At 41.5% G+C, this 72,089-nt stretch overlaps 2 non-coding genes across 2 annotated transcripts; both read right to left on the reverse strand.

Moving 5' to 3' along the window:
- Positions 1-13,112: 13,112 nt before the first annotated feature.
- Positions 13,113-13,185, reverse strand: Trnav-aac. The gene has a single exon. It is a non-coding gene; the product is annotated as a tRNA-Val (tRNA).
- An 18,357-nt stretch (positions 13,186-31,542) lies between these two features.
- Positions 31,543-31,615, reverse strand: Trnav-aac. The gene has a single exon. It is a non-coding gene; the product is annotated as a tRNA-Val (tRNA).
- Between the last annotated feature and the right edge of the window lie 40,474 nt (positions 31,616-72,089).

Raw genomic sequence — 72,089 nt, forward strand, 5'->3', positions numbered from 1 at the left:
ACCACCATGAAGTTTATATTTCTATCCTGCTTATTGAATGTACTTGTGTGTAGTATGTTGTTTATATCATTTGTGTCTCCACCTACCAGGAGCAATGTATCATCAGCATAACGTTTGTAATAAATAATTTTACCCATAAAGCTTGATTTTATAGCAAGAGTTTCTTGCTCAAGGTGTTTAATATACTGTATATTTTGACAGTTGCACCAGCTGCACTTGAGCCCATAGTGGGAACTGTATGTTGCATGTACATTTTATTAACAAATGTACAGTAGTTGAAGTTTAGTAGTAGTTTAAGGAAGTCCATGAATTGAATAATTTCTGCCTTTGATAGTTTTTGGTGTTTTATGATGTTTGACCTGATGACGTGGAATGTTTCTGGGACGAGTGGGTTTGTGTATAGATTTGTGGTGTCAAATAATACTAGATGGGCAGAATGGGGGATGTTTATTTCTTCTATTAATTGCTATTCTTTTTACTGTGTAGTTGTTAGTGTATATATATATGTCATGGTGAGATTCTGGTTAAGTTTGTAATTTTATAACTTGGGTTGTTTCTTGAGTTCATAGTCAGGCAAATAGGACAACCTTCTGTGTGTACTTTGCTTGTGATCTTAGCTTTGGTGCCCGAGGATTCATAACTGTGGTATATTTCTTCTCGCAGTCGTCTAGCAGGAACTGTGTGTTTTTCATCAGCGATTTGAGTTTTGTATGAAATGCTTTTGCGAGGTATTTTTGTATTTCAGTAGTGTCGTTTTCAGTAAAGATCCCCAATTTTGTCTTTATGTATTATTCTTTTTTCGATATACTTAATTTGTTGCCTTTGTCCACTATGGTGATTATACCTTTATGGTGAGCTCAGTACGATCAAACAAATAGCTATAGGAAACACTATGATGTCTCACTAATTGACAGCTTCACACAAAAAAGAAAAAAAAACTGTATGAAACCATCTTCCGGACAGAAAATGAAAAAGAAACTCACTCCTTGCATTCCTTTCACAGGCAAACTCTCCTACAAAACAGCAAACATCTTCAGACTACACAACATTAACACTACCTTCGCAACACATAACAAACTGCAACACAAAATTAACACACATACAGATAAACACTCACAATCAGCCCCATATAAAATAGTATGTAGTACCTGCAAAGCCCTCTATGTAGGCCAAACTGCCCGATGAACACATAAATGTCTACTGCACTAATAACTATAATAAATTAGCAATAGCCATCCACATAAAAAACCGCAGGCAACCCATTCCATGATATTGCACATGATCTTCATATATTACAAAAACTGGACAAGGGACACTACACGAAGAATTAGAAATATTCATTCTTGGGATAGTACACGGAGGCATATTACTCAACGATAAACTTGGAAGCCATAAAATGAACATCTTTGAAAACTTGTACAATGTTGAATGCCTATCTTATTGAAAAAACTTGTCTGTTCACCCAATATTCGCCGTGAAATAAACGCATCTAGACACAAATTTTTCATCTTCACCGTATCCTGCCCTTTACCAATAGCCACTAGTTTATGTAAGGTTTTAAGACTCTCTGAAGTGATGTAAACAATTGATTGTTAATTTGTGTTGTACTTGTTACTGTGTTCTGTGTGCCAGGTGACGAAATTACCAACGAAAATGTAATTAAATGCACTAACGAAATGACTTACTATGAAATATTAGTAACAAGTGACTGTTGTAGCATATATTATTTAATAAAAAATCTTACAGTACAGTCTCAGCTGTCAAATAACATCCACATAACAAGGATAAATTTACGACAAACATCGCTGTCGTATTCCTGTCCGGCATCTGTGGCCAGTTCCTCGGACAGCCCCTCGCCTCCTTACCTTAGCGGATATACCTTTCATCCATGCACAGCCAAGAGCTGCAGCAGTTTTCTGACACGACACTCAGTTGTATATGAGATCGATTGTAGTAGAGTAGACTCAGAAGAACGCACCCGTGTTGTACGGTAGACTTTTCCTCTGTTTCACCTAAGCACCCAAACGCAGCAGTCGAAAATACAGCATTATTAGTGAATTAATCAAACCAGTGCGAAATTACTGCAGAGTTCGAAAAATTATAGTCTCCATAAGTTGACTCCTCTTCGAGCTGGACAGGATGGCGGTAGCACTCAATATGCAGTTTCAGAATAATGAATTCTGAAACTCAGTGGTAAAGCTGCACCCGTCTCAAACTGGGTGTATGTGGATATCTTGATTCAGTCTTGGTACTTAGGGTTCTATTGTCCAATTGCAGTGCAGTTCTATGAGATTTGCCGCGCTTACCTAGACAAGTGATCGGAAAACTCATTAGCCAAAAAAAGCCAAATTCAACAGTACAAAGATTGAAATGTCTTTTGAGAGGTAAATTTTTCAAAGCTGAGCTATGTAAGTAGGTACATTAGTATCAACTTAATTAAGGCACTCTTAAGCCGGCCTTTGCTAAGAACGTCCTCAATGTAAGTGAGGTACGTTCGCCAAGGTCGATCCCTTCCAACTCTTCCATCCACAATTGTCTTGTATGCTTCTTTCGTCTATCTCCTTTCGTTCATCCTCTTTATATGTCCAAACCGTCTCAGCACGTATTTCTCCATACTCGATTCTACACCTTCTGTCTCTGCGAAACGTTCCAAATTTTAGTTGAAAGTTCAAGTTATACTTAATGTTTATGTAGTACGTTGAATAAAATTTGATATCGTATTTAGTAACAAAATTATTTATTGATGAAAATTAATTGTAAGGTATCCATAAAAGTAAATCATGACAATGACTGAGGGACTAGTGTGAATTATGGCCTTCATCTCCGTGGCAAGTTTGGCGGAAGTTTGTATGCTGTTTTTAATTTTAGGCATGATCCCAGATCCTTATCAGAAAGACGAGTTCTCAATTAAGTCATGAAAGGTTCATTCTTGAAACTGCCATGCCCAAGGGAAGACTACCCCGCGTGGCCTGTGTGTGTGTGTGTGTGTGTGGTTTTTTTTATTTTTATTTTTTTTAATATGAGTCAGGAATACTGTTCCGCGCGCTCACGCGAAAGAACGAGAAACGCTAGTTTTTTCAGCTCATTATGAGTCAGGAATACTATTCCAGGCGTTAAAAATCATCATAATTTCGCTTCAGTGTATTCGAGACAAAAACACAAACTATGTAGAAATAGAAGTGAGGAAACCTGTTATTAAACAAGCTTATATTTCTTTGTCACTGTCATCGTCTGCTTCACTTGTTCCCGACTGAGAGTTATTATTAAATCGCTTTCCAAATGATTTCTTTCAAGTTCATTACTAACATAATTATCTTCTTTCGGGCGATGCAGGGTTTTTTTCCACATTTCATCACAAACAGTACTACACTCCTTTAAAAACATTATATCGCACGCCTTACTTCGAAACATTATTCACGTCCCACATTCGAAAACACTGTCACAGAGAGCAAACATTGTATGAGTGGCACCGGGTGCACGTGTTCTTAGTCACACACCCTGGCGTCTAAATAACGCCACATTTTGGAAATAGACTAGGCCAGGCCGAAAACAGAGATCGGCGCATGGGCACCAAGTTTCATTCGCACTGTACGTACGCCCCACTTAGCGATAAACTTTTTTTGTTTTAATTTGTTAACTTGTCAGCGGATGTAATCTTCTTTTCACCTATACAATTTTGTGTTCATGTTCAGCAACAAACGAAGCTCGTGGTAGCAAAATGATGTATCGTTCCATTATTATATTGCAGTTGCTGTATACATCGCGATGAATTGCTGCACGAAAAGAGCTCTTATAATGCATTGGCACGTCTGTACTCTGATTAATCTCAAATCGAGACAACGTCCCTTAGTGTGGCAACCAAGGTGTTCTCTGCTTGTGTTTGATCACTATGACTTACAGTATTGTAGGTGTAATGCAGGAGTAGGTTTAATAATGAGTAAAAGAGAAAAAAAAGAAAAACGCCGATTAGCTACTATGAACAACATAGTGAACGCATTATTGTGCCCACCACAGTAGTACAAGTTTATATGCCAACTAGCTCCACAGATGAGGAGGAGACTGAGAAAATGTATGATGAGATAAAAGAAGTTATTCAGACGGTTAAAAGAAAAGAAAATTTAGTAGTCATGGGGGACTGCAATTCGATAGTAGGAAAAGGAAGAGAAGGAAAAGTAGTAGGGGATAATGGATTGGGGGAAAGGAATGAAAGAGGAAGCCGCCTGGTAGAGTTTTGCACAGAGCATGATTTAATCAAAGCTGACACTTAGTTTAAGAATCATGAAAGAAGGTTTTATACGTGGAAGAGACCTGGAGTCACCGGAAGGTTTCAAATTGATTATATAATAGTTAGATAGAGATTTAGGAACCAGATTTTAAATTTCAAGACATTTCAAGGAATAGATGTGGACTCCGATCACAATTTATTTTTTCAAGACATTTCAAGGAGTAGATGTGGACTCCGATCACAATTTATTGTTTATGAACTGCACATTAAAAGTGAAGAAACTACAAAAAAGGCAGGGATCTAAGGAGATGGAACCTGGATAAACTTAAATAACCAGAGGTTGTAGAGGGTTTCAGAGGCAGCATTAGGGAACGATTGACTAGAACAGGGGAAACGAATACAATAGAAGAAGAATGGACAACTTTGAGAGATGAAATAGTGAAGGAAGCAGAGGATGAAGTAGGCAAAAAGACGAGGGCTACTAGAAATCCTTGGGTAACACAACAGACATTGAATTTAATCGAGGAAAGGAGAAAATATAAAAATGCAACAAATGAAGCAGGCGAAAGGGAATACAAACGTCTAAAAATAAGATCGACAGGAAGTGCAAAATGGCTAAGTAGGAATGGCTAGAGCACAAATATAAGGATGTAGAAGAATGCATCACTAGAGGGTAAGATGGATACTGCTCACAGGAAAATTAGAGACCTTTGGAGAAAAGAGAACCACCTGTATGAGTATTAAGACCTCAGATGGAAAACCAGTCCTAAGCAAAGAAGAGAAAGCTGAAAGGAGTATATAGAGCGTCTATACAAGGGAGCTGCAGTTGAGGGCGATATTATGGAAATGGAAGAGGACGTAGCGTAAGATGAGAAGGGAGATATGATACTGCATGAAGAATTTGACAAAGCACTGAAAGACGTAAGTCGAAACAAGGCCCCGGGAGTAGACAACATTCCGTTAGAGCTACTGACTTCCTTGGGAGACCCAGCTGTAACAAATCTCTTCCATCTGGTGAGCAAGACGTATGAGACAAGCGAAATACCCTCAGACTTCAAGAAGAATATAATCCAATTCTAAATAAAGCAGGTACTGAAGGTGTGAAAATTACCGAGCTATCAGTTTAATAAGCCCATAGCTGCAAAATACTAACACGAATCCTTTGCAGAAGAATGGGAAAACTGGTAGAAACCGACCTCGGGGAAGACCAGTTTGGATTCCGTAGAAATGTAGGAACACGCAACGCAATACTGACCTTGACCATAAAAGATAGGTTAAGGAAAGGCAAACATACGCGTATATCATTTGTAGACTTAGGGAAGGCTTTTGACAATGTTAACTGGAATACTCTTTCAAATTTTAAAGGTGGCAGGGGTAAAATTCACGGAGCGAAAGACTATTTACAATTTGTAAAGAAACCGGATGGCAGTTATAAGAGTCGAGGAACACGAGAAGGAAGCAGTGGTTGAGAAGGAAGTAAGACAGGTTTGTAGCCTATTTCCGATGTTATTTAATCTGTATATTGAGCAAGCAGTAAGGGAAACAAAAGAAAAATGTGGAGTAGGAATTAAAAGTCCAGGGAGAAGAAATAAAAACCCTGAGGTTTGCCGGTGACACTGTAGTTCTGCCAGAGACAGCAAGAGACTTGGAAGAATAGGTGAACAGAATGGGCAGTATCTTGAATGGAGGATATAGGATGAACATCTACAAGCGGAAAACTATGATAATTGAATGCTGTGAGGATCAGATTAGAAAATGAGAGACTTAAATTAGTAGGTGAGTTTTCCCATTTGAAAAGCAAACTAACTGATGGCGGTCGAAGTAGGGACGATATAAAATGTAGACTGGCAATGGCAAGAAAAACGTTTCTGAAGAAGAGAAATTTGTTAACAATGAGTATAGATTTAAGTGTGAGGAAGTCCTTTCTGAAAATATTTGGATGGAGTGTAGCCATGTACGAGTAAAACATGGACGATAAACAGTTTGGACAAGAAGAGAATAGAAGCTTTTGAAATGTGGTGCTATAGAATAAGTCTGAAGATAAGGTGGGTAGATCAAATAAGTAATAGGGAGTTACTGAATAGAGTTGGGGAGGAGAGAAATTTGTGGTATAACCTGACTAAAAAGACGGATTAGGTTGGTGGAATACATTGTGAGGCATCAAGAGATTATCAGTTTAGTACTGGAGGGAAGCGTGGGGGGGGTAGAAATCGTAGAGGGAGGCCAAGAGATGAATACAACAAGCAGACTCAGAGGAATGTACGCTGCAGTAGTTACTTGTTGATGAAGAGGCTTGCACAGGATAGAATAGCATGGAGAGTTGGATCAAACCAGTCTCTGAACTGAACACAACATGCGAACTGGAATGTATTGTGTCTCTAGCATGGAAACCATGCATTTCCGGACATAAGTCGATTAGGCCCATTTGTTTCGTATCCTCTCAGCGATCAATCCCTAGAGTTTGTACACGTTGGAAAAAATCACGCTGTATACGGGAGACCGAGGGCAAGTTTACGAGTGGGGTAAGATGCCTAACCACTTCATTCAAGTCCATACTTCTAGCCATCACTACACGAATACTATTAATAACGTTTCACGCAGCGAGACACTAGAAACTGACACAGTGGAGCCGATGCTGCCAATCCATTGTGCGTCAGATAATTGACGCCTACTTTTCCTGATGTGTAATAATTTTCAAGGCATTCGGCGTAGAATGTTGTGGACTAACTGGTAAGATATTTGGTTAATATTTGTTACACGATGACTAAATAGACAAAATGAGGTTCACAGTGACTATTTGTCATGTCTTATTCTTGTTGATCCTACTCCAAAACTTAAACACTTTTCACACAGCCGACAGGAGCGAGTGTGTCACGTGTTGAGCACTGCTTATTTCAAAACTGCTACAGTCGTTAATTCAGTTGATTGGTCAAAGAATGTAAGCTCGAAACTTATGATCCCCTTGTATTTAATGACCATGATTCTGTTGTTTAAAAATGCACAGATGGGAATCTTGTTCCAGATTATGCCAGAACTAAAACGCTCCTGTTCCGGCGCAGTACCCAAGGTCACCCCCACAGAAACGTCTGACGAATCTTCTGATGAACATCACGATGAACTAAATTAAGAATCAAACTGCTGCTTCCATTGAGCCAGAACAATGCCGAAGTATTTTCGAATTTAAACTACTGCGAAAAGAAAGGTCATTATAAAGAAAAAGAGAGAAGTCGCATTAAGCAGAATGCAATAGCTTTAGCAACTTCACTCATAAAACCGATGTTTGCTGACAAGGAAGCACAGGAAGTGGAAAAAGAACATTTAAAGGAACGAAGAAAACTTCCAAAGAAAGTGTAGTGGCGTGTCTTGCTTGTGATGAGATCCACGCTGAACCTCCACTGGAAGCTGGGCAGCAGGCACGCACACAAGATTTTTTGCGTGGAGTGGGGGAGGGGGATGACCAAATCAGAGAGCTTATTATACCTTGTGTGACTTTTTATGTTATAATATAAATGCAGATTTAATTAAACCTTTTAATATATCAGACAAGCGGACAAAATTTATATGCTGTTCTCATCCGCCTTAAATGGTCCACAAACGTGCTAATAGCTCAAATTTCCGCAAAAATACTCGATACATATTTATTTAATTTACATAGTACGCAGCAGAAAGGCAAATACCTCGAAAAATCAAAGAAACTAATAGAAGGTTACAAAGTAAAGTCAAAATCTTTATCAATTTTTTTTTCTACGTGAAAGGCATCCAAATTTTACGCAAATAGAGATTATGAAACTGTTCACATATACTCTGCTCTTCAAGAGCTGAAGCCTCATATTGTTTCGTGAATCTTCCTGTGCTGTTTTTCATCAACTCTATACATGAAACTCCTTTCATTTGAGTTTGTGATAATCAAAATGAATAATATTAAGAAAGCATTTTTATCATCATCATCATCATCATTTAAGACTGATTATGCCTTTCAGCGTTCAGTCTGGAGCAAACATGGTTTACGTTTACACAGTACTTGTAATAAGCATTTTCGTATAAGAAAATTTCTATTGTGTCAAGTGTAAGCCCAAACGTTTCTGAGGGGAGGGGCGGCCCCCTGCCGCCCCCTTTCCGTGTGGCGTGCCTGTTGCTTAATGTTGAAGTGAAAAACACGGTGGGATAAGGAGTGCGGAGACTTCGAAGGAGGAAACTTTGTGTGCGATTTTTGTTAGTAAATACACTGGTCTAGAGTTACTAATACTGTTTTTCAACACATCCTTTCATTAAACTCTAGTGATTAAGAAATAAATAGCAATGCTTAATCAGTGGACTATGTCATACTTTCTAAGAATAAAAAAGTGTTTAACTTTTATCAGTATTGTCACCTTGCGCTTTGGTACTGGCGCAAGGTTAATCATTTTCGTTAGTTTTTAAAATTGGCAAAATAATTGTAATTCTATTAAGATAGAAATTTACACCTGTAGGAATGACACAATAAGTCATTTCTGTCAATATATACAAAGGAAAACAAACTTTCTCCGAAAATGAACATCTTAAAACTTGTTAATCACCAACATCCCCAACTTACGTCGGCCTACCCTACAATATAACGACCTCTTTCATCACTGTTCCTCGTGTGAAGATTTCCCCTTGAATGTTTCATCTGCATGTATGTGATCGCTACTAATCTATCCCTTTTTGCAGTCGCTTTTCTGTACCAAAAACACATTTTTTCTGGAATTATGTTTTCTTTTGTTGTGTTGGTACTTTAGAGACGCGAAAATCGTATGGTTTAAGTGTCACAAAAAAATAAGAGAACATCTGAATTATTATTTTCTGTTCAGTGTAGAAAAACTGCAGAAAGCAAGGGGAAACTACAGCCGTAATTTTTCCCGAGGGCATGCAGCTTTACTGTATGGTTAAATGATGATGGCGTCCTCTTGGGTAAAATATTCCGGAGGTAAAATAGTCCCCTATTCGGTCTCCGGGCGGGAACTACTCAAGAGGACGTCATTATCAGGAGAAAGAAAACTGGCGTTCTGCGGGTCGGAGCGTGGAACGTCAGATCCCTTAATCGGGCAGGTAGGTTAGAAAACTTAAAAAGGGAAATGGATAGGTTAAAGTTATAGTGGGAATTAGTGAAGTTCGGTGGCAGGAGGAACAAGACTTTTGGTCAGGGTTATAAATACAAAATCAAATAGGGGTAATGCAGGAGTAGCTTTAATAATGAATAGGAAAATAGGAGTGCGGGTAAGCTACTACAAATAGCATAGTGAACGCATTATTGTGGCCAAGATAGACACGAAGCTCACACCTACTACAATAGTACAAGTTTATATGCCAACTAGCTCTGCAGATGATGAACAAATTGATGAAATGTATGATGAGATGAAAGAAAGTATTCAGGTAGTGAAGGGAGACGAAAATTTAATAGTCATGGGTGACTGGAATGCGAGAGTAGGAAAAGGGAGAGAAGGAAACATAGTAGGTGAATATGGATTGGGGGAAAGAAATGAAAGGGGAAGCCGTCTGGTAGAATTTTGCACAGAGCACAACTTAATCATAGCTAACACTTGGTTCAAGAATCATAAAAGAAGGTTGTACACATGGAAGAATCCTGGAAATATTAGAAGGTATCAGATACATTATATAATGGTAAGACAGAGATTTAGGAACCAGGTTTTAAATTGTAAGACATTTCCAGGGGCAGATGTGGACTCTGACCACAATCTATTGGTTATGAGCTGTAGATTAAAACTGAAGAAACTGCAAAAAGGTGGGAGTTTCAGGAGATGGGACCTGGATAAACTGAAAGAACCAGAGGTTGTACAGAATTTCAGGGAGAGCATAAGGGAACAATTGTCACAAATGGGGGAAAGAAATACAGTAGAAGAAGAATGGGTAGCTCTAAGGGATAAAGTAGTGAAGGCAGCAGAGGATCAAGTAGGTAAAAAGACGAGGGCTAGTAGAAATCCTTGGGTAACAGAAGAAATATTGAATTTAATTGATGAAAGGAGAAAATATAAAAATGCAATAAATGAAGCAGGCAAAAAGGAATACAAACGTCTCAAAAATGATATCGACAGGAAGTGCAAAATGGCTAAGCAGGGATGGCTAGAGGACAAATGTAAGGATGTAGAGGATTATCTCACTAGGGGTAAGATAGATACTGCCTACAGAAAATATCAAGAGCTCAGATGGAAACCCAGTTCTAACCAAAGAAGGGAAAGCAGAAAGGTGGAAGGAGTACATAGAGGGTCTATACAAGGGCGACGTACTTGAGGACAATATTCTGGAAATGCAGGAGAATGTAGATGAAGACGAAATGGGAGATACAATACTGTGTGAAGAGTTTGACAGAGCACTGAAAGACCTGAGTCGAAACAAGGCCCCGGGAGTAGACAACGTTCCGTTAGAACTACTGACGGCCTTGGGAGAGCCAGTCCTGACAAAACTGTACCGTCTGCTGAGCAAGATGTATGAGACAGGCGAAATACCCTCAGACTTCAAGAAGAATATAATAATTGCAATCCCAAAGGAAGCAGGTGTTGACAGATGTGAAAATTACCGAACAATAAGTTTAACAATACTAACGCGAATTCTTTACAGACGAATGGAAAAACTAGTAGAAGCCTACCTTGGGGAAGATCAGTTTGGATTCCGTAGAAATATTGGAACACGTGAGGCAATACTGACCTTAAGACTTATCTTAGAAGAAAGAATAAGGTAAGGCAAACCTACGTTTCTAGCATTTGTTGACTTAGAGAAAGCTTTCGACAATGTTGACTGGAATACTCTCTCTCAAATTCTAAAGGTGGCAGGGGTAAAATACAGGGAGCGAAAGGCTATTTACAATTTGTACAGAAAGCTGATAGCAGTTATAAGAGTCGAGGGACATGAAAGGGAAGCAGCGGTTGGGAAGGGAGTGAGACAGGGTTGTAGCCTCTCCCCGATGTTGTTCAATCTGTATATTGAGCAAGCAGTGAAGGAAACAAAAGAAAAATTCGGAGTAGGTATTAAAATCCATGGAGAAGAAATAAAACTTTGAGGTTCGCCGATGACATTGTAATTCTGTCAGAGACAGCAAAGGACTTGGAAGAGCAGTTGAACGGAATGGACAGTGTCTTGAAAGGAGGACATAAGATGAACATCAATAAAAGCAAAACGAGGATAATGGAATGTAGTCGAATTAATTCTGGTGATGCTGAGGGAATTAGATTAGGAAATGAGACACTGAAAGTAGTAAAGGAGTTTTGCTATTTGGGGAGCAAAATAACTGATGATGGTTGAAGTAGAGAGGATATAATAGGTAGACTGGCAATGTCAAAGAAAGCGTTTCTGAAGAAGAGAAATTTGTTAACATCGAGTATAGATTTAAGTGTCAGGAAGTCGTTTCTGAAAGTATTTGTATGGAGTGTAGCCATGTATGGAAGTGAAACATGGACGATAAATAGTTTAGACAAGAAGAGAATAGAAGCTTTCGAAATTTGGTGCTACAGAAGAATGCTGAAGATTAAGTGAGTAGATCACATAACTAATGAGGAGGTATTGAATAGAATTGGTGAGAAGAGGAGTTCGTGGCACAACTTGAGAAGAAGAAGGGACCGGTTTTTAGGACATGTTCTGAGGCATCAAGGGATCACAAATTTAGCATTGGAAGGCAGTGTGGAGGGTAAAAATCGTAGAGGGCGACCAAGAGATGAATACACTAAGCAAATTCAGAAGGACGTAGGTTGCAGCAAGTACTGGGAGATGAAGAAGCTTGCACAGGATAGAGTAGCATGGAGAGCTGCATCAAACCAGTCTCAGGACTGAAGACCACAACAACAACAATTAGAAAAAAGCCCCTATTACAGTCATCTAACATTTTGTTGTTTTGTTTGTGGATTTTTCCATGACTTCTTGGTAAAGCAGTTTCATGTTTAAGGTTGCATAACAAATACACTGTTTTTTTTCTACGGATTTTTTTGTTCATTTCAAGCTAGTTTTCGACTTATTAGGCCGTCTTCAGGAAACAGCTGACTAACGTCTGGAAGGGACACTGTTTCTTTGGTAACCAAACATTATAGGCAAAGATACAATCACTTGCATCGGGTGTTGTGCATCAGTTTTGTTTCTTAACATTGAAGTTACACTTCACGGAATGCACAATGATATGCACAATAAATAATTAAACTACACAATACTACAGTTTTTTTTATCTTAACATTGGCTCAGAAACTGTTATATTGAGTTCTCCTCGTTAATATGTGCAACAAACATGTTCTTAACAGCTAAGCTAAGCTAAACTTTGAGTAAGGGGCAATAGTATACACAATAATTAGAATACATAATCTTACAGTATTATAGGTAATATGATTAAGCTGCCATGGTCTGTGAGATTGGTTGAGAACTGTGTAACTGAGCACTAGTAACTTATGTTGAGCAGCAAACGTGGTTTACGTTTACACAGTACTTGTAATTCACCCTTAAATAAAAAAGTATAGAGTTGTTGGGGCTATGTCTCACATGAAGCCAACATGTTGAACGTTCTTTAATCAGCCGCAAACGCAAGGTTACAGCACTTATAATTTTTTTTTTCCTACTGTATGTAAATCCCCTTATCGAAAAACATTCATTCCCTTATAAGTCCAGTATGATTATTCTTCTACTGAACTGTTTAAAAGTAGAGGTCATGTTCACCTCAATCCGAAAGTTAGTTTGAACTCCACAATGCTTTAGTAGACGTTGTCTTATTGCAGGTGATATGCGCTTCCATTCCATCCTTGGAACTGACTTGCACAGCGATGTAAGGTGGACATCGAACCACAGTAGAGCTTAACATTTTTGATGTTTGCAAATAAATTGTTCAAGTATGGTATATCATTATACGTACACTCAAATGTTTACCGATGAAAAAATATGTTTCCGCCCGGGATCGAACCGGGGACCTTCCGCGTGTTAGGCGGATGTGATAACCACTACACCACGGAAACCAGTTACTCCTGTGTAATGGAACAGATTATGAGACAGACGTGTTGGCCAGTGGGGCCTCTCGCTACCTCGTAATCTCTGACGACAGATCTGGAGGACTGACCTTCTACGGGCGATTAGAAAGCTGACGCCGACGCACCGCTGAGAGTGAGTTCGTCCGGTTTGAATTTTCTGCAACTAGAGGGGAAGGGTAACATAGTTAAGCGCCCGTAGACAGTCCACTTTTTCGACAGTACCACATTACTGTCAAAAGCTGTAATCGGTTAACACCAAATTTCTGTGCTGTAAGTGGACGACGATCGGCAGGAGGTATTTTGAATGCACAGTTTGCGAATATTGTTTTCTGTGTTATAGAACTCCAGAAAAACATTCTATTTTCTCCCGTTTATCTCCTTCAGAGTTTTCTCAAGTTTTCTTCGAGATTTGAAATGAAAGGAATTACCCTCCTCAACATACCACAAGATGGCTTGTGGAATATAGATATAGGTGTAGAAAGCGGATTTAAGCTCCCTCATTTTCCGGCTTTTATTCAAAGATAGATGAATTGTGTCAGTAAGAACTCGGACGAAATCATAGCAAGCAACCGGCATGTGATAAAGCCAAAATATTCATTAGACAGCTCATCCTTTGCTGGCATTCCTGCTTTCCTCTTTCATTTCCAGTAAATGGTGAACTGCTATGAGTCGTAAGGATTAACATAATAACGTGCTTTGACAGCAATGCTAGACTTACAAGTTCCCAGAATGCAAACAGAAATTTTATGCTGGTAGCCGTATATTTTTGGCACGTAATATGTCGCTTTTCTCACTCCTCTAACCGATAACTTATTCCGAAAAACAAACAAATCATTCTTAGGTTTACAGAAAACGAACTTACAGTTCCAGAAATAATACTAAGGATGGTAAGATTTCATGGACTAAAAGTTACTCATTGTATGTTCCCTGCTAAGACAACGCGAGGAACTGCATGAGAATATAACTATACGGTTTAAGGGGAATTATGACCACGTAATGAAACTAAACCAAAGAAGGCTGCGTGACGAAGTTCTACCTCACTGTTTCTGACTTCTCTGTCATAAAAAAATGCCTTGGGTGATACTGACACCTACTTTTGTGGAGATTCCGGGTTACTATGTATGAATGCTGGGCTGTTTCCTTAAAAGTGTTGCAGCGGATTTCCCTCCCCATTCTTTCGTATGACTTCGCTATAACGATATTCCGCTTATAAGATTCGAGTCTCCTTCCTTCCTTCGTATACCCTTCATAAGCGAACTCATCAAGTCTTATTTTCAACGGGGATTGTATACATATCACCACCAGGGTGTAAGTGAGGAGATATGTTAGAAACCAGGAATTTTGCAAATGCGTTGTCATCGATGAAGAATTTATCCGACAGAATATTTTGGCCCCTAAATCAGAGTGCTCTTCCGACGAAATAACAATCGATCACCTCACACGAGAATATTTTTCACCATAGTTCATCAGTTAATATTTGCTGTGTTGTTGAATGAGAACCAGCCGATGGTGTAGCTGGAGGGGACAATAACGCCTCCACCTACACCTACACCTACAACTTCCACTGCCGCGACCGTGTACTGTGAAAACATACTGGTTTGTGACTTGAGGAGCCACCGTTTGCAACACGCACTCAATGCTTATTCAGGACGAGATCGAGTCAAAAGGTCAGTTCCATGCCTGCCACTCGTCTTGAGGAATACACGCCTATTCTTATTTTTCATGAGAGGACAGCGCTTTTTTTTTAGGAGACAGTCCACTAAAGTCTTAGTACACACACACACACACACACACACACACACACACACACACACACATATGGTGAGATTTCATTGACTAAAAGTTACTCATTATAGGCCTATGTTCCCTTTTATGACAACGCGAGGAACTGCATGAGAATATAACTATATGGTTTAAGGGGAATTATGACCATGTGATGAAACTAAACCAAAGACTAATATACACTCCTGGAAATTGAAATAAGAACACCGTGAGTTCATTGTCACAGGAAGGGGAAACTTTATTGACACATTCCTGGGGTCAGATGCATCACATGATCACACTGACAGAACCACAGGCTCATAGACACAGGCAACAGAGCATGCACAATGTCGGCACTAGTAAAGTGTATATCCACCTTTCGCAGCAATGCAGGCTGCTATTCTCCCATGGAGACGATCGTAGAGATGCTGGATGTAGTCCTGTGGAACGGCTTGCCATGCCATTTCCACCTGGCGCCTCAGTTGGACCAGCGTTCGTGCTGGACGTGCAGACCGCGTGAGACGGCGCTTCATCCAGTCCCAAACATGCTCAATGGGGGACAGATCCGGAGATCTTGCTGGCCAGGGTAGTTGACTTACACCTTCTAGAGCACGTTGGGTGGCACGGGATACATGCGGACGTGCATTGTCCTGTTGGAACAGCAAGTTCCCTTGCCGGTCTAGGAATGGTAGAACGATGGGTTCGATGACGGTTTGGATGTACCGTGCACTATTCAGTGTCCCCTCGACGATCACCAGTGGTGTACGGCCAGTGTAGGAGATCGCTCCCCACACCATGATGCCGGGTGTTGGCCCTGTGTGCCTCGGTCGTATGCAGTCCTGATTGTGGCGCTCACCTGCACGGCGCCAAACACGCATACGACCATCATTGGCACCAAGGCAGAAGCGACTCTCACCGCTGAAGACGACACGTCTCCATTCGTCCCTCCATTCACGCCTGTCGCGACACCACTGGAGGCGGGCTGCACGATGTTGGGGCGTGAGCGGAAGACGGCCTAACGGTGTGCGGGACCGTAGCCCAGCTTCATGGAGACGGTTGCGAATGGTCCTCGCCGATACCCCAGGAGCAACAGTGTCCCTAATTTGCTGGGAAGTGGCGGTGCGGTCCCCTACGGCACTGCGTAGGATCCTACGGTCTTGGCGTGCATCCGTGAGTCGCTGCGGTCCGGTCCCAGGTCGACGGGCACGTGCACCTTCCGCCGACCACTGGCGACAACATCGATGTACTGTGGAGACCTCACGCCCCACGTGTTGAGCAATTCGGCGGTACGTCCACCCGGCCTCCCGCAGGCCCACTATACGCCCTCGCTCAAAGTCCGTCAACTGCACATACGGTTCACGTCCACGCTGTCGCGGCATGCTACCAGTGTTAAAGACTGCGATGGAGCTCCGTATGCCACGGCAAACTGGCTGACACTGACGGCGGCGGTGCACAAATGCTGCGCAGCTAGCGCCATTCGACGGCCAGCACCGCGGTTCCTGGTGTGTCCGCTGTGCCGTGCGTGTGATCATTGCTTGTACAGCCCTCTCGCAGTGTCCGGAGCAAGTATGGTGGGTCTGACACACCGGTGTCAATGTGTTCTTTTTTCCATTTCCAGGAGTGTATATATATATATGGATTGTGTCTCCCCACCATGAACCATGGACCTTGCCGCTGATGGGGAGGTTTGCGTGCCTCAGCGGTGTGCGGACATTTGCCACGATTTTACGTGCTCCGAAGGGTTGGGTCCCTTGTCTCCTCCTCCTCCTCACCCGCATTTAGTAAATCCACTTTAGTGGCACTGTCATCAGTAACATTACCGTCGCTGTCGCACAGTAAAGGCACTTCCTGAGCCTTTCCGCTGCTTTACTTAACATAGGACCAGAATCTCTCTGGATTTTCCGTCACATTTCTAGAGAGAGTTTCGTTGTGGAAACTATTAAACGCATCTCGCATTGAAATCCGCACCAAATTTCGAGTCTCAGTAAAACTTCGCTAATCTTGGAGATTTTGCGTTCGTCTAAATTATACGTGCCTTTTTCGGTGCTCCTGCAGCAGCTTTCTGTCGTGTTTTGTGTACCACGGGGGATCAGTTCAGTCTCTTATTAATTTATTTGGTATGAATCTCTCGAGTGCTGTTGATACTATTTCTATGAACGTAAGCCACATATAGTGTTCACTTACATAGTTTGGAAGGATTGGAGACTGTCTCTTAGAAAGATGTCAACCGAATTTTTAGCTGCTTTTATAAATAGATATACACTCCTGGAAATTGAAATAAGAACACCGTGAATTCATTGTCCCAGGAAGGGGAAACTTCATTGACACATTCCTGGGGTCAGATACATCACATGATCACACTGACAGAACCACAGGCACATAGACACAGGCAACAGAGCATGCACAATGTCGGCACTAGTACAGTGTATATCCACCTTTCGCAGCAATGCAGGCTGCTATTCTCCCATGGAGACGATCGTAGAGATGCTGGATGTAGTCCTGTGGAACGGCTTGCCATGCCATTTCCACCTGGCGCCTCAGTTGGACCAGCGTTCGTGCTGCACGTGCAGACCGCGTGAGACGACGCTTCATCCAGTCCCAAACATGCTCAATGGGGGACAGATCCGGAGATCTTGCTGGCCAGGGTAGTTGACTTACACCTTCTAGAGCACGTTGGGTGGCACGGGATACATGCGGACGTGCATTGTCCTGTTGGAACAGCAAGTTCCCTTGCCGGTCTAGGAATGGTAGAACGATGGGTTCGATGACGGTTTGGATGTACCGTGCACTATTCAGTGTCCCCTCGACGATCACCAGTGGTGTACGGCCAGTGTAGGAGATCGCTCCCCACACCATGATGCCGGATGTTGGTCCTGTGTGCCTCGGTCGTATGCAGTCCTGATTGTGGCGCTCACCTGCACGGCGCCAAGCACGCATACGACCATCATTGGCACCAAGGCAGAAGCGATTCTCATCGCTGAAGACGACACGTCTCCATTCGTCCCTCCATTCACGCCTGTCGCGACACCACTGGAGGCGGGCTGCACGATGTTGGGGCGTGAGCGGAAGACGGCCTAACGGTGTGCGGGACCGTAGCCCAGCTTCATGGAGACGGTTGCGAATGGTCCTCGCCGATACCCCAGGAGCAACAGTGTCCCTAATTTGCTGGGAAGTGGCGGTGCGGTCCCCTACGGCACTGCGTAGGATCCTACGGTCTTGGCGTGCATCCGTGCGTCGCTGCGGTCCGGTCCCAGGTCGACGGGCGCGTGCACCTTCCGCCGACCACTGGGGACAACATCAATGTACTGTGGAGACCTCACGCCCCACGTGTTGAGCAATTCGGCGGTACGTCCACCCGGCCTCCCGCATGCCCACTATACGCCCTCGCTCAAAGTCCGTCAACTGCACATACGGTTCACGTCCACGCTGTCGCGGCATGCTACCAGTGTTAAAGACTGCGATGGAGCTCCGTATGCCACGGCAAACTGGCTGACACTGACGGCGGCGGTGCACAAATGCTGCGCAGCTAGCGCCATTCGACGGCCAACACCGCGGTTCCTTGTGTGTCCGCTGTGCCGTGCGTGTGATCATTGCTTGTACAGCCCTCTCGCAGTGTCCGGAGCAAGTATGGTGGGTCTGACACACCGGTGTCAATGTGTTCTTTTTTCCATTTCCAGGAGTGTATTTCGCGTCTAGTTTTGGTGAATTTCTTTGTTACGGAATTGAGCCTCGCTACGACTGTAATCCCTGTATCCGTCATGATGCTCAGGATTATTTGTGGCTAAGAGATCAAGTGTGTTTTCGTAACCATTTACAATGTGAATGGCCTCGTGAACTAATTGTTCAAAAAATAAAAAAAAGGCATTTGGAACAATTACGGAAGTTCTTTTCTATCTACAATAGGGTCTGAAAATATATTTTTGTCAACATACGGAAGGTAGATTGAAGTCACTGCCAACTATAATTGTATGAGTAGCGTACCTATTCGCGACGAGACTCAAGTTTTCTTTGAACTGTTCAGCAACTGTTTTATGTGAGACTGTGGGTCGGTAAAAGGAGCCAGTTATTAATTTATTCCGGTTGTCGAATATAACCTCCACCCATACCAAGTCACGGGAACTATCTGCTTCAATGTCGCTTGTGAGCTGGAACACACATTACATTATTTTTCCTTAAGTTGTGCTTCTTGTTTCTGTTGTAGTGGAGACCATTAGAATTACGGCTTTTCCCTCCGAAATCTAGGATGCTTTCTCTGTGACCCTGTAAAAATCGGGGCTAAACAATGTAGAACAACAACGTGCGTTATAAACATACCATTCTGTATTACTTCATTTCCTTATTTCTAAAATTTTAAAATTGTATATCGACTTTAGATGACATGTCAGTCATAGATGTTCTTATCTCTATTTAGTGAACGTATTTTCAGTCATGTTTTGAACATTGTCCCGCAACACTTTATCAACTAATGTTTCGCCGCAAGGGGTATCGGATTTTAGAGAGTAAATTAATATGGAGTATGTCGTTCTTCTTTTCAAATATTCCCATTCCCATTTCTTCTTTCCTTATTGTCTTTTGGGCATACAGTTGCAGTAATTAAAGGAGGCACAAATGCACTGATCAAAAAGAAATGGTTAGTGTACATTCGCATTCTCTTTACATCGTTCATTTCTTGTTTCTCTCATGGTGATGGACTGTTTCTATCGCAATCAGTAAGCGTGAAAGGAAGCTACCGTATAGACAGAGGGATCTATACCTGGCAGGACTAATTACATACTGACGTAACTGACGGTATTGCTTTCGTTTCCCAAAAGTTATAAATATTTCCATTTCGGAAAAGAAGCTCTGTATTTCGCCAAGACGTCGAAGAAGAAGGTCCCTTACGTACTGATTGTATCGAGTAATATGTGGAGACGGCGGTTAGAAAGCAGACGAAGAAGGGCGTCCCTTACCTGAGGGATCGCTACTTAAGCTACCTGGCGAAGGTGCAAGTGTCGCAAATATTTGGCATTTGCCTCAGCGATACAGATAGCCTTGCCGTAGGTAAAATAGTCCCCCATTCGGATCTCCGGGCAGGGACTACTCAGGAGGACGTCGTTATCAGATGAAACAAGACTGGCGTACTAACACTTGGTTTAAAAATCATGAACGAAGATTGTATACATCGAAGAGGTCTGGAGACAGTGGAAGGTTTTACAAAGATTATATAATGGTTAAGACAGAGATTTAGGAACCAAGTTTTAAACTGTAGCCGGCCGCGGTGGTCTCGCGGTTCTAGGCGCGCAGTCCGGAACCGTGCGACTGCTACGTCGCAGGTTCGAATCCTGCCTCGGGCATGGATGTGTGTGATGTCCTTAGGTTCGTTAGGTTTAAGTAGTTCTAAGTTCTAGGGGACTTATGACCACAGCAGTTGAGTCCCATAGTGCTCAGAGCCATTTAAACTGTAAGGCATTTCCAGCGGCAGATGTGGACCCTGACCACAATCTGTTGGTTATGAACTGTAGATTAAAACTGAAGAAACTGCGAAAAGGTAGGAATTCAAGGAGATGGGATCTGGATAAACTGAAAGAACCAGAAGTTGTAGAGAGTTTCAGAGTGAGCATTAGGGAATGATTGACAAGAACGGGGGAAAGAAATACAGTAGAAGAAGAATGGGTGGCTGTGAGAGATGAAATATTAAAGGCAACATTGGATCAAGTAGGTAAAAAGAGGAGGGCTACTAGAAATCCTTCGGTAACAGAGGAGATATTGAACTTAACTGATGAAAGGAGAAAATATAAAAATGCAGTAACTGAGGTAGGCAAAAAGGAATACAAACGTCTCAAAAACGAGATCGACAGGAAGTGCAAAATGGCTAAGAAGGGATGGCCAGCGGCCAAATGTAAGGATGCAGTTGCATATATCACTAGGGTTAAAGTAGAAACTGCGTACAGGAAAATTAGAGAGACCTTTGGAGAAAAGATAACCACTTGTATGAATATCAATATCTCAGATAGAAAATCAGTTCTAAGCAAAGAATGGAAGGCAGAAAGGTGGAAGGAGTATATAGAGGGTTTATACGTACAAGGGCGATGCACTTGAGGACAATATTATGGAAATGGAAGAACATGTAGATGAAGATGAAATAGGAGATATGATACTGCGTGAAAAATTTGACAGAGCACTGAAAGACCTGAGTTGAAACAAGGCCCTGGGAGTAGACAGCATTCCATTAGAACTACTGATAGCCTTGGGAGAGCCAGCCCTGACAAAACTCTACCATATGGTGACCAAGATGTATGAGAAAGGCGAAATACCCACAGACTTCAAGAAGAATATAACAACTCCAATCCCAAAGAAAGCAGGTGTTGACAGGTGTGAAAATTACCGAACTATCAGTTTAATAAGCCACGGCTGCAAAATACTAACACGATTTCTTAGAGAAGAATGGAAAAACTGGTAGAAGCTAACCCTGGGGAGGATCAGTTTGGGTTAGAAGTGTTGGAACACATGTGGCAATACTGACCCTACGACTTATCTTAGAACATACGTTAAGCAAAAGCAAACCAACGTTTCTAGCATTTGAAGACTTAGAGAAAGTATTTCACAATGTTGACGAGAAAAATCTCTTTCAAATTCTGCAGGTGGCAGGGGTAAAATACAGGGAGTGAAAGTCTACTTACAATTTGTACAGAAACCATATGGCAGATATAAGAGCCGAGGGGCACGAAAGGGAGCCAGTGATTGGGAAGGGAGTGAGGCAGGGTTGTAGCCTATCTCTGATGTTATTCAATCTGTATATTGAGCAAGCAGTAAAGGAAACAAAAGAAAACTTTGGAGTAGGAATTAAAATCCATGGAGAAGAAATAAAAACTTTGAGGTTTGCCGATGACATTGTAATTCTGTCAGAGACCGCAGAGGACCTGGAAGAGCAGTTGAAGGGAATAGACAGACGATATAAGATGAACATTAACAAAAGCAAAACGAGGATAATGGAATGTAGTCGATTTAAATCAGGTGATGCTGAGGGAATTAGATTAGGAAATGAGACACTTAAAGCAGGAGAGGAATTTTGCCATTTAGGGAGCAAAATGACTGATGATGGTCAAAGTAGAGGGGATGTAAAATGTAGACTGGCAGTGGCAAGGAAAGCGTTTTTGAAGAATTGAAATTTGTTAACATCGAGTATAGATTTAAGTGTCAGAAAGTCTTTTCTGAAAGTATTTGTATGAAGTGTGCCTTGTATGGAAGTGAAACATGGACAATAACTAGTTCGGGCAAGAAGAGGACAGAAGCTTTCGAAATGTGGTGCTATGGAAGGATGCTGAAGATGGGTAGATCACCTAACTAATGAGGAGGTATTTAATAGAATTGGGAAGAAGTGGATTTGTGGCACAACTTGACTAGAAGAAGGGATTGGTTGGTAGAACATGCTTTGAGGCATCAAGGGATCACCAATTTAGTATTGGAGGGCAGCGTGGAGGGTGAAAATCGTGGAGGGAGACCAAGAAATGAATACACTTAGCAGACTCGGAAGGATGTAGGCTCAGTAGTTACTTGTAGATGAAGAAGCTTGCACAAGATAAATTAGCATGGAGGGCTGCATCAAACCAGTCTCTGGACTGAAGACCACAACAAACAACATGGATTGTATACATGGATGTAATCACCATCTACGTCAGGAAACATCTTGACTAAGCACAGTATGTGCAATTCCTGAAGACCGTAGTTCTAACAGTGAATTCCTTTTGCAACCAGAAGTGGACTGTCCTGTCAACCAAAGGCAGGCTCTCCATGTTCTCACGACTAGTGGTACAGTACATCAGGGGATATTATCTTGTTCGTTGGTCGGGCCACGAAATTTTTTTGCATGACCCAAAGTCTCCCATCCTTTCTCCAATAGATTTGTTATTTTTCCGGCGACTGGGAAGCTCATTGTCGGATACTTTAATGCTATATAGAATTGCCACCAAGAACATTCCACCACAAACGAAGTACGGATACAAATTATGGAGGTGAACACTATATGTTATGTTTTATGCTTAGAGAAGAAACGTCATGAAATACAAAGCCCCTCCGTATGACTAACATTTCTTGTGAAGAAACTGGAGTCTATTCACCATGTGAAAAACTCTTGCTTTTTAGGGCTCTCTAATTAAATACGCATGTCTCGTACGACCTTAGTTGTTTTTCCGCTCTTAAACAAAACAAACAAATACACATGAGTTTGCGTCATCTCCATAACGACAGGATAGCTTCATTGATTGCAAATGTCACCAACGGGGTGCCTCTCTAATTGAAGACTTACGAATGCGTGTATCTAAACCACTTAATATTAGCTGGAAGAAGAGTTCGGACAGAAAAATAATTACCTGTCACATGAACGGCAAAATATCAACCACAACAGATTAACACTAAGTCCAAAACAACACTAATAACTACCCCAGAGTTGAAGTGCGATCATGAAAACATCATACCACAGAGTCAAAGGGGCAACTAGTAGTGAATTAATTAAAAATGGAAAATACCTATAAACTACTAAAATATGATAGATGAGTCAACTGCAGGGACATGGAAATGCAAGTATTGCAGAATTTTTATGGATTAATTGATTTCTGTCAATTTGGGCTGTGATTAATACACAATATTAACAATTACACAACATTTGAAGACATTCCAAGGAAAAGTAAGTTGCATTTAAAACATCTATACGTTTAACTAAATTGGCCATTTAACTTGACCTTCAAAGGGTTGCTTTACCTAGATACATTTGTTCTTTCCACCTTACAGACATAGATGTGGAATATGGTAGGCTGCCCTGCTCGTATGCCAGCGCGATTTTTCATACGCCCAATAGTGGCTACAGTGGCTGTTTCCTAACAGTCTCCCCCATACAACCACTCGAAATGGAGCACCCATGCGATATCCAGTCCTTAACTTGAGTGACACCCAAACAAATATTGCGTTATCGGAGGGGATTTTCTGTCTTTATCTTATGTCTTGTAACACAACAATCCTGGACGCACTGCGGAGTCTTAAATTGGCTGTGAAGCCTCATGAACCTTGGAATGCACTAGCAAATTTTCTGGAATATATGCTTTATCACTACTGTCAGAGCTCATAAATCAGTATTTAGTCGAAACAGCATATTTGCCCCAGAGAGACTAAGACTCCTACATCCAGGAGGCCATCTAACTGATTTATCGATTTTTCGAGCTCCAAGTCTCTTCTAAAATTATTACCGATTTAGGCCTTTCAGCCAGCCGACCTCAGGAGCAGAATTCAGAAATCCTTACTGGCCGTTTCCTGTTCCTCTACGAGAAACCTTCTAGAAATCCTGCTTCCCGCCAGTACATTCTACAACTTAATTCCAGACTTGGAATGCGCTGGAAACCATCTGCTGCCGTCAGAAAATCACTGTTCCTTAAACCAGCCTAGTAGACTACCACCACAATACTCAGCTTGCACTGTGAATCTCCGATAGAGTTCACTTTGAGTGGAGTAGGAAAAAACCAATCTATCAGCTTCGCGTAATACAAACAATGATTCCGTACTCACACTGTAGGAATTTAGGCTCTCCTGTTGGTAACATTGTAGATGTTACTTTTTTAAAGGGATGCTCTGCAGAATACGTATTCTGCTTGGGACTGTCAAATTATATGTAGTCAGATACGATTTTCCGAGCTCAAATACAATAAAAATCTCTGCTAAGTTTCTTACTGGTAGAGGAAACTTCAGCTAATAAAACGTTACAGTGGGCTTACACATACGATTGCTAGCGACTGTAGATTTTGTGAATTTAAATACAATTGTATAAGATCAAACATGATTAAGGTCAGTATCAAAACATTTAATTATACAGAAAATATCAACAAGCAAATTATCTGAGAATAATTTCTTTCGTTTTTGATGCATTTGGAGTCACAAGAAAAATGGGAAATGAGAAAATTTAATGGCCCAGTTCTTGACAGTATTGATCTGTGCATTTTTGTCTAGACATGAAAACATAAAAAGGTATCAAATTATCAGTTTATAATAACGTGCGTATTCTTTGTGTCGCATTTATTGCACGATTGCGACATTTATTCATTACTTGAATAAGTTCTCTGCGTAGGATGTAAACACATAAAAATATTATATCGGTGGTAATCTTTTGCACTTTCGGCGACCATTAAACTGTTTCGTCTCGCCTCCCCCCCCCCCCCCCCACTCCCTCCTCCTCCGCAACTCGGCTCCTATAATTAGCAACTCAACGGGTAGTGGCAATCTAACGAAAAGTCGAATGTGGAAAAATAATACGCCTCGTGTAAGGCATTACACCACGATTTATCTCTCTTTTAATGGGGATAGGGGAAGGAAGGATTCTGTTTTAATTATTTTCGAACACTTAAAAGTTGAGGGTTAATATTTTTATTCCTCTGCCACTATTTCGCACATATTTTAGGCTTTTAACTTACGAAATTCATAACCTCACCTCAAACCTTTTCATGACAGGAATGTGAGTTTCACCTCATTCAGGAGCAAAAATAAATCTTGTATTAAGACAAGCTACGCCTGACGATAGACCCACAGGTCCGAAATGCATCGTGTATTTAATAAAACACTAAAATTTTAATTCCTACTTCCAGTGTACTGAATACAGCCACGTTTGAAGCTGCAAAAATATGGGTAAAATTAAATAGTCCTTGATTATGCGAGCTGTGTCAACGGGGGCCCTGTACTTCTGGAACCCATTGTACCGTGAGATGCACCTGATCAGCTAAAATGTCACATGATACTTGGCTGTAATGCGATCTTGCTGAGTAACCGTGGGGCCCATGGAATACTACGGAACGGCTGCCCAAATCATCACCGAAACCCCGCCTTGTTTCACTCTTGGAACGTAAACGCGGCCAGAATATGGAAACAATGTACAACAAGATTCACCTGATCACATGACATTCTTCCATTGCTACATAATACAGGTTTTATGGCTTCGACACCGTTTCCTTGTGAAATGTTCCCTTAGAAAAATTTATAAATGACTATGCTGGAAAACCTCTTACGTTATTTGATTTTCAAACAGCTGAGCAAAACTAAACGTACTCAGACATTTCTCTCTTTACTCATTCTGACACACAATTTTATTATTATTATTATTATTATTATTATTATTATTAGCGCAACGCAGTCTGACTTTCAATAATCCCTGCAAAAGAATGGCCTTGACTAACAATAACCTATACCTTTCATGAATCACTTACCTCACAAAAATCTTCGTTACTGCAATACAGCGAGCGTCAATACTGCCAGCTAAATAAAAGATTCTAACTACTGTAGGCACTAACTACTGATAGGCATAGTTAGCAAATGAAAGATTTTGATGGAGAACAAACAATTTCCTTTTTCTGACGGACACACGTCCAAATCGTCCGCTCTCAAAACTCTGCCATCTCTCTCCCCACGTCGACCACTGCTGACGGCTCACCTCCAACTGCGCAACGCTACGCGCTGTTCACATCCAACTGCTCAACATTACAATAGCAAATATTCCAACAATGCAAACCAGCCACAGACTGCACACAGCTCAGTCAGTGATTTTCATACAGAGCGCTACGTGGCGTTACCAACATAAAAACCTAAACAGCCTACTTACACCTGTTACGCGCATTTACGTCACTGATGAGCGGTTTTTGAATTCCGGCTCGCTCTGCAATTCTTCGCTTCTGGAGCTCTCTTCGTATTGTTTTGTTTCTGAAAGGGTTCTCGAGTGAAACGTTTAGTTCTGCAGTGACTTCTGCAGCTGTCGTTCTCCTGTTTTTCGTCTCAATCTTCAGTGACGGCTTATCACGATCACTCAACTATCAACTTCGTCCGTTGACTCAGGGGATGTTGCATTTTCTACTTTCTCTGTATACAGTATAAATCGACGATACGGCGCTTTTTCAGACAGCAGACACTTCGGCTACCTCGGTTACGGAAGCACCCACCATAAGAGCACCTACGTTCGATGCCACTTAGCTCCGACATAATGCACTCACAACTACACAGAACACTGTTCTGACGCTACTGATAATTGCAACGTGCTCAGGACATCGCACAGATGTCCTTCGTCGTCATATACAACAGCGCAATCTGTAGGCTTATTTACTATTTGCATTTATGTTCAAGCATGCATTTCTGACGGTGCTGCCACGTTTTCATCCACCCCCTTTACACTGCAATAATATCTCGCTCAGGTATCCGGTTTTCTGTTAAGTATTTCAAGCAGATTTAGTAATAAACTAAGGATTTGTCATTTTAAAATGATAAAAAGCATTTGTGAATATCAAAAAGGAACTAGGACGTCTGGTAACTTACATTCTGTAATCTGAACTCAATCCTGCTTGCCTATGCCGATAATTGAGGTAATAACTAGATGTTACGGTCTCCGAGATTTCGTCTTGCGGAGCCGTACTCATTGTGTGATACACGCAATGCCTTGTGCCAGCTTCAGGAGCAGAAGCAGGTACAACTAGCCGCTGTCTCTTCGATCATCCGTGTTTGTGGATACAATGCAATAGAGAAGACCGTGGATTTATTGGTCTGGACTTAAATAACCGAAATATCTACTGACCACCACGCTGCCATACATATATTCAAGAGTTATTATGAAGGAAGAACAAGAAGAGGCAAGAAATACATTAAAATTTCATTGAAAAACACAACGGGAAGACTGTTTTATTATACATGTCAGATTAGCTTTCTGAAATATTGGCTATACTATGGTCTCGGAAAATGTCTGAAGGTTGCAGAAGAAATTTAATTAAGGAGGTGCGGTGGAAGCTGCTTTATACCTGTTTTTATTGTTGTTATGTATTGCACATGGTCATATTTATGTTCTGTATGTTTTCGTTTTTATGCTACTGTATTACATTTTGATCTAGCTCTTTGTTAATATTATTATGTATGTTACTTCAGAATGTGCTCAATTAAAACTTTCTCTGTTAAAATATTGTGTACATTGTTACTTGTTAAAGTCAAATAAGGCCACTGGACATAGCAAGTTCTGCGAGTTATCATTCTTGGTAACGTCAGGATTTTCAACATACCATTTTGTGAATATGCGTTTTCGTTATATACAAGTTTCATTTTTTAATTAACACTGTTTTCTCATTTAGTATTTTTATTTACATAAACAGCGCAATACATTCTGATCAGTTCACACAGAATACGGATATTACTTACTACAGTTTTTGTCTTCTATTATTACCATTAATTTGTTGTCGTTGTATTTCGATAACTGTACTTTAGTTTTTCGGCGTCATATTGTTTATACGGACAATTTTTCGTTTCAAGTATTGACGCACACGATTTAATTGTTACTTTGTTATTGCAAGGTACAGTTTCTGCAAGTATGCCTTTGTCGAAAGTAGCACTTCTGCAACACTATTTACATATTATAATTTTTTTCTATTTACCGCATGGAAAACACTGATGTGTGATGAAATAAAAATTAAAAATAATAAACGGGTAAACAAGCATTTTAATAAAAGCTTAAACGGCTAAAATAAGCATAACCAGCTGATGCTAAGCCAAGTGAAGGGAGTTTATTTGCGTAAGAGAAAACATACGTGAAAATCAACGTGGTTGCTGAATTTTCTAATTGTTAAGGATTTTTAATTATCTCTTCCGGTGAAGAAACCATTTGTTAGTGAGTATAAATAAATTATATACATAATGGAGAAGCTTTATCAGAATCGTCGTATGTAATGGAATTCACACACACACACACACACACACACACACACACACACACACACAACCACGCGCGCGCGTTTCGAAACTACATTGTGGGAGAAAAGCACTTTAACGTATTAAAAATAGAAACTTTAGTATACTAGCCAGACTGTATACAAACCTTCTGTAGACTTTGAGAGACGTTTTGAACACTGGATTTCACGTCTCAATGTTTATGGGGGCAGGGAGAGGCAGTGGCAGCTATGAAAAGCGTTCTTAAAGGTGGAATCTGGTGGTGTCTGTAAGGAGTTTTGCAAGTGGTCCTGGGTTCTTCTTCCCTGTTTTACAGTCTTATGTTCTTCTCACAATTGTACAATATACTCTGATTTGTCTGTATGTCTTTTGGAACGACGGCTTGAGTCGTCGTCGGAAATAACCATGTAATTCTGTCTTCCCAGCGTGGCTTTTTGATTTAGATCAGGGATTGTGAGCATCGCGAGTGCCATGCACAGACAATTGCGTTGAATATTGCTCAGCTAGTTCCATTTCTGGCGGGTTGACAGAGTTCCCTGTCCAGGAGTTTCTCATTAGTTGGTACCGTCTGATCCATTATTTTGTACCATGTCTCCCTCACTGTATGGCACAATGAGTTCATTTATATTTTTCCGGATGTGCTCTCCCTTTTTTAGTTTGGAAATTTCTCGGTTTCAATTTATTTATTTGTTGATTAGTTTCTTATCGCAGAGTACGACACAGAGCTGTTTTTTCACGGACATCAACTGCAATGGTCAACGAGTACCTATTTTTGCGCGTAAAATTGTCTGATGTGATGCACTTAACGCCACGTATCCGACATTTATTGTGGCTTGCTCGCGGTCTGGACGGAACTGCTCGATAGATACCGCCGTGAAACTGTTCAGGCCGTTTGCTGGCTTTATGAAGAACTAGCACTGCGTAAATTGTTTTCAGGTCAACTAGACCCAGACCACTTTCCTTAACTGATAGCACGCAGGTCACCTTGCTTCACCCTCAACACTTTGCGCGCGGCTCACGTAATATTACGGCTCTTCTGGGAAATGCGAATGTGCAGTGGATGTAATATTACGTCACGCCAAATATGATGATTTACCACGGTGCCAACTGTACATCTACATCTACATGGATACTCTGCAAATCACATTTAAGTGCCTAGCATAGGGCTCATTGAACCACCTTCATTCTTCCCGCGCGATACGAGATGGGAATAATAGAGAATTGTGAACACCTATATCTTTCCGTACGAGCTGTGATTTCCCTTATTTTATCTTGGTGATCGTTCCTACCTATGTAAGTCGGTGTCAACAAAATATTTTCGCATTCGAAGGAGAAAGTTGGTGACTGAAATTTTGTGAGAAGATCCCGTCGCAATTAAAAACATCTTTGTTTTAATGATGTCCACCTCGAATCCTGTATCGTTCCAGTGACACACCCCACTTGTTTCGTGATAATACAAAACGTGCTGCCCATCTTTGAACTTTCTTGATTACTCCGTCAGTCCTATTGGTAAGGATCCCAAACTGCGCAACAGTATTCTAAAAGTGGACGGACAAGCGTAGTGTAGTCAGTCTCCTTAGTAGGTCTGTTACATTTTCTAAGTGTCTTGCCAATAAAACGCAGTCTTTGGTTAGCCTTCCCCACAAAATTTTCTATGTGTTCCTTCCAATTTAAGTTGTTCGTAGTTGTAATACCTAGTATTTAGTTGAATTATACGGATTTTGGATTAGACTGATCTATCGTGTAACCGAAGTTTAACGCGTTCCTTTTAGCACTCATGTGGATGACCTCACATTTTTCGTTATTTAAGGTCATCTGCCACTTTTCGCACCATTTCGATATTTCTTCTAAATCGTTTTGCAGTTTGTTTTGACCTTCTGATGACTTTATTAGTCGATAAACGACAGCTTCATCTACAAACAACCGAAGACGGGTGCTCAGATTGTCTCCCAAATCGTTTATATAGATAAGGAACAGCAAAGGGCCTACAACACTACCTTGGGGAACACCCGAATTTGGGTTTTCACCAGGTGGTAGTAGCTGTATCAATGGAAACATTCGTCGTTTTTGGATCTTTGTTATCGTCTCTTGTTTCACGGGCATTAGCTGACGTTCAAGTTCCCTCTGTTTCAAGCGTTTTGTGTGCTTTAGTGTTGATTTTGCGTTCAAAATTTGCAGGTGATTAAAGTCCTTGACGAATCTGCAGATGACGAGAACGAAATTTTGACGATGACTGAGATTACACTTTGGTCCTGTTATTTTTTGCAGATTGTGTTATTATAAAGGATTTTCATGAAGGTAAATCAGGAAATCACTCTGAGCATATGTTTCCGGTGAGGGTAATGTTGAACTATGTACGTTTCCAAATTTCAGTTTGTTTCACAGTGTATTCCACCGTGAACACTAAATCTTGCTTTGTTCTTGTGTTCTGTGTGTTTCTTCAGGTTTAAATGAAAAAGATTTAATTGAAACATCAAGATCACTTGTTTGTACCGGTGTAGGTATTTGAATGCCAGAATTCCGTTTCAATTTTTTCTGCGATAATTACTATGAAAGTGAAGTTTCAGATTTAACACAATCAATACCGAAGCATGCACATTTATTGTAGAAAGTCCAATAAAACTAAAAAGTATTGAAATTCCAAAGAACCGCATATTTTAGCCAGTCCACAGGTAATGGAAGCTATGTACGAGACCTGGTCCGTAAGTATTTAAGGGTTTCGCCGCCGCAGCAATCAATACAGTGGTCCTCTGACTGCATGTGCGATCTCCGACGGTTCACTGAATACTTGTGCCACATTCAAAGCTTCTTACATAACTGTCTCATTAACTGCGACCTCTGCTCGGAAAATAGTTAGAAAACTAGGGAAGAAAATAATGTTTCCGCCCGGGATCGAACCGGGGACCTTCCGCGTGTTAGGCGGATGTGATAACCACTACACCACGGAAACCTGCTGTCGAAATGAATGCTGAAAGTATGCTGATGAAACGCCGCTGGACGTTGACCCAGTCTGCAGCGAGTGAGACCCAGCCAGCTGCGACTGGACGCAAGCGGCGAAACCTGTCTTACGGATTGCAAAGCATACAACATTTCAACAGTCCGATGGGCTATGTTTTGTTCAGATTTGGTTATGATAAGTAAGATTCAGTGTTACTATTTGTGCCCCATATTTTTAAAGGATATTGTTAATTTTTATCAGTGTGCCTGCGAGCTACAGAAATTCTGTTAATACAGTATCTACAGTGACGGCTGTTGTGTGAGAGCAGTAAGCACCATAACTTTTGACACCTTGCGGATTTATTGGTTATTTTTCTTTGAATGCTGTTAAACGTAATGTAGATGCGGTAATCTGAAATACACGGCAGTAAATCTACCGTGCTGTACCATATCGCTCCTCTAGATTCGGTGAAACTTGGCATCTGGGTCGCGAGCACCGCAGTTGTGTACGTTTTAAATAGCTTTTGCGCATGCGTACCTGGCATGACGTAATTGCCTTAGGGGCCAAATACATGCTGCTTTGATAAACAGTGTGCACGGTTCGCGGCGTGCACAGGTTATCATTCTCCCACTAGACGGTAGCACATTCCTCAGATATGCCAATTCACTCACTACATAGCAAAATTAGATCGGACATCAGTATATCTTACAGCTATGCGATAGAAAAATCTATTTTGTGGTATTCTAAGTAAGGTATAGTACACTAGGTTTTGGATTTTATCGTGCAGTAACCCATTTGAGGCGCTAAGAACATGAAGCACATCATCGTCGATTGTGAGACTATAGCATTTATTCATGCTTCTGACATCTGTTGATCCTATGGTGGGTCAGGGTTATCTGTACTGTAGGCCCACATTGTATGTGTTTATGAACATTCAAGAGAAGTTGTCTCATTGGTTTCTCTGACATTCACTTAAATGTGGGCTCGAAGACGGTGTGCTTTTGGTTCTGAGCGCCTCATTTGTATTCTAGTTAAGTGACCCTGTCGGTAGATAGTACTACTTGAATTTAATCATTTCCGCAAACGGCGGTTCATATTTGGAGTTGGTTGTCTACTGTACATGATTCGGTTTTCCTGTGCATTGTCAACCTAAACTATGTTGAATCTGATTTAAGTGTTTGCAGAAAAGAAAATTACCAGGAAAAGTTTGCTGCATAGGAATTAGGGCCACCAAGGGCAGATCCATTGTCTGAGTAAGTGACAAAATCAAATAAGCGTGACTACAAGCTAACAGTTAACAGAAAAGTGTATAATAAGCGTAAGTTGTGTGAGTGCAATATAAGAATGTCTGCTTTTTGCCTGGAAATTAATTCTTTAAGTAATACATTTGTTAGGGATCTTGTACATTTGCCTGACAAAATAAAAACCACGAAAACTCCATCTTACACAAAAATGCGAAACGGAAACTTTATTTGGTTCTTGCCATAAACTGTACATAATTATGTACAAATCAACAAAATTCCACATGATATGCACATAATGATTATTATTATTATTATTATTATTATTATTGACAGTGGCTGAAGTTCTATAAATATGTTGTTGAGTATAACTGTTATACAATAGATGCTGTTAATTTTACACTCTCCTACTGATCTGAATTTAAAAATTTGTGAACACCCAGAATTTATATTTACGAACCACCACTGAGCGTCTATACTGTATATAACACTGCCACTGTTACCACATACGTATTCTAATCGCCATCAAGTTGTGCGATTCTTGCTAGTATTCTGGAAAGTCAGTCAAAAAGTTAAAGCTACGATCTTCATGCAAAATTAGCTTCATGTTTCTCTGAAGATCTGTGTTTAGTACGTCTCAAGTTTGGAAAGGAAAATTCTGCAATCTGAACTGGGAAGAGTCTTTTACCCATAGATATTGGCATAAACTGATACAAGGGCCGTCACTAGAGACTTTTCCGTACACGATGTTTCATTTGTTGCAAGCGCTGATGAAGTATAGCTTGCTATTATCTGAATTTTCTGAGGAGTCTGTACGGCCTCCGTTAACACCCGAAAGCCGTTTATCACAGGATATCCGCAGTAATAAAACTGCTGAAGAGACGGTATGTTGTCTCTTTCTGCTGCTACATCCGCGCGATAAGCACCATAAACCAGTTTTATGGGTACACTTTTTTGCAAATGAAAAAAGCTAATCACCCTAACTCTCAGCGCCTGAACCGTCCTTTCGGCTCGGTAGTGTCATTTCCAATGCTCAGTGGGGGATCTGTGATACTGATAGCAAGCCAGCTCGATACACATGAAAATAAAGAGTTATTATGAATGAAACTTGTTCACAACAATTCATCAGTTTTCACTGACTGCAAATAAAAAATATTTAAATGAACTTGTTGCAATAATTAATATTGTTGTACATGACTTATATAAGGAGGAATCTGTTATGTTCGATCGTGGATTTTGCTGCATGCGCATTTTTTACTGTGTGTAATGGCATAATACCACTCTCGCATATCCACAAGGATATGGATGAACACACTTCCGGACAGACGGCTGAATCCAATGCGTCGGAAATCACAGCTGACAGTGCCATATATCATCACTTAACACTTCCGAGCTGAGATGCCGTGGTCCAAACGTAGAATTCTCCCCTGACGTTTCGCCTTCGACTCCGGAAGGCATCCTTCGAAGACAATCGGCGAACTGCAGCGAGAGCGCGAGTGAGCGCCGTATATATAAGACATCCAGAGGGCGCCGTTGTCAATCACGTGACGTCGGTTGTGCTATGACCTCTGATATTGCCAACTTTCTCAATTGAAATTAATCGATTGTCACGCTGTTGCTCTATTGTTGACATCCATATCATATCCAGCTTAATGCCTTAATCTTTTCTATTAAATTTATTGCAGTGTTTGGCAATCTCAATGACCTCTCTATACATTCGAGCATAATAATGCGACGTCTTTGCTATGACGGTCGTCTCACTAAACTTTATTTCACGATCACCTTCCTGAAACACATGTTCCGCTACAGCCGATTTATCAATATGACCAAGGCGGCAGTTCCTTTTATGTTCACCCAGACGAGTGTTGACGCTTCTTTTTGTTGTGCCTATGTAGACCTTTCCACAACTGCATGGCATTTTATAGACGACTGGTGTAGCTAGAGGATGTCGTTTATCTTTTGCGGGTCTTAAACGTTCTTTTATTTTCGGCCGGCCGCGGTGGTCTCGCGGTTAAGGCGCTCAGTCCGGAACCGCGCGACTGCTACGGTCGCAGGTTCGAATCCTGCCTCGGGCATGGATGTGTGTGATGTCCTTACGTTAGTTAGGTTTAAGTAGTTCTAAGTTCTAGGGGACTGATGACCAAAGAAGTTAAGTCCCATAGTGCTCAGAGCCATTTGAACCATTTTTTTTTATTTTCGTGGTGGGTCTGAAGACAGTTTCCACATCGTACTTGCTTAAAATTTTTCCAATGCGGTCAATGACCTTACTGATGAATGGTAAGAACGCTTTCCCCTTGGGTTGGTGTCGGTCCTCGTACGTCCTGGTTGTCAGTCTAGGGCGTAGTGCACGATCTCTCTCTCTCTCTGTTGGAATACCCATTCTTCTTGAAGGTCGCTCTAAGGTGTTCATTCTCATCATCTAAGTGAGCGGGTTCACATATTTTGTGCGCCCTGTCTATTAGTGTTTTAATCACCCCTCTTTTATGTCTTGGATGCTGGTTAGAATCTTTCTGCAGATAACGATCAGTGTGTGTGTGTCTTTCCTGAAAACCTTATGACCCAATGATCCGTCCTCTCGTTTACGGTCACATGTAAGAAGTTCAGGCGACCATCGATTTCCTTTTCCGTAGTGAATTGAATTCTTGGAGTAATACTATTCAGATGTAACAGGAAGGCATCTAGTTCCTCTTCCCCATGGGTCCATATAACAAATGTATCGTCTACATAACGATACCATCTGGCTGGTCTTTTTCTTGCTGTTTGCAGCACCCATTGTTCAAAGTTCTCCATGAACAACTTAACCACAGCTGGACTAAGAGGACTTCCCATAGCCGTCAATCTGTTCATAAAAAACATTATTATATTGAAAATAAGTTGTTGTAAGGCAATGTATGAATAATGCCAAAATATCACTAGGAACAATGTCTAATATACATGTGATCGCTTCATTCACCGGGATCATGGTAAACAACGACACCACATCAAAACTGACCAGGATATCATTAGGGCCCACACTAATTTCCTTATTAATATCGATGAAGTGATATGAATTTTTAACATGACTGTCAGTTCCACCAACATGGGGTTTCGGCAGCGAGGCAAGGTGTCCAGCTAATTCATGGGTGGGAGACCCTATTGCGCTAACTAGAGGTCTCAAATGTACTAGCGGTTTATGGACCTTGGTTAACCCATAGAGTCTGGGCGAGTTGTGTTGTTGTTGTGGTCTTCAGTCCTGAGACTGGTTTGATGCAGCTCTCCATGCTACTCTATCCTGTGCAAGCTTTTTCATCTCCCAGTACCTACTGCAACCTACATCCTTCTGAATCTGCTTAGTGTATTCATCTCTTGGTCTCCCTCTACGATTTTTACCCTCCACGCTGCCCTCCAATACTAAATTGGTGATCCCTTGATGCCTCAGAACATGTCCTACCAACCGATCCCTTCTTTTGGTCAAGTTGTGCCACAAACTTCTCTCCTCCCCAATCCTATTCAATACCTCCTCATTAGTTATGTGATCTACCCATCTAATCTTCAGCATTCTTCTGTAGCACCACATTTCGAAAGCTTCTATTCTCTTCTTGTCCAAACTATTTATCGTCCATGTTTCACTTCCATACATGGCTACACTCCATACGAATACTTTCAGAAATGACTTCCTGACACTTAAATCAATACTGGATGTTAACAAATTTCTCTTCTTCAGAAACGCTTTCCTTGCCATTGCCAGCCTACATTTTATATCCTCTCTACTTCGACCATCATCAGTTATTTTGCTCCCCAAATGGCAAAACTCCTTTACTTCTTTAAGTGCCTCATTTCCTAATCTAATTCCCTCAGCATCACCCGACTTAATTCTACTACATTCCATTATCCTTGTTTTGCTTTTGTTGATGTTCATCTTATATCCTCCTTTCAAGACACTGTCCATTCCATTCAACTGCTCTTCCAAGTCCTTTGCTGTCTCTGACAGAATTACAATGTCATCGGCGAACCTCAAAGTTTTTATTTCTTCTCCATGAATATTAATACCTACCCCGAATTTTTCTTTTGTTTCCTTTACTGCTTGCTCAATATACAGATTGAACAACATCGGGGAGAGGCTACAACCCTGTCTTACTCCCTTCCCAACCACTGCTTCCCTTTCATGTCCCTCGACTCTTATAACTGCCATCTGGTTTCTGTACAAATTGTAAATAGCCTTTCGCTCCCTGTATTTTACCCCTGCCACCTTTAGAATTTGAAAGAGAGTATTCCAGTCAACATTGTCAAAAGCTTTCTCTAAGTCTACAAATGCTAGAAACGTAGGTTTGCCTTTCCTTAATCTTTCTTCTAAGATAAGTCTTAAGGTCAGTATTGCCTCACGTGTTCCAGTGTTTCTACGGAATCCAAACTGATCTTCCCCGAGGTTGGCTTCTACTAGTTTTTCCATTCGTCTGTAAAGAATTCGTGGGCGAGTAAGCTTCTGATTTAAAGAGTTGCTTCTTGTGGAGTGAAGAGAGGGAAGACGCTTGATTGGTACTTTTTTATAATAGGATCATGTCTTCCCGAAACAAGTTGTTTTTAAATTAAACATATCACACATTTGATAACTGGTGCGTCATAATCTCCGTCCTTAATTTCATTGAACAAAACTGCAAATATAGAGGTTGGAGAAATGAAATAGTAGCTGCAGTAAACACGTTAGTTTTAAAGGAGGATTTACCTTGTAACAGAGAATTCCGCTTTTACTTTGGAAACCTTGCCACAGGCTTCCCTAAGCAACAAGATTTACGTCGTCATCTCCTGTGATGACGAAACACCAGACTGAAAAGAAGACAGCAAGTTGTCTGACAGTTCTGTAAGCATTACGGCTTATCGGATTCGAAGTTAAGCGAGCAAAATTTGTACAAGTAGTAACTTACTAGTTTGTTAATGTCAAAATAAAAGCATATGTTTGTGTAATATTGCATCTGTTATTCTTTTATGCAGATATTGTGTAATATTGCATCTGTTATTCTGCTACGTAGATGGCCTGCTTGCTTTGCGATAACCCCAGTTATTTTGCAGTATTTCCTATGCAGCAGATCACACAGAATACGAATCGCTTAGGCAAAGCATCATCTCTTGGTGGAAGTACAGAGAAGTTTGCGCAACACAGAAACGCTACCACCTCTGCTGTACGAGTAAATTTTATGTATCATTAGGACAGATCTTAAGGGGTCCTAGCTCACCGACGTAAAACTGGCGAAATATTTTACCTCTCTGCTGTAGCAACACGTGGGAGAGACTCAGAAAATTTCAGTGAGAAGCTGAAGAAAGTAAAACTCGCTCGGAATGACATCCTGGTCGTCTTTGATTTTTACCGAAGTTCCACTCAGTGACACACTGCAGCATTACAGTTCAGATCTTTCATGCACGTGTTAACACGAGTTACTTTACGTGGAATGGCGATTCTAAGAACAATTGTAAGGCATCAGTGTGGGTGATCCACTTAGTGCAGTAGTTGTCAGTTTCTTCATGGAGCATTTCGAAAGACAGGCGCTGGACCTGACACATTGTAAACCTAGTTTTACAGTTGTACAGTTACATCGACGGCACCTTCATCGAGTGGATTCATGGTGAGGAACAGCTCGGTGACTTCTAAAGGCTTGTGAGCAATCTTCATGCCAACATAAAAATTTCTATAGACATAGGAAAGGACTGACAGCTGTTCTTTCTAGATGTGTTGATTCCAAAGAATGGTGAGAACCTCAGCCACAGCGTGTATCGAAAATCAGCACACATTGGTGGGTACTCCACCATTTGTATAAGAAGTGTCACGAAACTTCTCGACGAAGTGACACATCAGAAGAAGAAAATGCGGGTACTGCCTTGTTCCACACATCCCTGGGATGACGGACACAATCGACCATATATTGCGAAAACATAGCATAAAGAGTATTTACAAACCAACAAAGAAGATCAAAGAGAGTCTCTTATCGGCAAAGGACAAGTGGGGCCTGCTCGCAATATCGGGAATATACTGCGTATCGCGTACATGTGGGAAAGTCTATGCTGGAATGACCACTATCGACGACTATAAGCGGCATTGCAAGTTGTGACAGGTGGAGAAATCGGTCGTGGCGAAGCATGCGCTGTGCGAGACCGACCACACAGTAAAATTCGCCGACACAAAGGTTCTCGCGATAAAGAGATACCACGCTCGCTTATTCAGAGAATCCATAGAAATTCGTAAACATGACAATAATTGTAATAAGAAAGAAGAGAACCTCAAGGTAAACGGGCTATGGATTCCAGTGCTGCAGTAAACGATCGTTGCAGATAACAACGGGCGAACCACGTCGCTAATGACCAGGCTAAAGTCCTCAGACGATGGCGAGCTAGACACTTGCAGGGTGTAAGAAAACAATGTATGCAGAATTTTAGAGGGTTTGGAGGAAATGGAAAAAACACCTTTCCACATGACGAGAATGTCACAGGTGCTCGGTTTCCTTGATAGGGATCCTTGAAAAGTTTGACGCTAAACTTTTTTTAGGCCAATGTTCACGTTGCTGTTCGCAGTGTTCATGTCCTTAGATAAACAACTGAATTATTATTGTTTATGTTATGTTGTGTTTACATGAAAGTCTGTAATTGATATTGTGACATATTCTTGATGGCTGATTACACTCTATCGAGATAGCTAACATGCATAGATATGAAGCATTTGGTGAACGAGAGCCGAAACCAGAAGAACTGGTTTGCCGTTTCGCTGAAGCTGTAGCAGTTACTCGTGAAATACGTGGTTGTTTTGAACGTCTTAGACAATTCTGAACACGACTAGCGTCAAAACTTTCACGTGCGTCTATCGGGGTAACGGTGCACTTCTGACATTTTCGGCCTATAAAAAAGATTTGTTTTAATCTCCCGTAAACACTGTAGCACAATGTTGTACCCTATAAAGGGTATTGAGAAACAGTCTGAAAAACTTTAAGGGTGTTGCACGATAGGTTGTTCTCAGAAGTAATTGTTAAGAAAAAAAATTCGGTACGTTGCGCCGTTGCGGAGTTAATTAGCATCGAAGTTAGCCAGTCAGGCCGTCGCTTAGACGAATTCAAGCGACCGGCCAGATACAGTAAGTGTCAGTTGTTCTCATAGCGTGGATGATGGCGCACGAGACTGCTCAGCCTGTGGCTCGGTTTCGATCCTTACTATCGTCCCATGTCCAATACTTGTATCACTCTCTTGTTCGGTTTTAGGAAACCAAACGCAGTACACGTTTTCCGACACCAAAAAAATGGTTCAAATGGCTCTGAGCACTATGGGACTCAACATCTGAGGTCATCAGTCCCCTAGAACTTAGAACTACTTAAGCCTGACTAATCTAAGGACATCGCACACATCCATGCCCGAGGCAGGATTCGAACCTGCGACCGTAGCTGTCGCGTGGTTCCGGACAGCAGCTCCTAGAACCGCGAGGCCACCGCGGTCGGCATTCCGACACCATCTCACTAAATATCTTTACCATTATTGGACAAGCATTTCTTAAGACTGTTTACTATTTATGAACATGCATTCAGTGCAGCATAAGTTTTTAAAGAAACGTGCATTTTACTTTCTAACCTGTCACAGAGCAACTTATTTCCATATATTGTGCCACTGATGAAAATTTCAAGTTCTCACACTTGGCTGTCTCTCTTGAGGTGTTCATTCTTTGTAACGAGTAGACTACCTGATATTACGAGTGTGTTATCAGTGATTGGAGTGGACTCCACAACACTTGACACCTGTCATTACGAGTCAGTTTCATAATTACGTTTTCATACATTTTCGTTCTTAAAGTCTGGTCTTGTCTAGTTATAATAAAAGCGTCAGCCTCCACTTTCGTTTTTCCACTTTCAAGTAACAGGTTCCCTGTTGACGCTGAAGTTTTTCAGACTACTCAGGAACGGATCATACAGGATTTTCTAATGTTCCATTGTACAACTAAGTCAGCACCTTCCCCTGTTGTTTACTGTACAGTCTCCTTGAGAACGTCTTACAAGGGGAGCTCGTCATAGCTCAAACTCAGATACAGTCGAAACTTGGCAGGGCGATAAAAGTATGAAAATAAAGGGACACTTGCACATCATTATACCAAAAATTAACTATAGAAGAAAACTATAACATCCAACAATAAGTAGCCCAAGGAAAGAAAGTACTAAATGGATACACATCACTGTGCAATAAAACCCTCTTTATCACAATTGAAGAACTATACAAATAAGTCACACCAAAACTGCTCATGAGAGAAAAAAATATTCTCTCTCTCCTTCCCTCCCTTCCTCTGCCCCAGTCCTGAACACACACATACACACACGCGCATACTCACACAAACCAAACACCACAAACGTCAAATCGCCGAATACACTTCAAACTTGCGCTCCTCACCCAGCGAAACACACTACGAAACAAATGAATACTGCACAAGTACGACAACACGTAATAGCGGCAAAAACTCTGCTCATGTTTTGAAAAATCGGAGAAAGTGCACTGTCAAGCGACCATAGGTCACGATATCAGCCTATTCACCTCGCCAACAACTTAGGAGAAAACACTACAACGTCGAAGCCGTAAGTTACACATAAAAAACGTGATATGTACTCGTTTCCTTTTGTAAATGCATAATAAACAGAAAAATAAAAATTAGTATGTAAACTAATGCATACATCTACCCTTTTGCGAATTAAGCTATAACCAGAACTTTAAACATAATGTTATAAACAACACACATTCCATCAGGTCGTTAATACACATCTCAACTGTGAACTATGAACAAATGATGTGTAATATTTACAGCAATTATTCATTCAAAAATGTAAATATTATGCACCAAAAGTTTCGCTAAAAGTTAATATGTAACAACAATGTTACAGGAAGAAAATAAAAAATAACCCACTGAACATAGCACAAAAAATGCTGAAACATGTGTGGGTAAAACAAAACTGAAAAGGTGTCTTGCATAAGGCGGAATTCCTCGTCCTGTTTTCATAGCAAGCACGGAAATAAGAACAACAACTCCACACAAGATGATTAAAGGGACACCTAGTTTGGCTTAGGTGCCAACACGCAAGAGATTCCGAAAAAGTGACGGTTATCAGTCTCCTCGCGCGACATAAAACCAAGAGCCTTGGTAGCGAAGTAGGCAAAGGCACAGTTTCGAAGTTTTGCGATCCGTATTCAAATCGAATCTTACGTGTTTTACCATGTTTTCACTAGGTCGCTTTCCTTTGTTGCAATTGATTTTACACTAATTTCCTGATGATCTAGAGACGTGAAACTTTCAGCATAGCTCATGACTGGATGACAATGCAATATTTTCTTTTGCCTGGTGGTGTGCGGCGGAGGGTACTTCGTTTACCACTATCATTGCCCAATGAGCTAGAGACTTGAAACTCTCAACATACATGTGAACTCGATGACAACGAAATATTAACCCGTTTTCAGGTCTGGTATGTAGCGAACAGTACTTTGTATACCATTTCCCACTTTTCCTGTTCCACTTGTGAATGTTCCGTGGTAAGAGCGGTAGCTGGTAGATGCCGGTGTGAGTTCAATTCTGTCTAATTTTTACCTTCGAGACCTTTGCGTGAGATAATCGTAGGAGGAAGCACTGTATTGGTTGAGACATGTGAATTGAAACTAAAATAATCTTGAAATTTACATTATGTCTCTGTTGCAATCTCATCAAAGTGTTTGACAAATAGATTGAGCAGACACAAGACTAAAAATCAGAAAATAATTATTTAAGACAAAACTGTTAAATATATTACATTTTTAAAACGGACTAAAAAGTATGAAATAATTTCTCCTAGCCCCATAAAGATTCCTAACCTTATACGGATAATCCTGAAAATTTGTGCTTACGAATTTGCAATAGCTATGAAAATACTCGTAGAAATTAAAACGAAAAACGTGGAGCGCACTCAATACGTAACTGATGCATGAATAGTTCATCTCATTATTATCTGTTGCATGAGACCCATGTTTTTCGTTTCAATTTCTACAAGTATTTTCATAGCTTTTAAAAATTCACAAGCACAAATTTGCAAACTATCTGTACGGGTTTAGGACTGTGTATGGAGCTTATTAAAAATAGATTTTATCATCACAACTGATGCGGATTAACACCTTCCAGAAAACTACTACCAACAGTCTTTATTTGTCTCCAAGAGGTTATTGATAAACTTGGCCTTGGAAACCATCAAGGTGTGAATCAATTAATGGAATGACGTCAGAACGTACACGCAACAGCCACAAAATCTGGAAAGCTCACAAAATAAACCTACTATCAGTTTCTGGACAAAGTTTGGCGACCTTCCGTAAAAATGTAGCCGTTTCTGTACATTATTGACTCATGGGAGGAGCAAAACGATCACTCCTTATACAAGGGGTTGTTTGTCAATGAAACAGGAAAACCAACATGTTCATTAAAAGTAATTCCGGAAACGTTTCTCTAAAAACACTTCGGCCAACACTTTTATTGATAGGCGAAGAAATTACATTCGCCGATTACAGACGTGCCCTTCTCTCATCGCACAGCAAAAGGAAATTACAAGTAGAAGCGATGCATTTTAAATACACAACTTGATGTACAACCAACTGCAGGCTCCAGCTTTCGCGAAAGCGCTTCGATATGCGTGGTTTACCGTGAAATTATCGCTAGATTGCGAGGCTTATTTTCCTAATGATATTCACACAAAACATGTGACTGTGGTGTATGCGCCTTCTCACGTTGCTCGCGGTTCTCGGAAATTTTATGCTTTGAATGTTTTTATGAATGCACTGGTTCTCTTGAAGCATAAAAGTAAAACAAAAAATTCGAATACTATAATTTTTATGTTTTTAATTTTCAGTTATTGTTAATTACACAAGATTTTTATGGTATAATCCATGTTTAAAAGTATTTAAAATGCTTATTTCTTCAGAAACCAGATGGCAGTTATAAGAGTCGAGAGGCATGAAAGGGAAGCAGTGGTTGGGAAGGGAGTGAGACAGGATTGTAGCCTCTCCCCGATGTTATTCAATCTGTATATTGAGCAAGCAGTAAAGGAAACAAAAGAAAAATTCGGAGTAGGTATTAAAATCCATGGAGAAGAAATAAAAACTTTGAGGTTCGCCGATGACATTGTAATTCTGTCAGAGACAGCAAAAGACTTGGAAGAGCAGTCAAACGGAATGGACAGTGTCTTGAAAGGAGGATATAAGATGAACATCAACAAAAGCAAAACGAGGATAATGGAATGTACTCGAATTAAGTCGGGTGATGCTGAGAGAATCAGATTAGGAAATGAGACACTTAAAGTAGTAAAGGAGTTTTGCTATTTAGGGAGCAAAATAACTGATGATGGTCGATGTAGAGAGAATATAAAATGTAGACTGGCAATGGTAAGGAATTTGTTTCTGAAGAAGAGAAATTTGATAACATCGATGATAGATTTAAGTGTCAGGAAGTCGTTTCTGAAAGTATTTGTATGGAGTGTAGCCATGTACGGAGGTCAAACATGGACGATAAATATTTTAGAGAAGAAGAGAATATAAGCTTTCGAAATGTGGTGCTACAGAAGAATGCTGAGGATTAGATAGGTAGATCACATAACTAATGAGGAGGTATTGAATAGAATTGGGGAGAAGAGGAGTTTGTGGCACAACTTGACTAGAAGGAGGGACCGGTTGGTAGGATATGTTCTGAGGCATCAAGGGATCACCAATTTAGTATTGGAGGGCAGCGTGGAGGGTAAAAATCGTAGAGGGAGACCAAGAGATGAATACACGAAGCAGATTCAGAAGGATGTAGGTTGCAGTAGGTACTGGGAGATGAAGAAGCTTGCACAGGACAGAATAGCATGGAGAGCTGCATCAAACCAGTCTCAGGACTGAAAACCACAAACAACAACAACATTTCATTTGTCAATTATTCCATTGTGTTTTACCATGTCATAAAAATATCTGTGACGTAATTACGCGACAACAAAATAAAAACAAAACAAGATTAAAATTTAATACGGGGCGCGAAATTTCGATACTGCGCTGTTGTTCAGTTCGCCACCAACTAGTTTGGTTTTGCGAAGCGTGAGTAGACTGACGAAGTCGTGTCGAAAGTTTGACCGCCATCTGTGAGGCCACCTCGATCGGGCAGTTCTCACGTTGGATCCTCCACCAAGAAACCTGGCGCAGCTGGCCGCAGCGGTGCAGTCGGCGTGGTTCCACATTCCTGTCGTTACCTTCTAGAACATTATTGACACTCTTCCTGCAAGTCTCGCAGCGATCCACGCTGGAAAAGGTGGTTATTCAGGCCTTTGACATGTTGTCATATTAATATGACTTGACCGTGTATAACAGCTCAATGCTGCAACCAGCATAAAATTGTGGTGTAAGAGGAAAAGATAAGGTTTAGGAGGCAGGGTTTCTCTCTTCAGTGTGTCTCAGTTTGATTACACATCTTGAAAAGCGCCAGAGAGCTGACAGCGACGCAGAGTAAATCCTGACACTGGCTGCTGGGATCTTTGGCCTGGTAGAGAGACTAGCCGGTGGTTTTCGTCATTCCGGCCTGTTTCTCCAATTGCAAGAACAACGGTACCTCCTAACAAACTCATCCAAACTCCTGTCTGTTAGTACTTATTTCCATCGTACAGTGCTGCTTCCTTGCTAAGAGTACGAAAAACGGCAAATGTTACCATTTCGCCACAGATACACAAAAAAGTTTTCCAATTAAAAATACTGTACGACTCTGCTTGTTCCTGTACCCTATCTTTTACTTCGAACTGTCCTCCTTCACTGACAGGTAGGCCTACTGCCGCACAAGCATTTCACACTTAGTAAAAAGGAAAGTAAACAGAGTTTAGCGTCACGTCATTCACACTGAGTGGTTTCGTCCCCTCTGGCGTCACTCACACTTATGGATCGCATCGTCAGCACTGTGACGTCTCCGAATGGCTCACGCGGTGACAGATGTACGGTGTGGGACGGGCTTTCCCCAGCGTTAGGTGGCTAACGACTCATCTCAGAAAACAGTAACATGCTGCGCAAAGGTCGATGTGTAATCGATGGAGTCTGCTTTAATGCTCTGGCAGAACATCTCAAAACTTAACGTCGAAACACAACATTAGACAAGTCACTTGTGACATTATTGTCTGTACCCCGAGACAGTAAAAAGTAATATTGTTATTCTACCCTAAAACGAGGATTAAACAACTGAGACACAGGAAACGTAACACAGTTCTGTGTAAGGAAATATCACCAACTTGACCTCATATTGTAAGATAAAAAAAGCACACTTTCATGATGTCAGCACCAGCAACCAACCCCGCACGAAATTTAGGCCATAATCGTGACATTATGCAATTACTGTATAACCTTCTGGAAGTACAACTTTCAAACGTTCGCGAGGACCGGTTGTTGGTCATTCGCTCCGCCTCGCTGCAGCCGCCTAATGCCAGAGCGCCAAGTACTGTACAGCGAAGAAACGACCAAAGCGCGGGATGTTGAAGACAAGGGGGGAAGTGTACAGGTGTGCCCAACGTGTTTTGATATCTTGGCCGAGAACACCTGTTATTCTACGCGAAAAACAATAATAAATACGAGTACATACTACATAATGTGTCAACCTCATACACATATACGTTCACTATTATTTTAGCAGTATCCTCGTATTGATTATATATATATATATATATATATATATATATATATATATATATATTAAAAGGGGTAGACCTAAGCAATTGAAGGTTTATTATGAAATCGTTAATGATTTTCGTTTTACAATTTAATCATCCCCGTCACGTTGCAGAATAGTAAGTTTCCTGCGAATATTCTTTGCTATAACAGTACTAGTTCAAATTCCAAAGAGAGTAACGCTCAGTAGTAATGCTAATAATGAAATAGCACTGCACTACTTCTTTAATGACATACTAATACTTTTCATTCACTTACACTGCATTTGTGAATAGCAACATGAAATGTTCAGAGCGAAGAGGTCTCAGGCACCAACTATAGGTCAGAAACCGCGCATTTTGACTTAGTAAACAAAGAATCTTAACAAATCAGAACAGTACGCAATCCTCTTACCCACTCCACTGTACATTACTTCACTTTGCACTCGGGCTTTAGACGCCTGCAGTGGGGCGGAGCGAGTGACATACAACCGATGTGCACGGAAAATTTAAAGGCTGTACTTTCAGAAGGTCAAAATTGCGCACTGTCAGAATTATGGCCCAAATTTTGTGCGCGGGATCGATTCCTGTGGCTGATATCGTGCAAGTGTGCTTTTTCTCCGTAAAATATGAGGTCAGGTCGGTGATGTTTTCTTGTTGGACTGCATTATTTTGTGAAACGTAATAGTTACTGTGTAGCATCCGTTTGATTCAGAAGTTCGTTCCTGACTGAATCCATTAGCCCAATGAGGAGACGCACGTCCGATCGTTATGTACATTCTGCTAACGATATCAGGAAATGTTTTGTTCTTTTAATCGGAGGGGGAGTAACTTGCAATTAAAAGTGGAGATTCCCTCGCATTGACACGGGGCACAGAAAAAAACGAGAGTCAGGTGATGACAGACTAATACTAAAGAGTCTAACGAGTTTATTGTGACTAAATAAGAGGATACTTGTCAGTAAAGATGTGTGGTTCCTCCTCTCTGGCTGTACGCAAAATGAGTGCGCGAAGGAGACTAATCTTCATGTGTTTGCTCCTATCGAAGCTGCAGCTGACTTATTTGTTTCATTTTTCACCCTCTCCCAGGATGAAAGAGGGCGGGAACATGGAAAGCCTAATGTGCTTTGGTGCCTTAGCTTAGTTTACGTTAAGATGTTGGGGTTCCATTTATTTGATAATTTGAGGTTTCGTTTCTTATTTATCCTAAGTTTTGTTTTTTGTAGAGAGGACGTGATGACCCTGACATTTGCCCAAACGCTGAGGCAAACCTCTCTAAAATCTCAGCAAGGGTCGATGTGTAGTGTTTGTAGCTGGCTGTGCTTCTTCCTTCGGTCTTCTATTTTATTCTTCTTCTTCTTCTTCTGTTAAGAGTCTGATTATTCCTGTTAGGTTATGGCTATTATTTTGTTCTACGATCGAGTTATATTCCCTGGGTGGATATGCATATCTGTACTGCGAGCAATTGAGCTTCGTTGGTGTGGTATCCAGTAAGTCTGTCGTAAGACTTTTGTTTGTAGTTGTGTTTGTTCCTATTTTGCATCGTTCTTTTGTGGAAGAGACTTTTGTGCTCCGGTATACTTGATAGTTGTTCGTCTTCTTTTGAGACTTCCTGTTATTCAGTGAATTTTTCTTTCGAGCGATATTGATACACTAATGGCCATTAAAATTGCTACACCACGAAGATGACGTGCTACAGACGCGAAATTTAACCGACAGGAAGAAGATGCTGTGATATGCAAATGATTAGCTTTTCAGAGCATTCACACAAGGTTGGCGCCGGTGGCGACACCTACAACGTGCTGACAGGAGGAAAGTTTCCAACCGATTTCTCATACATAAACAGCAGTAGACCTGCGTTGCCTGGTGAAACGTTCTGATGCCTCGTGTAAGGAGGAGAAATGCGTACCATCACGTTTCCGACTTTGATAAAGGTCGGATTGTAGCCTATCGCTATTCCGGTTTATCGTATCGCGACATTGCTGCTCGCGTTGGTCGAGATCCAATGACTGTTAGCAGAATATGGAATCGGTGGGTTCAGAGAGTAATACGGAACGCCGTGCTGGATGCCAACGGCCTCGTATCACTAGCAGTCGAGATGACAGGCATCTTATCCGCATGGCTGTAACGGATCTTGCAGCCACGTCTCGATCCCTGAGTCAACAGATGGGGACGTTTGCAAGACAACAACCATGTGCACGAACACTTCGACGACGTTTGCAGCAGTATGGACTATCAGCTCGGAGACCACGGCTGCGGTTACCCTTGACGCTGCATCACAGAGAGGAGCGCCTGCGATGGTGTACTCAACGACGAACCTGGGTGCACAAATGGCAAACCGTCATTTTTTCGGATGAATCCAGGTTCTGTTTACAGCATCATGATGGTCGCATTCGTGTCTGGCGACATTGCGGTGAATGCACATTGGAAGCGTGTATTAGTCATCGCCATACTGGCGTATCACCCGGCGAGATGGTATGGGGTGCCATTGGTTACACGTCTCCGTCACCTCTTGCTCGTATTGACGGCACTTTGAACAGTGGACGTTACGTTTAAGATGTGTTACGACCCGTGGCTCTACCCTTCATTCGATTCCTTCGAAACCCTACATTTCAGCTTTATAATGCACGACCGCATATTGCAGGTCCTGTACGGGCCTTTCTGGATACAGAATATGTTCGACTGCTGCCCTGGCCAGCACATTCTCCGGATCTCTCACCAATTGAAAACGTCTGGTCAATGGTAGCCAAGCAACTGGCTCGTCACAATACGCCAGTCACTACTCTTGATGAACTGTGGTATCGTGTTGAAGGTGCGTGGGCAGCTGTACCTGTATACGCCATCCAAGCTCTGTTTGACTCAATGCCCAGGCGTATCAAGGCCGTTATTACGGCCAGAGGTGGTTGTTCTGGGTACTGATTTCTTAGGACCTATGCACCCAAATTGCGTGAAAATGTAATCGCATGTCAGTTCTAGTATAATATATTTGTCCAATGAATACCTTTTTATCATCTGCAATTTTTCTTGGTGAAGCAATTTTAATGGCCAGTAGTGTATTTTTGTATTGCATATCCTTGCAATCCAGACTGAGCTGGCGTGTTCTAGGACTGGTCTTACGAATCCTCTGTAAGTGTGAATCAGTGTATCGTCGTTAGCTCCGTTCTTTCAGCCCCTTATGAAGCGGATTAGGCTGCACCTGTTATTAGCTTTTTCTTTCATATTTCGTATGTATGGGATCCATGTCACGGTTTTGTCTGGAGCTGTTTCTAAACAGATGGCGGTGTCCTTGGGTAGTATTTTTTCTTCCGATATCTGCATGTTGTTTTCCTCTACAGACTTTTCGTAGCTCCAGTAGGCTGTATCATCTGCCTGGAGTGCCAGCCCTTAATTTCATACTGTCAGAGACGTATACATTGTTTTAACAGTAGCTATGCGATCGCTCTCTACCGTTCTCTACCGTAAGCCTGCTTCTGGGTAAAATGCTTCAGATGGGGTTACGATTAGGAATACTTTATAGGGCCTATTGTGTAGGACATTCGACGGAAGTATGGTCAGTTGGGCCGGTATCCTCATTTGATGCGGTTTGTGATATAGTCCCTTGTGCCACACTTTATCGAACGCCCTTTCTATGTGCAGGGAAGGAGCTAAGGTGAAATTTGTCAGGTTCGTTTATTCTACAGTTCCGCTACAGATTATTGTATGGGGTCCAGGATGGCGGCCCTACCCTGAAACCTGCTTGAACTGGAGGCTTCGGCGCTCCTAGCTATTATGGCTCTGGATGCGGCACCGTCTAGTAACCTTCAAAACCCAAGAAACAGGGCCGTTCACAAGGGGCAGTGGGCTAAAGCCCACCCACTGTGACATAGGGAAGTGAGCACGTCTTTTGCCGACAGATGTTTCTCATCTTTGTCTAGTCACAATCACTGGAAAAACGATCGTCACAGTATTCCAACACCTCCGCTAGGAGGAAGAAGGAAGTGTGTAAAACTTGAACAGTTTTTAACGGTTGCCATCACATTGAGTCAATTAATAATTCGTCTCAAAATCATCGCAGACGAAATCTGTTTCCATATATTGGTTCCTCAATATTTTAGAAATGATTATAGTAATGTTTCTTTTCTCTTGGAATTTTCCTTGATGAAATAAGCCGGAATTAAAAGGGACTGGAAATAAAATTGATAGCAAAAAATGAATACACTGCTAGGTTGTTCCTGAATCTCTAACCAGACTGCTTGAGCATTGATTATTACTAGCCTCTTTCTTTGTTTAAGGCCTAGGGCGGACACACACGCACTCATCCCACGTGGCATTGTATGAATTAGACTTCCGAGCGGTTCTAGGCGCTACAGTCTGGAACCGCCCGACCGCTACGGTCGCAGGTTCGAATCCTGCCTCGAGTATGGATGTGTGTGATGTCCTTAGGTTGGTTAGGTTTAAGTATTTCTAAGTTCTAGGGGACTGTTGACCTCAGCAGTTAAGTCCCATAGTGCTCAGAGCCATTTGAACCATTTGAACTAGTCTTCCATTTGAGCGACTGCTCGTGAACAAACAGATGGAGATTGAATTTTGGAGTGTCAGCAGTCAGCTGATACAAAATTAAATACAAGAATGTATTAAAAAAGATAATAGGAATAAACATGATTACTGTTCAAATGGTTCAAATGGCTCTGAGCACTATGGGACTTAACTTCTAAGGTCATCAGTCCCCTATAACTTAGAAGTACTTAAACCTAACTAACCTAAGGACATCACACACATGCATGCCCGAGGCAGGATTCGAACCTGCGACCGTAGCGGTCGCGCGGTTCCAGACTGTAGCGCCTAGAACCGCTGGCCACCCCTGCCGGCTATGATTACTGTGTTTGACTAAATGTCGACACTATTCTAATACTTCATTCCAGGGCATTAATTACTTATAAAACTGATTTTCCTTGATTAATAGGATCCTCTTGAATCATTTAGCGGATTCATTAATTTCTTATCACAGATTCATGAGAACGTGTTACTCAGGATCAGGCTGCAGGACAAGTCGTGAAATTTGTAACTATTAAATTTATGAGATTTTTACACTCCGTCTTCAAGAGCCTGACAACACATTAAATCAGAAGAACGATTTTATTAACAGAGCATTTTTTAGAAACTTCGAAAGCCTTTTCCAGGCGTCCAGCTCTCAGCAGCGCACGTGTGGTCAGCAGCCCCACTCACCGAGAAGAGACAGCGGCAGCGCATCGCTTCGCACACCGTCCTAGCAGCAGGCCGGCGTGTAGACTGGCTTCCGTACATCCTGCAAAACTGCGCGCTGTACAAAGCCACCAAGCAGACGCAAATGTATTTAACCATAAATGTCACACCTTGTTCACTATAACTTTAGTTGCCGCACACAATTCCACTTTTATAATTTATGCTGTTTTACTCTTTACTGTTTTATACTTTCAGTGAAAGGACCGATGGCCTTTGTAGTCTGGTTCCCCTCCCTCGGGCATAGGTGTGTGTGTTTGTCCTTAGGATAATTTAGGTTAAGTAGTGTGTAAGCTTAGGTTCAAAATGGTTCAAATGGCTCTAAGCACTATGGGACTTAACATCTGAGGTCATTAGTCCCCTAGACTTAGAAACCACTTAAACCTAACTAACCTAAGGACATCACGCACATCCATGTCCGAGGCAGGATTCGAACCTGCGACCGTAGCAGGCGCGCGATTCCGGACTGAAGTGCCTAGAACCGCTTGGCCACCGCGGCCGGCGTAAGCTTAGGGACTGATGACCTTAGCAGTTACGTCCCATAAGATTTTACACACATTTGAACATTTTTTGAACCTTCAACCCCCACAAAAAACCAACTTTCAGTGTGTTTAAAATATTTGTGATAATATATGTCCTCCACATAATTCCACGTCTGTAATTTTACGATCTTTGTCTTTCACTGTTTATTCATCTCTTATTCTAGGCCTAAACTTTTAATATTTTTAGGAAAAAAAATTTTATACACTTTCATTTGTATATTTTCTGAGTAAGACCTTATGATTTTATACTTTCAGATATCTTAAGATGCTAGTCCATTTTTCGCTACTTCATTTCCACTTTCATAATCTGCTATTTTATCCCTTTTCACAATTTTACGCATCCATTCTGGCATTTTAAGAGAAGTTTTTTTACATAATTGACTTTTTGCAAGTTCTCTATAAGACCCTCTCTTGTTAAATTGCCACTTTTCCTCCCCTCCCCCCCCCCCCCCTTGCCTTCTTTTCCCGCTCTCAATCCCCCTTGCTCCGTTTTATATTTTTACTATTTTATGCCGATTACTTTTTACATAAATGTTCAAATGTATGTGAATTCCTAAGGGACGAATCCCTAGACATAAACACTACTTAAACTAATCTATGCTAAGAACAACAAACACACCCATGTCCGAGGGAGAACTCGAACCTCCGGCGGGAGGGACAGCGCGATCCGTGATATGGCGCCTCTAACCGCGCGGCCACTCCGCGCGGCTCCTTTTACGTACCCGCTGTATTGCACTATTATTATTTTAACGAAAATTTTTACATAATTAGACGTTCTATAATTTTAGCACCACGCCTCTTGTTAAACGCACGACATCTCCACCATTTCTCCTGCACCCCCCTGCTTCATTTCCTCTTCCCCAATAAGCCTCACTCCATTTCCCCCCTCCCTCTCCCCCACCACCATCATGTATCTATCTAAAACATTGGCCGCAATTGCAGAACACTGTTCTCTGATATGTGGTTCCGAGTTGCTGACACAACTATTTTGCTAAATTCTGCATTTGTGTACAATTCTTTTCTTTTTTATTTATTGTAAAATATTAGATGATACATATTTTGTATTACTTTTTTGTATCTGACGGTGATCTTGAGTAATCGAAACATGTAAGTTAAGTAAAAAATTGTGCAACAGGAACGGAACAATAAATAAAAGTTACCTTAACTACTGAGTAACCTCAAACAGATTATCATCGTCACGATAAATATCATCATCTCTCCATCTAACCTTCTATTTACGTGGCCACACACGCTACCCACTTCCATTTTATTTTTCATTACTCTCGTAAATAAGGCTCCTAATCCATTCTGTTCCCTGATACATTATTTAGTTTTCCTGTCTCTCACAGAAATTTCTAACATGCGTTTCTCCATTGATCGCTGAATTGCTGAACAGTTGTCTCATTCAAATTCCTTGTCTCAACGGTTGCACACAACAATTCTAATATTTCCATTTCACATAAATCGAAAACTTAGTCTGTGACGTTTTTTAGATCTACAAATACTACTTCAAGACATGTTATTCTGTTTATGTCTTCCATTCAATTTTTTCACGTGCAGCAAATACAAAAACTCATCAAATGATTCAGTGAGTTAATTACTTATTTGTCCAATTTTGTTTTCCTCGTAGTCTGTTATTAGCATTACTTTAATCAGTTTCCAGGCCGGCTTGCAGACTACATCTGCTTCGTTCTTCAGTTCGTCATTGAAGTTTAACTGCAGGGAGACGAACAGGGCAATATCACTAGCAAAACGAAAGTGGTTAGGATATGTTCCATTAACACAAATTCCTTCTTCGTTTGCCCAGCGTAGATATCTGAAAACGAGCTATAGGGCTGAATAAATGCTTCTCGGAGTTCTTGGCTCAAAAATGGCTCTGAGCACTATGGGACTTAACTGATGAGGTCATCAGTCCCCTAGAACTTAGAACTACTTAAACCTAACTAACCTAAGGACATCACACACATCCACGCCCGAGGCAGGATTCGAACCTGTAACCGTAGCGGTCGCGCGGTACCAGACTGTAGCGCCTAGAACCGCTCGGCCACTTCGGCCGGCCGGAGTTCTCGCTGCGTCAGATTTGAATTAAGTCTCGAGCTTTCGACGACTTCCGCCGTCATCGTCATCGTTACTGTCAGATCTCAGTAGGCTGGTGCGTATTTCATTTACCTGGCCGAATTATGTGATGGAGACGTCACAAGCCCACAGAACTTTCACTGCTAACATACATTATGTCGATGTCTATGATGAAAGAACGTTGGTAACGATCAACGAGATTAAATTTTAGAGACTGGCCACACGTTCCTATACGTCCGCTATGTTTGAGGGAAACTGAACTGCTATGTTCTCTGGGGTAAAAGCTATCAGCTTGTCACTACGTTTACATGCGCCACGTATTCCGGAAGACTAAAACTGAAATCCGGAGACAGTTTTTCGCTGTCTTGTTTACATGTTAAGGCATGAATCCGATTTACTAGCCCACACAAATATGGCGTCTGGAAAAAAAAAAAACTGTTCCAGAGTCCGATTTAGTCAGCACAATCGCTGCTTCTCTTTTGTTAAGTAGTAGAGATGTAGACAGCTTTATGCTCAATCTAATATTTTTACATCTCCTTCACTGTACAGAAAATTCCTCCGTCCATATTCGCCGACAGTTTTTGTAAACAGGATGTAACCTGACAACCCAAGCACATCTCAAAAACGGTTCTGCTTTTCATGGGAGCGAAAGTCGATTGTGGAAGTGGAAAACAGGCAGATAGAACAGGATTTCCAGAATCGATTTTCGAGTGTTTACATGACCAACCAGAAGCAGTGTTGTCAAATCTTTTACAATACCCAGTTTTGGGAGCTGCATGCAAACATAGTGAGTATGCCACACTGACAGATGTTAACGCAGTCAATAATTATTTAAATCGAGGGACTATTTTCAGAAGCCAAGGAGATAAAATTTTCTAGGGCGTGTGTCTTACCAGTTGACACCTTTTACCCAAGAAAACATGGTAGTTCAGTTTCCCTCAAACATGGCGGATGCATAGCTATTCTATGAAATTTCAGATCTTTGGTAGGGACGGTGATTTCGTTAGATGGTTGATGGCTCGGGTGATTTCTATGTTGCCGTCGAGCATTATGGGCCCTTTTCCCTGCACCCCCAAGATTGTAAACTGTATCCAAGGTGACGGCTAAATTTAAACTATTATTACGTCGTAGAAAATCAGAAAGGACTAGAGCTATTTTTAACCTCAAAGTACAGTGTCTATTCGTTAAAACAGTATGAACACAAATATGTAAATATTTCAGGCACTGATGGTGGCTTGCAAAAAATAGAAGCGAAACGTGTATGACACGAGAAAAAATTCATTGTATTCTGTTGTAATTAAACGGACCTAACGTGAAAATCATCAGCATAATATTACACAAATTGAGGACAAGAGGAGAAAAATATTAAAAGTACCAGTAGGCCCATATCTTATTTAATCTCTCACCAGGAGCGTCTTTCACATACGTATTTGTTTTTAATTTACGTAAAATAACAGGCGTGCAGTTAACGCCAAAGTAAGAGTGAACATTTTCTATGGGCTGTGATTCAAGACGTTTACCAGTATGAGTTTTCAAGTTCCTAACTCCGTTTGGACTAAACTATAGTAATGAATTACACTGCTAGACGTCGAGACGTCCTGAGAATGTACCAGTTAATATTTCCATTGTTAAAAGTTAAAATTGAAGTGGTGTATTGCTAAATGAAAAACTCATTTTCGTGTAGAAAATCAAAACATAAATAATAGCTAAGGTAATATTAAAAATATGAGAAATATTACGCACCCATTTAGAACATAGACGATTAATGTAGATGGCAGAAGCAGTGAAGCAGTGTGCTGGAAGAAGGAACGATTGAGGACAGTGAAGTAAAGAGCGGAAAGAGATCTCTGACCTAGTTGGGGTTTCCACGTTATTTGTGGAAATGACGGTTGCGCAGAAAGTGCAAGAGGCCAAGTCCTGGAGCAGTAACCGCAATCTTTTCGCGGAGCATGCAGGAAGTGTGGTACTTGCGCCCTTAGTTGGAATGAGCTGCAATACCATTCACAGAAGTGAGGCTCCACTTCAAACCGCTCTTCTGCACGGGCGCAACTCCAATATGTGTATCGCTTGCTGCTGCGTGTTTGTACAAAATGGCTCCTCTATGAGAGCTCTCTGTTCATCTACATCCATACTGCACGAGCTGAACAGTGAGACACATGGCAGAAAATACCTGTTACAACTACATTACTCCCGAAACCTCCGCCTTATTCCTTCAACTTCATGGCACGAGAGAGAAAAGAAAAAAAATTGTCTATGCACACGTATGTGGCTGACTTTAGTCGACAAGGTGGTACACGTGTATGTAGCTGTTGTGATATATTCTCCTGGTTGGGTATAAACTAAACTATACTCCGTCTGAATAGGCCTTGGAAGGCCCAACAGTACCGACCGGCTGCCGTGTCATCCTCAGCCTACAGGCCTCACTGGATGCTGATATGGAGGGGCATGTGGTCTGCACACCGCTCTCCCGGCCGTATGTCAGTTTATAAAACCGGAGCCGCTACTTCTCGATCAAGTAGCTCTTCAGTTTGCTGCATAAGGGCTGAGTGCACCCCGCTTGCCAACAGCGCTCGGCAGACCGGACGGTCATCCATCCAAGTGCTAGCCCAGCCCGACAGCGCTTAACTTCGGTGATCTGACGTGAACCGGTGTTACCACTGCGGCAAAGGCGTTGGCTTTGTTGGGTAAAATATGCTGGTAAAATTTCACGTTGAACAGACGACGCTGAGGAAATTCACGATTGTATTTTGAAGGAACCATTTTAAGGTAAATGGCGAAAACCGTTCTGTCCCAAGACAAACAGGAATTTGAACCAGGCCCCTTCAAAATACAAAACCGGTCAGAAGTCATACATCTCTTCTCTGAACAGACTCTCTCTCTCTCTCTCTCTCTCTCTCTCTCTCTCTCTCTCTCCCCCCCCCCCCCCCCCCCCCCCACACTCTCCTCAGTTTCCTCAGTTCGGCAGCAATCCAGGCGTTGCTTTTCCTCCCTAGTCCAAAAAAATGATCGCAACATTTGATCGAATGATGGACAATCTTGAATATTTCACAAACGTGGTGTACTACAAGTCTAAAACATCTCAACTTGGAAAAATTTGCCGGTCATGGTCAGAAACGTTCTTTTCTCTAGTCTTTATTTCAGTTCGTAACAGCTACTTCGAAATACCATCACGAACAACAAAAGCGGTCGAATACAGTCTTAGATTAGTTACCGATATCATGTATTAAGTCATTTAAATATACTTACAAAATTTCATACGTTTTCTGCTTCAGTTTGTGGTACAACCTTTCAGCACATCACTGCCGTCATCATGTTCCAATGTTGTTACTACAGTACTGAAAACAGTATGTTAATAATACATGAGCGTATGTAGATACAGCAGAAATGCATTGTGCCAAATAATTATTGGAAATAAAAAAAAGTAAATGAATCATAAAACTTGTCAAACTGTGTAAATAAAAAAATTGACTCATCAACCAGTTCCACTGTAATATGGATAAATTAAAGTTAATCTAATATATATTTTCATAATATGACTACATCACTGTTTCCAGAGCCGCACTAGGTGTTCCACTCGTTTCTGATGTTCCCCCCCGCCCCTCCAGAATGATGCAACACCTCGTACTAAGATCTATTATAGAAAAGCTTAGTCTCTTGCTCTGGAGACTGATAAACCTCTCTTCTGTCAATCCTAATTGGAGATTGTAGATTCACCGAATCTGATATCTAAATGATATCTTCAACGAAGTGAAGCGGTTTACATCTTCATCCTAATTCTGCTGACCTTAAATTTCCTGTAAACTGTAGGTGCGCTTGACTTAAGCATTCCATCGTTTTCCATGCTGATCCTAAGCATGTATAATTTATTCAGTAGCTGTATCGTTTTCCTGTGAAAATCAATTGAATAACAAACAACTTTTTGGTAATTGCGTGATAAAATTTCTCATACCAGCATATATTATTAACAAATATTTCGTCATGGGCTGTCCGTGACTGTATCTCATAAAACAGGTATATTGTTATTGGTATGCGTTCTTCAATCACACTGCGCTATTTTCCTGCATAAGTACAATGCGTTTCAGAGCTACAACTCTCATTTACTGGGGACTACATTGACGCTTTTGGGCATTACATTAGCTTCAATGTATCACCTTTTAAATATGGTAAATCATTTTAAGGGTACGAGAGCTATTTTTTTTTCAACGTCGAATCGGTTGCGAAATGGAGACCACAGTGAAAATCAAAAATGTTGTACTTGCAACGTCTAGCTACACCTTCCAGCTAGTTCTCTACACAGCCGCCGCTCCGACTTAGACATTTGTCGTAACGTTGTTCCAACCTTTCAATACCCTCATCATAGAAGACAGCTACCCGTGCTTTCCGCTATTTCTCTACGCTAATCTGCAGTCCGTTGTCTTTGTCAAAATGTTGTCCTCATAGCGAGCGGTTCATGTGAGAAAAGAGATGAAAATCAAAGGGAGCCAAGTCTGGACTGTAAGGTGGGTGATCAAAACCCGTGGAAAACGCTGCAGGGGCGTCGTTGTTGCAGCTGCAGCGTGCGGCCGAGCATTATCTCGAGGAAGGACCATGCCTCACGACGACACTCTTCTTCGCTTATTCTGAACTGCCCTTCGTAAACGATTTTCTCGAATCGCCTGAGCTACTCGCTGGACAAGATCACTGGTCGACACTCGCTTCCTTCCCAGAACGCCTCCATCGTGAACGTCAGTAAGTTCAGCTTCGAAGTCCTTGTACAGTTGCCGCATTTGGCTATCACGCATGATAGATAGTTGCATTATGTGGACTGCATGAAGTCAGGCGGAACGCCTCAGCGTGAAGAAATCGAATGAAAGCACGTACTTCAAACTTGGCGGGGGACTCTGTGTTCTAAGCATCTTAACGTGCTCACTGTGTGCTCAGAACTGAAAAGTGCGACGTGGCACGATCGACGGGTACACTAGAGACAATGTGCGACACATCCGTGCAAAGCTTCATCGGATTACCACTGTCGTTTTAATTTCGCGACCAACTGGACATGGAAAAGAAAATGGCTCTCGTGTAAGTGCAAATGTAAAAGTTTTTCACTGACACAGGAAACGAACATTTTCTAACATTCTGCGTGGTGTCTGTTGTTCTATGTCGTGTCTCCGTACCACTTTCGCGCAACGACGCTCTGAGCGTGTTTTTTAGGGAATTGACTAGTTTGAATCTGTGACCTGTTGCTGGTAAGGAGACGCCAGACCACACATGACATGTAGAGTTCAGAAGAGTTCAGTGAGACTAGCGATGATATAACCAAACACTTAATGATTTCAGCGTCAGCTCCACTGGACTCCATGTAAAAGAATCTTAATACTAACTAAATTTAGTGGAAGGGGTTCAAGGCTTTCCTATTTTTAGTTAGCTGGTCGAAAAAGCAGTTAAGTTTACCATTGAAAATTTTATTCTACTCACAAGTTTATAAATTGCACTATTGATAAAAGGAAATGTTTTAATACAGGATGATAAAAACCAACTGCGTTCAACAAAAATATGAACGAATATTCCCTGAATGGGTTTCCAAGTTCTACAATGGATCGAAGGATGACCTATGCCATATCACATCTATAATCTAGGTTTAAGTTTCACAAAACAGAAAACTATCAAAATGGTCTACAGTGACCCTCAATTATCTTTAGTTACTTATGTAACTTGTCGTAAATTACGGTGGCTGATGTGGCTTCTCAATAATTATATAACAGAAAAATCATCGCGTTTCAGATTTTAACTTACGTAGCAAATGTGAATACCATGAGGTTTAATTGACGATCGACACTAGTATTACACAAAACGGGGGTGTAACAGATGAAACTTCTGCAGTTCTGAGTGAAGCTTTATGCGCTGTTATGCGGCATCGCGTGCGTTCATTACCTTGTCGTTGGTTAGGCAGTGTCAGGGGGCGTCGGTCGGCACAGCTCCACGCACCTCGGTGACGCGGAAGCAACTCTCTCCTAACTTCTCCTTACTACAATTTACCGAAGTTGGTTTAAAAAAAAACTATCTGGCTGTGTTTTCATCTGACCAATCAGGGTCTCAATGTTAACCTTAAGCTCCGCCTACAAAAATTCTGTCTATCCAATGAGAAACGTTATACTTTTCGTGGTGGGGCAATGTTTTTAAAGTTTGCAACGTAACAGAGACGCAAAAAGTCTCACGCTAAAACTTGCAGCTGGTGTGGCCCTTTTAGTGTTATCGTAAGATCTATACTGTTCTTCTGGAGAGTCTTGTGAAGTTAGCACCCCTTTTTCGAGAAATATACATTTTTTTCAGAGTTCTTGATAGATATGGCATAGTTCTAGAGTTCTTTGTACAAAATTTCAATAGTTCTGCAGAATTTAGCGACGAAAACAACAATACTCGAAAAAATTTTCGTATCGAAAACGTTCTTTGGCAATTTCCGCAAAATGTAAATAAGTACAAGAGTTCAGAACACAGTTCTGAACAGAGCTCCAAGAGTTCTTTCGAAAATCCGAGTAACATTTTTTTGTGCAGCTAATAGTTTACGAGATAATTGCATTTTATTGAGAAAATCTTTTCACTTACTGTGAAGTTGGCACCCTTTTTTTCAGAAATGTATACTTTTTTCAGATTTCTTGATAGATATGCCATAGTTCTAGAGTTCTTTGTACAAAATTTCAATAGTTCTGCAAAATTTAGCGACGTAAACAATATTCGAAAAAATTTTCGTATCGAAAACATTCTTCGTCTATTTTCGCAAATTGTAAATAAGTACAACAGTTCTGAGCACAGTTCTGAACAGAACTCCAAGAGTTCTATCGAAAACCCAATTAACATTTTTTTGTTCAGCTAATAGTTTACGAAATAATTGCAATTTAAGGAGAAAATCTTTTCATTTACTGTGAAGTTGGCACCCTTTTCTTCAGAAATGTATATTTCTTTCACAGTTCTTGACAGGTATGCCCTAGTTCTAGAGTGCTTTGTACAAAATTTCAATAGTTCTGCAGAATTTAGGGAAGAAAACAACAATACTCGAAAAATTTTTTCTATCGAAATCATTTTTTGTCAATTTTCGCAAAAATTAAACTGGTACAACAGTTCTGAGGACAGTTCTGAACAGAATCCCAAGAGCTCTATCGAAAATCCTAATAACATTTTTCTATGGCGATAATAGTTTGTGATAAATTGATTTAATGTGGGACACACTTTCTCTACAGAAAATATAAATATATTCGTACAACAGTTCTGATGACAGTTCTGGACACCACGTGAAGAGTTCTATCGAAATTCCTAGTAGAATTTTTTAGTGCAGGTAATAGTTTAAGAGGTAATCGCAACTTAATTAAGAACCCCATAAGAGCTCCTACTGTGAAGCTGGCACCCTTTTTTTCAGAAATATATATTTTTTTCAGAGTTCTTGATAGATAAGTCATAGTTATAGAGTTCTCGGTACAAAATTTCAATAGTTATGCAGAATTTAGCGAAGAAAACAACATTGTATAACAAAGCTGATTCAGGAACCCTTTCCTTTTGATACAATTCTTCCTGTTGCCACAATAAATCACTTGTGCATAGATTCCAACTGTACTGATCATTACAAAAATACAACCATTGACCAGCGGCGCACATTTCTTGCAGCGTTGTACAAAGCATTCGGCTTATCCGCTGTGAAAATACTACACTTAACGCTATTTTAAAATTTACGGTGGATGGCTTCCGTTTATCTACAATGTCAGCATCTATCGAATTATCTTCATGCAAACGTGATGCCTGGATCACTCACTTCCGCTTTTAGGTACGGAGGAAACTAGAGTTCAGTCTTGTGGAAGTCAAAAAAGGAAATGTGGGCAGCCCTTCTTTTACTGATAGCAAACTCTAGAGAAATCTCCACACTTGTTTTTCTTCATCATGCCAACAAAAGAAAAACTCTCCCTTCATAGCTCTATTATCATTCCAGTACTAGTAAACCAGTTGTCCGCTTTCACATTTCGACCTGACTGATATATAGGTTTACACAGTCACAGAACAACATCAAATTGTTTATTGCTCAGTTGGTATATCCTTCTGGTTGCAACACAGCGTATATTTCCAAATTGTACAGGTAAAATACTTAAGAATCCACACTTAAGAATCCATACTCGTTTGTTTTGATTGATACATATTGGCGAAAACTGTACCTTCCACAGAATCCTTCCAGCTTCTTGCCTACTGTAACATTTTCTCCGAGGGTGTAAGATTTGTGGTAGTTGCGTACAAACACAGTAAATATTTCCCGAATAGCTGTTAGCTTGTCTAATTGTCTCCTTTCATCACGAATAGCGCGACTGTAAAATCTAAGGCTCTCCAGAATAAATTTGAAACGTTTTATGTTCGTTTGTGAGGTGAAATTTTTCAATGCCATCACCATCAGTTCCACACAGATCTTCCAGGCTTTATCTGTTACTTTTGTTAACAACAATTAAAAATAAGAGACTGATGAAGGCTTTCAATTCAATATCATCTATTGATTTTACCCCTCTCTCACGCTGAAATGAGGCTTTGATGCTCTCAAAATTCTGATTGGAATACAAAACTACAATAGACAAATATCGTTATCTATGAGGTAATTACAGCATCACAAATGCTGCTTTGGCTGCACCTATTGGTACAGGTAAATTTCGAATAATATTATGCTCTTCGAACAATATGCTTCGAATTTCTTCAACATTATCTAGTACTTCCCACTTAAAATAATAAAATTCCTATAAAATAACGCAACCAGGCGCAGTGTGTTAATCTGATATTTGACGTTCAGACAGCGGACACTGACTATTAAACAGTTCAAACAGAATTTAAGTGCAGTTTACATTCTGGATTAGCTTTGTACTACTTACTACGTTGATAAACAAATAAACTAATCGCTAAAATGAAATACGAAAGGGCACAGTGGATAAAAACGAGCAATCGGCTCATATCTCATCAAGAGAGCATTAGCGTCGATACTGAATCATACATACAACAATGAAAGGCACACATGAAGTGTATATTTTTAGAATCAGGAAGAACCAGATGAATATTATCACGTAAAACAGTAATTGTTTTGAGCTCTCATGACATCCAGGACCCACTAACAGCTAAAAATATGCCCAGGACCCTCATGGATGAAAGTTACGTGGCAACATCACCAGCCGCTAGGATACATAAAAACATGTGCTGTGTGTAACGAATAAATTTGAAATTGCTGTCGTTAATATTGTTGCAAACATTTGTTCTAGTTAGAAAAGAAGTGTGGAAGTTTGATGAGTTACACTACAGCGAGAGTTAAAAGTCTTTACAATGTATAGAAATGTAAGTATATTTACTGAATATATCGTACAAACGAACTAAGTAGTATGTTTAAATCCTAATTCAATACATGACTGATAGAGGTGTTATAATGTTGAGGGGATACAGTATTAAAGTTAATAAGAAGTTCGAAATTTGTAAATAAGAACCTCGTTTATTTGGTCCTCAATAATCCGGATTTCCGGTTTATCCGGATTCATATTTTGTGTCCCTTGGTATTTTTCTCTTTTTTTTCTTATAACACGAAGATGTGTAGTCGGTGAGGTACATAGGCTGCTTATCACCAGGCCGGTAATTTAGTCTAGTACTGAGTGATACGGAACTCGGAGTGTGTGAATGACATTGTTTCTCAAGTATTGTACATTAATATAACGGTGTATTGATGCCCATCAAGTAAGTTGCATAGTAACCACGCCAACAGCACTCCACCACAGCTCATTGTACCTCTGGTGCGATTCTCGACAGGTGTGACACCATCTGGTTAGTGGCGCGTGTGAATGTATCTGCTCTCTCAGCCATCTGTTTGTTTTGCACTGACGAGCCTTCTCTCCTTGAATCATCTAAGCGTGCACATCCCACGCTTCCACCTACAGTTACTACAGTCAGTCTTAAGAAGGTGTACTGGCATTTGTATAGTGCTGAACATTTAGACTTTTTGTATTTAGTAGAATATACATCCGGTTTTCGATTTTCGGTTTTCCAAAATAAAAGTGAGAATTTACGATCGTACTCATAGCTGTACTTCCAGCAGTACTTCATCTCCTGCGTTCCCAATTTCGTAGAAGTTGTCCTACGAAAATTGCAGAAGAAGCACTCCTGGACGAAAGGATATTGTGACGATATTCTTTGGTCACAGCCTGGGGTTAGAGACCCGGTCCGGCACACAGTTTTTATCTGCCAGTAAGTTTCACATCGGCGCACACCCACTGCAGAGTGAACACACAATCTATTTCATAATCTACTGGCACCATAAAAATGTTATGAGGGTTTTTAAAAGAACTCTTTCGGTGCTATCCAGAACTGGCAGCAAAAGGGTTGTGCCAATTTATTATAATGTAGACCAAGTGGGTCTCTCGAAAATGCTATTATCTCATTAACTGTTATCCCCACAAAAAATGTTATTACAGTTGTCGGTAGAACTCTTAGGGTCGTATTAAGAAATGCCGTCAGATCTTTTGTACGAATTTATTACTTTTACATGACAAAAGTGAGTCCCACATTAATTATCGCATATAATGTCATCGTCACAAATAATGTTATTATAGTTTTTGGTAGAACTCTGCGTGTGATATTCAGAGCTGTCATCAGAACTATTCTACGAATTTTGCTATATTAGATAAAGTGAGTATCAGATTAAAACAATTATAGTATAAACTATTATCGCCACAAAAATGTTCTTATCATTTTCAATGCAACTCTTCCGGTGCTATCCAGAACTGCCAACAGAACTGTTATACAAATTTATTTTTTCCAAACTGACAAATAATTTTTTACCATACCAAAATTTTGCCGTGTTATTGTTTTCTTCCCGAAATTCTGTAGAACTATTCGTGTTTTGAGCAGGGAAATCTAGAACTATTGCATATATATCAAGAACTGTGAAAAAAATTTATATTTATCGTAAAAGGGGTTCAAACTTCACGGGAAATACTCATAAGCATTCCTTAATAATGGCAGTTACTACGTAAACAATTACCTGCACAGAATATGTTACTAGTTTTTTCGATAGAACTCTTACAATGCTACAATGGCATCAGAGCATATGAACAGACATAATTTTTTTTTTTTTTTGTAAGAGTGCCCCACAATTAATCAATTACCATACAAACTAATACAACCACAAAAAATGTTATTATGATTATAGATAGAAGTCTTGACGTGTTAACCAGAACTGTTCATCAAAACTGTTGAACGAATTTACTTTTTCGGTGGAGAAAGTGGGTCTAACATCAAAGCAGTTACCGTATAAACTATCATCGCCACAAAAAGATGTTATTAGGATTTTGATAGAGCTCTTGGTGTTCTGTTCAGAACTGTTGTACGAATTTACTTTTTGCGAAAATTGACAAAGAATGTATTCGATACGAAAAATTTTTCGAGTATTGTTGTTTTTTTCGCTAAATTATGCAGGACTATCCAAATTTTGTACAAATAACTCTAGAACTATGACATTTCTATCAAGAACTCTGAAAATATATATATATATATATATATATATTTCTGAAGAAAAGGTTCCAACTTCACAGTAAGTGAAGAGGTTCCCTAATTAAATTGCAATTATATCGTAACGTGTTAGCTGCACAAAAAATTGTAATTAGGATATTCTATAGAACTATTGGGGTTCTGTTCAGAACTGCCCTCAGAACTGTTGTCCGAATTTACTTTTTGCGAAAATTAATAACGAATGTTTGCTATACGAAATTTTTTTCGAGTATTGTTTTCTTCGTCAAATTCTGCAGAACTATTGACATTTTGTACAAAGAACTCTAGAACTATGCCATATCTATCAAGAACTCTGAAAATAATATACATTTCTGAAAAAAAGGGTGCCAACTTCACAGTAAGTGAAAAGATTTTCTCCTTAGATTGCAATTATCTCGTAAACTATTAGCTGCACAAAAAAATGTTACTTGGGTTTTCGATAGAACTCTTGGAGTTCTGTTCAGAACTGTGCTCAGAACTGTTGTACTTATTTACAATTTGCGAAAATTGACGAAGAATGTTTTCGATACGAAAATTTTGTCGAATATTGTTTTCGTCGCTAAATTCTGCAGAACTATTGAAATTTTGTACAAAGAACTCTATAACTATGGCATATCTATCAAGAAATCTGAAAAAAGTGTACATTTGTGAAAAAAAGGGTGCCAGCTTCACAGTAGGAGCTCTTATGGAATTCTTAATTAAGTTGCAATTACCTCTTAAACTATTACCTGCACAAAAAAATTTCACTAGGATTTTCGATAGAACTCTTCACGTGGTGTTCAGAACTGTCATCAGAACTGTTGTACGAATATATTTATATTTTCCGTAAAGAAAGTGTGTCCCATATTAAATCAATTTATCTCAAACCATTATCGCCATAGAAAAATGTTATTAGGAGTTTCGATAGAGCTCTTGGGGTTCTGTTCAGAACTGTCCTCAGAACTGTTGTACAAGTTTAATTTTTACGAAAATTGACAAAAAATGTTTTCGATACGAAAATTTTTTCGAATTTTGTTGTTTTCTTCGCTAAATTCTGCAGAACTATTGAAATTTTGTACAAAGAACTCCAGAACTATGCCATATCTATCAAGAACTCTGAAAAAAATATATATTTCTAAAAAAAAGGGTGCCAACTTCACAGTAAGTGAAAAGATTTTCTCATTAAAATGCAATTATCTCGTAAACTATTAGTTGCAAAAAAAAATGTTACTGGGATTTTCGAAAGAACTCTTGGAGCTCTGTTCAGAACTGTGCTCAGAACTCTTGTACTTATTTACATTTTGCGGAAATCGCCAAAGAACGTTTTCGATACGAAAATTTTTTCGAATTTTGTTGTTTTCTTCGCTAAATTCTGCAGAACTATTGAAATTTTGTACAAAGAACTCTAGAACTATGCCATATCTATCAAGAACTCTGAAAAAAATGTATATTTCTCGAAAAAGGGGTGCTAACTTCACACGACTCTTCTGGAGGGCTCTAGCTTTTAACATGGGCTGGGGGTGGTCCTGGCGGTTAGCTGGAGACGTGGGTGTCCGTCCCTTATCGTAGGGCCTTTTAGCTTAACACGGTTCTGCTCTCGGCTTCTGTTCTCATTTCTCCCCTCGGAACTGCGTCTGTCTCATGGTGGGAAGGTATGACATGCATTTAGGCATTCTTGTGTTAGTCTGTGGTATTCCATTTGCTCACTCGTTACTTGTATTACTTTGGTTAATTTAATGTCACGATTTATTCGGAGCTATGTGACATTCTACTGGATTTGCTTATCATGTCAGGGTTTTCATGGAAGGTGTTGGATTTGCCTGACACCTTACAATTTTGATAAACTGAAGTAGATGTATCGCCCAGAAATCTCAATGTAATTCTTGAAAATGGAGTTCTATCTCCAAAGTACTCTAGAATTAAAAACCAAAATCAAATGTTGTTAATATTATGTATTAAGATTTCGAAGTCAGTGAAGCTATTACGAAAACAAATGTAGGTATGTGGAAGTGCACAGACTGACACCGAACTTTTAATTGACAACATACTGGGAGTAAACGATAACTATTCGCAACCTACCACTGAGGTGTAGGGGAGGTGTTTTTTTTTTCTTCATTGTGATTTCATTCCCCTGCCCCACATGGGCAGGGGAGGGCTGTCAGCGGCACAATCCGCCGCTCTTCAGCCGAGTGATATGACAACTAAGACAAGAATAAAATGTTACATGTAGGGCGATAAAAAAAGGGGACATAAAACAGAGTAAGGGGAGATAATGGAGGTAAATATACACAGACATGGAGACGTTCATGGGAGGGGGGGTTGACACAATTAAAAAAGGTCGACATAAAGTAAAACAAAAAAAGTTGGCGATTCTTAAAACACAAAGAAGACACGAAGGCACACGCACTGGTTAAAAGTCGGCCACAGTATGAAAAACTTTCCAGAACAACACACTTAAAACGCACTAGGAGCACACATGATGAATAATAAAACTGCCAGGTGGGATGTGGGGGAAGTTTTTTTCATTTTTTTTTATGGAATTCGATTCCCCCCAAAGGGGGCGGGCTGACAGTACTTGGTATGCCGCTCTTCAGCCTACAGACTTTTTGGGGCAAGCCGAGACAAACCATTTCATACTGAACACTTATGGTGTGTGACGCCGGGAATTAACCTCAAATTGGTCTGTAAAAGCCACCTCAGTAGCAGCACATGCACGCCGCGCGACATTTTGACTGCTATCGTCCTTAAATATACAGGGTGGCCTATTGATAGTGACTGGGCCAAATATCTAACAAAATAAGCATCAAATGAAAAAACTACAAAGAACGAAACTCGTCTAGCTTGAAGGGGGAAACCAGATGGCACTATGGTTGGCCCACTAGATGGCGCTGCCATAGGTCAAACGGATATCAACTGCGTCTTTTAAAAATAGGAACCCCATTTATTATTACATATTCGTGTAGTATGTAAAGAAATATGAATGTTTTAGTTGGGCCAGTTTTTTCACTTTGTGATAGATGGCGCTGTAATAGCTACAAATTTATAAGTACGTGGTATCACGTAACATTCCACCAGTGCGGATGGTATTTGCTTTGTGATACATTACCCGTGGTAAAATGGACCATCATCTCCAGCGGTACCTCGCAACGAATACCGCCCTTCGATTTGTGATTTCCGTCACTAATCGAAGCGTTAGGCTTGCAGGTGCCAGCCAGCCAGCCAGCAGCAGCAGCAGCGGTGGTCCGGTCTGCGGCAGCAGCAGCTGCGGTGTTCCTGCCAGCCAGCCAGCATTCCTGCTAGCAGTCGTCTCCTGCCAGCACCAGCAGCGTGGGACTTTGGCCCCAGTTGTTGTCCGTCTTCGTCCATCCCCTGTTTTCCTCTATTAGTTCCTACTTGTCATCATGTCAGCCCCCACCACCACTACCACTACTACCACCACCGCAATAGTTTATACTTCCCCCTCCGCCACCACTGCCACCATTACATGGTGTGCCCAGACAGCCCCCCTCCTTCCATCCCTCCTCTTCTCACTCTCCCTTCGCCCTCGCTCTTTGTCGCCCCCTCCCCCGCCACTTCCTCCTGCACCTCCACCTCTGATCCTTTCCCCCCACTCCCCCAGCCTGTCACTGCAGCTCCCGCTAGGGTGGTGGCCCGATGGGCCCCTGCCTATGCCCAGCTCTCACTCTCACCTTCGCCATCACCATCATGTCCGTCATCGCCGTCACCTTCACCATCGCCATCTCCGGCGCTGGCTTCTGCATCTATGCCGGGACCTGCCACTTCCCGCCACCTCCCTGTTGCTCCCGTCCCGCATGTCACCACTCACCCTTCTGTTGCCCGCAAACGCCCTAGCAGCACCACCACCCCCTCAGCTCCCAAAAAGGCCCCGTGCTGTGCTCCTTCCCCTCCCCAGGATGCCATGGATGTCTCCCCACCTGGTCTTGCTCCCTCCGCCTCCTTCTCCTCCCCCCCTCTTCCTACAAATACCTCCTCTCTTATCCCGATCCTTACCTCCTCGAGGCCTGGAACCTCTCCCTCCTCCTCTGCCAACACTTCCCTGGAGCCCCCATCTCCCTCCTCACTCCCCGAAGAGACTCCGTTCTCATCTCCTCCCCAAGCCCCACCCTTCATACTGACATCCTTTCCCACATCCCCATCACCCGGTTTGGCCCCAACACCTCCCTCACCCCTGCTCCTTCCCCGTCTCCTACGCGCCAACCCCAACCCCCACATCACCTGCCAACCTTCACCGCCATGATCACTCGGCTTAGTTCGACGATCATGGAGGAGGAGGTGTTGGTGGAGCGCAAGGCGCATCCCTCATTGGAGGTCCGGGCGGTCCGCCGCATTTTTAACTCTGCCGGCCCCACCTGCCTTATGCGGGTATTTTCGGAAGACGCCCCCTCCATTGACCACCTCCTGAAGGAGGGTGCCCTCCTCTTCAACCAATGATACAAAGTCGACCCCTCCCGTACCCCTCCTAAATCCCTCCACTGCCAGAGGTGTCTGCGCTATAGCGCACACACAACATCTGAGTGCCGAGAGGCCCCACCTGCCCGCACTGTAAGCAAGCACATTTCCTCTGGCAGTGCCCTAACCTTCAGTCCCCTCCCTCCTGTAATACCTGTAATCTCCCGCATCACGCATACTCCCAAAAATGTAAAGCCTGACCCCCTCTGACCACTCCTGAACTCACTGTCCGTGTCCACCCTCTGGACGCCCCCACCCCTCCTGGCATTTCCCTTCGTCCCTTCCCCACCGCTGAGGACATCATCAGGTTCCTCACCATCGTTCTACAGAATGTCCACCCTTTCCAGTGCCCTCACACCCTCCAGCAGATATCTATCGGCGCCTGTTCCATCTTCCACCTTAAAATGTATGCCACCTACTCCCACAACCAGGCCCATTTCACCTTCTCCCGTCTCGACACCCTCGTCTAAATCCCTGTCATGGCACGACAGCACTGTATCCTGTTCAACAACATCTGTTCCCTTCACGCCAAAAAGAACCTCTTCATGCACACCCTCACCACCCACCGCGTGGATGCCTTCCTTCTCAATGAAACCTTTCTTCAGTCCCACCACACCATTCACACCTCGCCCTACCTCCTTCACTGTTCCAACAATCCCTTCCTGATAGTGCGTGGCAGAGTTGCCATTGGTCACCACCGCCGGATCCCAGTTCGGCTCCAACCTCTCCTTCCCGACCCAACAGAAAACCTGATCCTTAGTCTCTTCTTCCCTGGCCTTACCATCACCTGTGCCACCACCTATGTCCGCCCTAACGCCCCTATTTCTTTTGACTTCCTCCCCCACATTGACCGTACCTTCTCCTCTTACGTGATCGCCGCCGACCCCAACATCCATAGTCGTTCTGCCACCCAGTTATGGCAGTGGCATCGGTTCCTCTCCTCCCTTCAAGGCGACCTCGTCCGCATTCCCCAGCACACCCGCCCCGAATCCAACTCCACTCCTCATGTCGTCCTCTCCTCCCCTAACCTCCTTGGGCGCATAATGGTGGATGTCCTGGACCCCATTGGTAGTGACTATCTCCCTGTCCTCCTCACCGTTTCAGACAGTCGTCGCCCCTGCCCCAACCCCCGTCATGACCCTCCCCCGAAGTATGTCCATGATTATTCCCATGCCGACTGGAATGCCTACCGGGATACCCTATCCACCCAGGTCGATGGCCACCTCTTCACCTACCGCCACCCTGATGATATTACCCATGCTGCCTCCTTTCTCCAGCAGACCTTGTCTGAGGCCATGGAGGCCTACATCCCTTCTATTGCCATCCACCCCCATCGTCCTACCTTACCCCCACAGGCCGTCCTCCTCCTCCGTGAATCCCACCGTCTCTACCGTGCATTCCTCCACACGTGTGACCCGGACACACTACGACGCCACCGGCAACTCCAGAGACACATCCGTAACTTGCTCGCGGCTAAGAAACGCCGGGACTGGCAACAGACATGCACCTGTTTAAACGCTACCGTTCCTATCAACTCGTCCAAGTACTGGTCAGCCTTCTGCCGCCTTACCGGATCTAAACCCTCCCCCTACTATCCTCTCCTTCATGACAACCAACCCTTCCCTGGCAACATTAGTAAGGCCCACCACTTTGCCTCCTACCTCTTCGATGTCTTTACCATCCCTGATGATCCCCAGTTCGATTACTCCCTCTTCCCAGATGTCCGCGATTGAACTGACACCTCTGTCCCTCCCCTCGCACCTGGT

Source organism: Schistocerca americana, chromosome 2 (assembly GCF_021461395.2).
Source record: "Schistocerca americana isolate TAMUIC-IGC-003095 chromosome 2, iqSchAmer2.1, whole genome shotgun sequence".
Classification (NCBI taxonomy): domain Eukaryota; kingdom Metazoa; phylum Arthropoda; class Insecta; order Orthoptera; family Acrididae; genus Schistocerca; species Schistocerca americana.